The 71,837-nt window shown below is 40.9% G+C and overlaps 4 protein-coding genes and 1 pseudogene across 7 annotated transcripts in view; 2 read left to right on the top strand and 3 right to left on the bottom strand.

Moving 5' to 3' along the window:
* Window positions 1-2,954, top strand: part of LOC311186194 (uncharacterized protein C16orf46 homolog) — a gene marked incomplete at its 3' end in the record, with an annotated part of 4,683 nt that extends 1,729 nt beyond the window's left edge. The window contains exon 2 of the mRNA XM_084257076.1: window positions 1,950-2,954. Coding sequence (XP_084113202.1) covers window positions 1,950-2,954 — 1,005 coding nt within the window. The remainder of the gene's footprint in view (window positions 1-1,949) is intronic.
* Window positions 2,955-11,976: 9,022 nt separating this feature from the next.
* Window positions 11,977-24,533, bottom strand: ATMIN (ATM interactor; the record flags this gene model as incomplete). The annotated part of the gene is made up of 4 exons (XM_084257513.1): window positions 11,977-13,789; window positions 14,460-14,659; window positions 15,459-15,584; window positions 24,201-24,533. The coding sequence occupies 4 exons, from the start codon at window positions 24,531-24,533 to the stop codon at window positions 11,977-11,979; spliced, it is 2,472 nt and encodes an 823-aa protein (XP_084113639.1).
* Window positions 24,534-27,570: 3,037 nt separating this feature from the next.
* On the bottom strand, window positions 27,571-39,706 carry CENPN (centromere protein N; the record flags this gene model as incomplete). Of its 3 annotated transcripts, XM_084256653.1 has the most annotated exons (10): window positions 27,571-27,653; window positions 27,886-28,012; window positions 29,905-30,017; window positions 31,011-31,074; window positions 32,253-32,354; window positions 32,592-32,768; window positions 35,310-35,386; window positions 35,703-35,762; window positions 38,941-38,986; window positions 39,530-39,706. In XM_084256653.1, 10 exons carry the CDS (start codon window positions 39,698-39,700, stop codon window positions 27,571-27,573), a joined length of 1,020 nt encoding a protein of 339 aa, XP_084112779.1. The 3 variants fall into 3 exon arrangements, with proteins under 3 accessions (XP_084112779.1, XP_084112778.1, XP_084112777.1); XM_084256652.1 differs by lacking the exon at window positions 32,253-32,354 and having other exon boundaries at window positions 39,530-39,700; XM_084256651.1 differs by lacking the exon at window positions 35,703-35,762 and having other exon boundaries at window positions 39,530-39,700.
* Window positions 39,707-47,981: 8,275 nt separating this feature from the next.
* Window positions 47,982-51,220, bottom strand: LOC311185949 (heterogeneous nuclear ribonucleoproteins A2/B1-like; annotated as a pseudogene). The gene is made up of 2 exons: window positions 51,213-51,220; window positions 47,982-48,617 (listed from the first exon to the last, which is right to left on the bottom strand). The product of its transcript is annotated as a heterogeneous nuclear ribonucleoproteins A2/B1-like (transcript).
* A 2,776-nt stretch (window positions 51,221-53,996) lies between these two features.
* On the top strand, window positions 53,997-67,196 carry CMC2 (C-X9-C motif containing 2; the record flags this gene model as incomplete). Its single annotated transcript, XM_084257339.1, has 3 exons — window positions 53,997-54,135; window positions 63,057-63,128; window positions 67,110-67,196. Exons 1-3 carry the CDS (start codon window positions 54,055-54,057, stop codon window positions 67,194-67,196), a joined length of 240 nt encoding a protein of 79 aa, XP_084113465.1. The 5' UTR covers window positions 53,997-54,054.
* Window positions 67,197-71,837: the final 4,641 nt, after the last annotated feature.

The raw sequence follows: 71,837 nt of genomic DNA, 5'->3' as shown, positions 1-71,837 counted from the left end.
GGAGAAAGTGTGCAGCCCTCAAACGTAATGGACTTCCAGGAATTGAGACTGTGGAGACCAATTTTTGTTTGGATTATATCTGCAGCATTAGCACAATTTTGGGAAGAATGCGGGTTTTGGAATAAGAAAGAACTGAATTCAAAGCCAGCTCTGCTATTTAAATGGCAGCTAGCCTTGGGGAGGTTTCCTTTTCTTAGCTTCGCATTTTTCATCTATAACTGCAGGCCATAGGAATGTGGAGAGAACTTAGAATGCCTAATTTGTCGCCACACACTTAACCAGTTTTGTTTTGTTATAAGTGATTCCTCTTTTTTTTTTTTTTTTTTAAGATTTACTTATTTATGCATACAAGAACTGGGGTATAGGCAGACATGCGAGAGGTGAGAAGATCCACCAGAGACAGAGTGGGGAAAAGAACAGGCAGACTGAAATACACTGCTGAGGGGAGCAGCGGGCAAGACAGAAGAGGTCTGCTGCAGAGGCTGCGGATAGCTTCACAGTGCTGTGCTTAACCCCTTGCGCCACCTGGGAGGCCCCGGTGATTTTTTTTTTTTAAAGATTTTATTTATGCATACAAGAACTGGGGTACAGGCCAGAGTTGTGGGGGGTGAGAAGATTCACCAGAGACAGAGTGGGGAGCAGAACAGGCAAATTGACCTAAATACACTGCTGAGGGGAGCAGCAGTAAGTCAGGAGAGGTCTGCTGTGCCATGTGGGTTGCTCCCTGGCTGGCCAGGCATAGAACTCGAGCTGCAGTGGCTGAGGATAGCTTCATAGGTTGTGTCTTAACCTCTTGCGCCACCAGTGAGGCCCAGTGATTCCTTTTATTTATTTTTTATTTATTTATTTAAAATTTATTTATTTATACAAGCACTGGGTACAGTCAGAAGCGTGGGATGGTGAGAGAATTCACCAGAGCCAGAGCGGGGAGCAGAGCAGGCAGAGTGACGAAGTACACTGCTGAGGGGAGCAGCGGGTGGCAGGAGAGGTCTGCGCGCCATGTGGGACCCTCCTCCGGTGGCCGGGGAGCAGCTGGGGATCGAACCGGCGCTGCAGAGGCCGCGGGCAGCTTCGCAATCCAACACTCAACCTCTGCGCCACCTGGGAGGCCCAGTAAAGGGAAGCTTTTGTGGAAGATGCCAGAGTCACCCTGTAGTGAGGCCCTGGAGAAGCCTCCTCTCCTTGATCTCTCTTTGGTAATGCACAGCCCTTCTGAAAGTGCCAGACTTGCCACTGGTTGAAATAACCTCTGAGCCTCAGTTTCTTCCTCTGTAATCTGGGTATCAGAAGACCTAATTGTGGCATTGCAGTGAAAATGAAATGAACAAATTACCAGTAGCTGCTCAGTTCAGTGCCTGGAATATAGTAAAAGAATAGGAGCTATTTTTGCTTTTCTCACACGTAAGGTTGCCAGAATTAGCAAATGAAAACACAGGACACCAGTCAACGTGAATTTCTAAACAGCACCTTGCTTGTTTGTTATAAGTAGATCCCACACATGGTCCTGTGTTCTTATCTGGCAACTCTATGTAATGGCCACCTCCATGGTAAGGTCAGCCAGGGGACTCGGGGGTGGACAGGGATAGAGGGGAGCCTGAGGTTGCTCTCCCTCAGTCTCTCTGAAACAAGCTTCCCAGGGGATAGTACAGGGAAGCCTGGCAGGGGGCAAGGAAATGAACAGTTGTGACTGTAATTTCAGTAGGTCTGAATTTATGTTAATGTACAGAAACTCTTGTTTAGTGTTTTAATATTAAGTGCTATGACTAGCAGATACGATTACAAACACTGTTGCTTAATAACACTTAAAGTAGGTATGAAAAGTTGTTTGTTTTTCTAAAAAGGTGGGCTAATTTTAAGAAAAATTTTGGTTCAAATAAGACAACCAATACAGGACTGTGGCCAAAGTTGGGGCAGCTGGGCCAAAGAATAACCCGCTGCTGTGTTTGCAGGTCCGAGGCTGGGGAAGGACTTCTCCAACCGCCTGCATCTGGCCCAGAAAGAAGCTTAAAAAGGCCAGGGTGGGAGAAGGCATGGACAACTGCTTACTCTGTGTCAGCCTCTCCCAAGGGAGCTCCGAGGCCAGGCCTCCAACGCCAGGGAAGCTGGAGTCTGGGGCTCTGGTTCAAGGGGGCCTCGAGAAGGATAGGGGTGCTCTCTCCCAGACACAGGGGCATCCCCCAGGCCCCACCACTGCTTCCAAGGAGATTAGAAAGATCTGCTTTTCCACCTACAGTCAGGCAGAGAAAAAGAGTCTGCAAATAAAGGAGTTTATTTGGTGCATGGAAGACTGGGTTGCCCCTGAGACTGTTAAAGGAAAGGACCTCAGAAATCCCAGCAGAGGGCTCTACAGAGGGGCCTCCCTCTCTGACTCCTTGACCTCCAAAACTCTTTTAGTTCTGCCTCCCTTGAAGACTGCACCTGCAGACAGCATGGATGTTCCAGGTAAGAAGAGTACAAATTTTTTCTTACAGTCAGAAGAGAAGGTGCTGAGTGTGGAAAAGGATGAGTGTATGACCTGTGCTTTTGGAGTGAAAACAGTTGATGGGAAAGGTGAAAAGAGACCATTTGAACTGGCCAGGCACCTGAAGGTCAACAAAATGCTGCCTTTCCCTCCCCCAGAGCCCCGGACATCCCTGCTGGCTGAGCCTCAGCCCTGCTGCCTGCCCTGGCCCCTCCTGCCTGAGAAAAACGCGATGTGCACTCCCGACCCCAAGAACCTTCACTTTCTCACCACCTTACAGCTTTTGCAGAAACATGGAGTGCAAAACTATAAGGCCAAGTTCAAAGCCAGGGAGCCAAGACCTCCTGTGAATACCCCAAAGCGCATTCTCACCGAGGCCAAGCAGGAAAACAGCTCCAAAACTTTGGACCCCAAATTGTTCCCCAAATCTCTCTTGCCGTCCCTCACAGTGAGCAGAGTTATTATTCCTATCTCCACGCACAGGTTCCTCTGAGTTGCCACAATATAAATCCCTGGGAATAAGCACTGTCTGAAGTTCTTTCAGCCCTCCTCTCCTCCCTATTCCCATCTCCTCCTCTTGTTCCGTCTTCTCTCCCTCCCCTTGTCCTTTTTTTTAGTAGAAAACAGAGGAAATTTAGCCAGTTGAACCTCACTATAGAAGTTTTTGCTTAGTCTCCTGTTTCAACATACATGTTACCTGCTTCTGTTGCACCACCATTTACAAAATGCTGCTCTCTGCAGCTGCCTGCATTGCCTGTCCACTCCCACTGGAAGCCAGGTGGATGGCCAAGCCCCAGAGTCTCTTTCTGTGATGCCCCCATGCCAGCCTTTAGTGAATGGCACGGCCTCTCTCTGCCCTAGCGCCTTAAGCCAAGTGGGCTGGCTTGTTTAGGCCAAGTTGTTTCCTGGTTTGTTTTTTTTTTTTTTAGTTTAATTTTGACCCAGGCAGATAAGTCAATTGGCTCATTTTCTCTTGCAATAAAGATCAGAGACATTGCTTTTATAACTCCAGCCTACCTCCAAATGCTTCCTTGTGTCCAAGGACTATCCATGGATATATCATAACCATTGAACTCTTGTGTGCAAGTGTCATATGTACATCCAGGGATGTACCAGATCCACATATCCTCTGGGTCCAGTGACATATGGATAGAACATATCCGCATCTTGGATCCAAGGTAACACATCCTTATGTTTTATCCATTGATACCATTATATGTGCCCAAGATTTCATTGTGCTCATGCTAGTCTCTGTGCCTGCGAAGTTTTAACCACAACTTTACAAAATCCATCTTGGGGGAGCAGGTTACGAAATTAACCTACTTTAAATAATAAAAAAAATAATAAAAATACAGAAGGAAACTTGTGTCTCAGGAAGCAATTGAATTTAACCAATATGGAAGTCCAGAATAATCACAATGTGACTGCTGTTTGTCATCAGACAAAAGAACAGTCATTATAATAAAGGACTCCCAAAATGATAATCGAGAAGTTGTGCATTAAGCAACTTTAATAAATAGTCTGTAAAAAAATATATAGAAAATTTAGTGGACACTTATATCTCCCAATTTATGTATCTTCGTCAGCTTCTCCACAGGCTTACCTAATTGTTCATATACTACATCTTACTGAAGTATACATTTTAAGCTGTTAGGCTATTAATTTACTCTTGCTTATCAAGTATTACCAGTGTTTAACTGTGAAAAGCACACAACATCCAGAAAACTGTCGTAGGCTTCTCATAATTTCATTTATTTAAGTTTCTCTTTAGACATGGAAAGAATTTATCAGACAGCATTGCTGCTCACAAGAAGCCATTTTCCTGAAATTGAATGAGGATCAGTGAAATAATGACTCTGATAGCTGTTCTTAATTCTGTTAATGTTTTCTCATTCGCAAAATTCCTCAGATATAACTGGCTTAGTAAGTATATATCTTAGTATAAATGATAGAAAATATAGGCAAGGTAAAACAGTGACTGTGGTATTAAGACTGAGGAGCTAATACAAGGATATTTTAGATCTATATTCAGAAGTAAATGTAAGAGTATAAAATGGAAAATTAGAGGTCAAAGGAATATAACATAGGAGTAAATATTTAACTAGAAACTGCAATATAATTATGTTTAGGGAAATGTTAAGAATCTAGTTCCTTAGTTTATTTTCCCATTTTTATTATAACCATGCATGCAAATTCTGATAACAAATAAACTTTGACACTTAATGTCTGAAAGTTTCATAAAATCAACCTAGAAATTTACCTTATTAAGCAATGTATGACTCTTTAACAGGACCTTCCTGTTCCAAGGGTATATATTATTGTGAAAGTAAAATTTTACAAAACTGAAAAAAAAAAATAAACTCGCTTGTTTGAAAAAAAAATTCACTGTGATTTTTGTCACCCTACTGCTTCCTTCAGCATCACCTTGCATCTGTCATTTGGAAAAACTGTACTCCCAGAAAGACCCATAGCAGATGGGGCTGTTACTTTCTAGTCCCTATTCCCTGAAGTTGTTGGTCAATTAAACATTTGTAAATGAGTTATGTTGTAAATGCCAAGTGAGGATGGTATGTACAGAAATACTTTAAAAACCACTTTGTAATATGAATGACCATTTACCTACTCTGTAGTTAGTTTGCATTTGTTTAAGGTAGGTTATACTTGAACACTGGACTTTCTAGCCCCTAAGTGCTGGGGCAGACAGCATATGACTGTTTTTATAAATACCTGCTTTACATAATTGGTCTTTGCAATGTCTTGTCTGTTTTAAATTTTTTATTTTGTTTTATGGTTTGTTTTCACACGACACCAGAAATCCAGGAATACAAATACAGTCACTAAAAGGTATATGTTGCCTTCTGAGGGTGGACATTTATTTGTAGCGTAGAAGCAGTTTTTTAGGCTCCATTGCAAAAATCTTCCTTGCATGAAGAAACCACCTGGATTCTGGACCACCACCCGGTAAGTGGTCCTGAGCTCCCATTTTCTGAGCAGTGAATATATTAGAGCTGCCTCTGTCTGAGGACCCTCCAGTGCTGCCCACTTGAGTCAGGAAGGGTATAGATCAACATGAGTGGGGGACAGAGCCCCCATTGGTGGATAAGAAAAAAAGTCTTATTCTGCTTAGCCCGGACAGACTTCCCTTTCAGGGATTTTGAGGCAATGTGAAAACCCTGATCAAAGTCACAACAATATTCCCATGTAAAACTCTTGAGGGGAGAGTTATAAATTCTGTGATTTGAGAGCAAACATGATTTAGAATTTAAAAGAAGAGCTTACATTTACTGAAGATAATGCAGTAGCCTGTTTTTGGACAGATAATGTAGCCAACAAAATATCAACTAGAAGATTCTTCTGTGAGTAGATAGAACATTTTGCATCTGGCATCTCTTTGTTTAGATCCCTCTGGGATCTTGCTCGCATTCTGGGTTTAGCATGTTTCTCTGTGGATAAAGTCATTCTTGGACTTGTCCCAATTTCCGTCCGTATTAGGGCATCCAAACTGGTATGTGACCCAAGTCGAGATGAAGCAAAATGTTCATAGAATTCGGGTTCCAATAGGGTTTTAGGTCACTAACAACACTGCCAGGAAATCCTGCTGTTTTCATGTGTTCAGCATGTACCTCCCTCAAGGTGATGGTCTCAGTTAGGTTTTGGTTCTGCTGCTCTCCACATCAAGCCTGGGAGGATCAGGCTTTCATTCCTCTTTCTATTGTCTTTGGATGTTGCATTAATAAAACTTTCCAAATGCCTGTTTTTGTTGAAACCTTAAAAATCACCAAGTGGAAGGGTGGCAGCACCAGCCACAGGGCTCCTGTGGAGGCTGAGGTCACCTACTGGGTGGGGCCGGGTTGAGACCTGCCACTGCTGCTGAGGGTGTAGCAAGGCAAGGGAGGGGTCAGAGGGATGGGAAACCTCAGGACAGAGAGAATGTTGGCTAGGCAGGGAGATAAGGGGGTGGCACTTGTCTTTTCTTTGCCATACACATCAATGTCACCCTGTAGGTGGCTCAAAAAATAAACAGCCAGATCGTTTCCCTCTCACAAATGACTGTTCAAAATCATATGGAATTCCTGTGGGCATGGGAATCGTCATTTGTAGTTCAGTGGGTCTTCGCTTTTTAACAGTCCTCAAACCTCAGCTCTCCTAACTTGTTGACTGAGGGTCCCTGCTTCTGAACTATTAGGCAACCTCACGGGCCACTTAATTCCCTGGCCTTTTTTTCTTATCCTGCTTTGCCTGTATTTCCACTGTCCAGTCTAAACACCATGGCCCCCGCAGATTAGTACCTTGTTAAGGTGTTAGAATGAAATAAATGACTTTTCAAGTTCAATCTCCCAGATCAAAGCTAGTGTTCATCTTTTTGAACACTGTGTTAGAATGACTCCTGTATCCAGTGTAGTCAGTAATAAAGAACCACCTTTTCTTTTCCATGGAGCCAAGAACCTGGAATTAGGAAATAGAACTAGAATTAGGAGAACTTTTGAACTTTCCTGCCTTGCTGGTGGAGTGCAAACTGGTCCAACCACTATGGAGATTTCTTGACTTACTACAGATAGAGCTTCCATATGATCCAGCAATTCCACTCCTAGGAACGTTCATTCCAAAGGGCACCTGCATCCCAATGTTTATAGCAGCACTATTTACAATAGCTAAGCTATGGAAACAACCCAAATGTCCAAAAATAGATGACTGGATCAAGAAGATGTGGTACATATACACCATGGAATATTACTCAGCAATCAAAAAAGATAGACACATGCAGTTTGCAGCAACATGCATAGAGCTAGAAGGGATCATGCTCAGCGAAATAAGCCAGAAAGAAATAGAAAAATACCGGATGGTCTCACTCATAGCAGGAATTTAGAAAACCTAAATAAGGGACCAGGAAAAAGACTAATTAATACAAAGTAAAAATCAAAATCAACAAGCAACTATAAACCAGAGACATACTATCGGGGGGGGGGGGTAAGGACGGGGAGAGGAAGGACTAGGGTCAAAATAAGGAGGGGGTGCCGTTGTATGGGGAATATAACCAAAATGAAAATGCATACATTGTGCAAAAATGAAAAATGATGTTAAGAATTATATAAAATATTTTTAAAAAAAGGTTTACTGGGTTAAAAAAAAAAGAATTAGGAGAACTTTTTTTTTTTTTTTAAATACCCCAGCTCTGCCACTGGGCATTGCTGCCTTTGCCTTATAAAATGAGGGGATTGATACCTAAGGTTCTCCCTCATTCTGTCATTTTAGCACAGTTAACTTACATACAGTAGTAAAAACTTAAAACAGTGAACATTTTTTGTCACAAATTTGTGATCAGGTTTGATCTAGATCCTGGCTTTTGTAGTGTGAAATTAAAAAAAAAAATGAAAGTGAATAGAATTTGTACATTTCAGAAGTTGCTTGCAGTAAAAATCCTAAAGATATATTATTTTACTTTGGCCTACAAAGACTCAACCTTCTCCACTAACACACACTTTCTAAAGAAGTTATATCTTAAAGCCACTAAACTCCATACTGTATCTGTGGTAAAGCTGAGGCTCCACAATCCAACTGGTCTACCCCTAGGCAGAGCTTTTCCCTGTTGGCACTGCTGCCATTTGGGGCTGGATCCTTCTTTGTGGTGGGGACTCTTTTGTGCCTAGGAGGATGTTTAGCAGCATCTATGGCCTCGATCCACTAAATGCCAACAATATCCCTCAATTGTGACAACCAAAAATGTTTTCAGACTTTGCCAAAGGCAAAATTGGTCGAGTTGGGAGTTAGTAAATCTAGAATCCAATGCCTTTGTTTGTTGCAGCTTCTCTGACAGTTTAAGTTTTTTTACAGAGGAGGCAGAAACCTGGCACAGGGGTAATATGGGAGATATCCTCCTTGCCTTACCTGAAAAGTGAGGTGCTCCAAGTCTAAAGCCCAAAGGGGTTCCCAATTTTCTCCTAGCTTTTCAGGGTCTTCTGGTGATACCTGCCTGGGCTCCTTCCAGGAGTGACCATAATAAACCTGTTTTTTTTGGAGACAATCTCTCCTCTGATCCATTTAGCCAGTGCTAACTAGAGCTATTGGCTTTCTTACCCTTCTTTCAGCAGAGGGGTAAGGTTTTCAAGAAAATTGTTTTGGCAAGATTTTCAAGAAAATTCTAAGATGTTAATGTATTTACATTTAATGCCATTTTTCCAAATTCTCCATGTTCAGCAATTTTTTCTTTGTATTCACTGCTTGTGCCAAACCAGCATGGCTGTTAAAGAGGCAGCCTGTGCTAAGCATGACACTCCTCAGTGACTGCTGGCAAATCAATCTCCACATGTATTTATGAAAATGGCTTTTTTTCTCCCATTTAGCTCAAACCGCAAATCTTTCTTCCCTTTGAATGAAACCATTTCTCTCCTTATTTAAACCTGAAAGTAGGCATGAACTTAAAAACGTATTACAAACCTGTCTTATTTCTGGCACCACAACAGGCTTGTGACTATCCACTGAGCCTTTAAGTGTGAAAGAACTGCTAATAGTTTCATTTTTTTTTTTTAAGCTGTATGTGCTTTGAAGAAAACTAGAAAGCCTACATTTAATTTGGGACAAATACCGTTCACTGATCCTCATATTGCTCATGATTCTGAAGGTTTAATTTTGGAGGCTATGCCAGAGAGGAAGTGCTCGTTGGAATCAGTATTTGATGAGCAGGTTTTTACTAGAATTAAGACATTCTAAAATTGAGGCCATAAAAGGATTACATGAAAATATCACCCTGTCATTAAACAACCCTGCCTATTAATAAAACTACTCAACTTCACAAATATCAATAGACTGACACTGGTACATTTCCTCCTGATAAGTAGTTTTAAACCTTACTTAGCATCTTTTTTTTTTTTTTTAAGATTTATTTATACAAGAGCCAGAGTATAGGCCAGATGCGTGGGAGGGTGAGAGGACTCACCAGAGAGAGAGCGGGGAACAGAACAGGCAGACTGATGAAATACACTGCTGAGGGGAGCAGCGGGCGAGACTGGAGGTCTGCTGAGCTATGTGGGTTTCTCCGCGGCTGGCGGGGATAGAACCAGCACTGCAGAGGCTGCAGACAGCTTCACAGCACTGTGCTCAACTGCCTGCGCTACCGGGGAGGCCCCTTACTTAGCATCTTTTAGGGAAGCATCTTTTACTTTTATTTTCTCTTTATTTCAAGGGGATCAGAAACACACATTGTTTTGGCTTTCCTGCAAATTAGAGATTGAGTAGAGTACTATTCATTTTCTAGCCCTCTAATAGTTGCTCCAGAGCCAGAGCCATATTGATTACAAAGAATAAAAGGCACCCCCATTACAAAGTCATCACATTCCTATGCATTAAGTAATTTCTTTGAATAAATTTTCCAAAACTTAGATCCTAAGACATAGTTTTGGGTTTTTTTTTTTTGTGTGTGTGTGTGTGGCAGGAGGGACCCTCACAGGCAGCTGGGGAACGAACCGGCACTGCAGAGGCTGCGGGCAGCCTCGCAGCCCAGCGTTCAACCACTGCGCCACCAGGGGAGGCCCTAAGACATAGTTTTTTAATCAAGATTAAAATCTTACTTCAACATAGAAACTTTGGTAACGGGTGTCTTTTCATTTTATATTGTGCAAATTGTAAGCATATTTTCATGAACAAAGGAAAAGCCATAATGAAAATAACTAACACAATCACTTCATCGTGTGAGCTTATGAAGGGTAAGGCAACAAGAGTTACACTATAAGGTCGAAAAGTCTGCAAATGGGTAGAATTCTCACTTCTCTTTAATCACTGAATTTGCTTTTACAAATAATCTTAGAACAATTCAAAGGAAGCCAAGGTTTTGGTGGGAAACAGTTCTTACTTGTACATGAGGAACTAGTACATGCTCCATTTTTCTGTTAATAACTATAGGTCCTATTAACATTGTCACAGAAAATTTTTTTTTAAGCCATAGATCACTGCATTTATATCAAAAGCAATAAACAAACATGCATTCTCCTTTTCTAGAACTTAAATAGATGATTGAACATTAAGGCAGTGATGATTCTAAAACAATGAAATTCTAAGTTAAGGCTTTATGTTTTAAAACCCATAATCATAGGCAACTGTGACCAAAGCAAACTTGTACCAGATTGAGTTCACCTGCCCAGGATAATATTTCTCCATTACCAACAATCCTATGGGGGTAAGAATTAGTAGCAACACCAGCAATTTACTTTGATGAATTATTAGTTTTCTCATTAGGTTTTATTTTGAGGATTTAGCTTTCAGTGGTACACATGTATGACACAGAGGAAACATTTTTTGTAAAATTAGAAAACATACAGGCCACACTGAAGGTTGGCCAACAATCAAGAATTCAGAATCTGCCAAACACAGGCCCCCCCAAAACCCCCCTAAACATACCTGACCCTGCTCCCATCTCTAAACCTAGAGGTTCTTGATGAGTGAATAGGTCTTCACCTTGTCTTCTTTGAAGATAACTAGTATTACTCTTTCCTAACAAAGTAACAAATTACTACCATAGTTTAGGTGAATCTATTCTATAATTGCTATCCTCAAGGCACAAATAATATCCTTGCTAGACCAATGTCTTATTCACAGAAAAGATGAGAGGTAAATGAAAAGCATTCGCTTTATAATAACTGTAGATTGCACTCTTGCCCTATCAAGCTTATTACAAGTGTGAAGTATTGGAATTTAGGGGGACTGTCATTTTTCTCTCCACTATTAAAAAAAATGACAAAGCTCAGATCCAGCCTGTGGAGTGCACTTTGAACAGCAGTCCCAGAGTATCCTGGCCTGCTGCTGAGTAGGATGGATGGCTGCAGGGTGTGTTCCAGTACCAACAGGCACGACTCCACGATTCTGCCTCTTTATGGTAGGGGTGACTTAACTGTTTACATGAGAAGGGTCACTATTTACACTAAGTGCTTGCTGCTGTTTTTAAGCAGTCATTTTACTGCAACACATCTCTTGTGAGGCAAGTACTGTACACATACATTGATATCAGTAATCATTATGTAGTGAAGGGATGGCATTGACTACAGGGAAATTGTTTCAAAGGCTAAAGACAGCTGTAGTTTTTCTTTGTGCCTTCAAATCAGAAGAGATGTTACAGCAGATAAAGGTGCAGGCTGACTTGAGTCTCAGCCCCTTTGAGCACTGGCGTTATGGTCACCTGGTCACATCAGATTGTATTAGATGTTACTATCAGGAAGCAGGAACTTCTAATAAGCACTGTCAAAATATTTTAGTTGCAACTTACGCACATCACAGACCACAATTTTTTAAAGAGTTGAAATTTTTCAAATATGGGACAACTGGCTGTGAAAGGGCAAATGTAGGCAACTCAAAAACAATTATTTTTAGATCAATATCTTACACTTTATAATACACTCACATTTATACACAGATTTCATGTTTACAAGTACAAAAGGCAATGAACCGCAATGAATTGAATCAACTGCATCATCAACTACATTCAATAGAGTGAACACTGCTCTAGAAGCAAACTGTAATCTCCACTGTCAGAAGTTGGAGACCGTGTGCAGTTCCGCACATGTCTGGGTTTCTACCGAGCTAAACTGAGATTCCATAGTGTTCCAGGCCAAATCAGCCAGAAGAAAGTCGTCCATTGCTGTTTGAGTTTCATTGCTGGTGAAGAACAAGTTCCCCAGGGTTTCAAAGCCAGAATTCATGGTCTGTGTTTCGGTACTGTTCAACTGAACTTTGCTTTCGAGAGAAGGAAGGTTTTTAGCAGCAGAGACTCCTTCAGTTTGGGTCTCTGTGTCAGAAGAATCAGTACTCATGGAGAAGCTGGAGTGTTTCAGAATACTCCCCAGAGGCAGGTGAGGACTACTATCTAAAAAGAAGTTTAAGTCTGTCTGTGTCTGTGTGTCAAACATCTCAAGGCCTAAGAAGTTAGAATTTCCCCTACAGCTATAGGATGGGGCAGAAGGGTCTGCAAGAAAGAAGTCAGTTTGGGTCTCTATGTCCAGTGATTCCAGGGCTGGCTCTGTGGTGATGGTGCCAAGCTCACTCGCTTCAGTTTGAGTCTGGATATTGGAGGCCGAAAAGAACTCTTCAATATCGAAATCGATCGCTGGATTCTGGGTGGGGCCAGACGGGAGCTGGGTGTCTGGCCCAGTATTAGTGTCAGACAAAAGACTGCGATTGTCCAGTGTCTGTGCAGGCAGATTACTTGATAAGATGTTTTCTAAATCACTGAATAAGTCTATGGTTTGGGTCTGATTATCTGTCATGTTCTGAGAAGGAAGCATACTATTCTGCGTGGTGAAGTTTATAATTGATGCAGATTTCTCAATATCTTGATTTAAAGTCTTAGGGTGGTTCTGAGGTATCAAACTGTGAGTGTCAGTCTCTGTTACTAAACTGTTGCTTATGATATTGTCTGCAGAGACACCATATGATGAATGGACAGTCTCAAAAATGTCTCCACACATTACAGCTTGGTCCATCTGTACCCGGTCATCAGCTGGATTCTGCAGTCCACTAGTTTGAGTTTCTCTGGAGATCCCACCTGACTGGAGACATGCATCTATAAACACATCAGTCTGTGCAGCTATAGTTGAAGTCACCTTAGAACTGGGCAAAAATGTTTGTGTTTGGACACTAATGGGAAGGGACACTTGAGAACCAAAAGTCAAGTCAGTTTGAGAACAAGACGATACAGAGGAATCAGGACTAGCCCACTGTGAAGAAGGTATAAAGTGTTGTGAGGCATAAGACAGATCTGTCTGGACATTGATTGAAGAAATGCTATTCTTTTGACATGTATTCCCTAGTTCTTGTAAAGGATCAGACAGACCTTTACCCAAGTTTACTTGAACACCTGTACTAATTGGCTCAACAGCAACAGGGGTTACAATTTTTGAAAGCGGGAGGCTCTCCTTCAGAGAGCAAGTCTCTGAATCCAGGCCAAGGAACAGGGTTCCTATTGACAAGGGCAGTAAGTGCACAGCACCTGGGGCCGAGCCCTGATGATCAACACCTAACACCACAGGCTGGGCTGAGGGGTCGGCTGTAGGCACAAAGACAGGCATAGGAGAAAACTGCATGACTGGCAGTTTAACCAAGGCCACCTTGGGCTTTGGTAGAAGCAATTTCTGAGGATATCTTGGCGTTGTTGTAAGAGTCTGCTTTCTGGCATTAGAGCTGCAAGAGTCTTCAAAAGAAGCAACTAGCTTGATTTCTGAAGTTTCCAGTTCTTGAGTGTCTGCTCTTGGGGTTGGTTGGTTGCTCAATGTCTCAAGAGTCTTACTGGACAACTTCTGGTTGTGCAGGTAGTTTTCCATTTTCCTTTTCTTACTAGGTGGATCCCTAAAAACAATGCGAAAGTAAAAGGAGAAAAACAATGACAAATTGCAGCTTCTCTTAACCCTGGACCTATCTTCTTTACTTACAATGCTATTTTCAACATCTATAGAAGTCAGATTCAAATGAGTGAAGAGAAATCCCTTCTTGGAAATCTTTGAGAACTGGGCCTATTATATGGTCAGAAATACATAAACAGAGAAGGAAGCATAGCATTTAAAGAAAGCTTTAAGTGCTAAAACTCAACTAAGATCTGTAAGTATATGGAAGGTAACATATTACATAATACAACTGTCATCATTTCTAAAGCAGGAAGCTATTATGCCAAATATAAATTTGACCTTTAAAATGAAGTACAGTTTCATGATTAAACTTACTCTTTAACAATCAAATCTCTCTCTAAAAGAAAATGCAGGAAGTTGAAATTTTCAAATGGGAGCATAAGGGACCCTCACAAGGGAATGGTAGAATAAGGAAGAACAATTGGGTCAAGATGATGTGGATCCTTTGCAAGTGCTGCTATTTTGAAAAGCTCCTTCTTCCTTATAACCTATTTCTCCATTCTTCTTCTTTTCTCCCTATAGTAATGAAGTTACTATATAAACTCCCTCCAGAAGTTTCACTGGAAACTCCTCCCACAGCTGTTGACTTGTGGACCCTTATTTTTTCCCTTTACCTGTGTTCTGCAGGGATTTCATGGCCGGTTCGGTAGATGTGGGACTGCAATGCAGTTCTACTGGCATAGGGACAGCCACATGTGCACTGGAAGGTCTTGCCACAGTCCTCTGCATGTCTTTTCAAATCCCACTCAGTGCCATAGGAATTGCTGCACTTACTACACTTATGCTTCTTCTCAGCATGCATTTTCATAAAGTGCTAGAAAGAACACAAAAGGGATTAAAATGAAAAACTTTAAGTTTTTGTTTAAAAACAAAAACTGCTCTCAACATTCAAAAACTGTCAATATACCCAAATTAGCAATGACATTCATATGTAACAGAGCTGTTCCAGACCAAAAGACGGCAAAAGCAGAAAAACCACAGTTTATTATACGCCTATTCTCCCTTTTACGTTTGTGAAAACTGAGTTGGTTTTGGAAACAATCCAAGGTATCTATCCAACATTTAAGCTGTGATCTACAGAGTAGTCTTATATAGAGAAAAGTCTATGTAATGCTTTTTCCAGGGAACCTCGACCTTCATCAGCAAACCTTCCGGAAACATCTCAACCATCAATCTCTTCATGTCCTGAGTTACCTCCATAACAGTGGTTAGGGCCCTTCCCTACTCTTAAGAGAGCTGCTTCAGAATTTCCTCTTGTCTCTGCAGTTTCTTATTCCCCTGAGAGAACTTTTCCTTTGTGCCTTTCCCTGCCTGCCCTTGGAGGCATAGAGATTCAGACATGAGATGTGGAAGCACACATTTTCTCATTCTTTGCTTTATTGTCCTCTCTCCAAACCCACTGCTGGACATCTTCCCTCCAGAACAAGCCTCATTTCTGTCACCTGCCTTACACACCATTCACTTTCCCATTGGGAGTTCTTGGATGGCTGTGCTCACACATAGCTTTCTGTTTACTTTCTCCAGCTAGGATCATTAAGTAGTTAGAACACATACTGGGCTTATACTTTCTTTATTTTGTCCTCAGAGAACTATATGTAAGGGAAATAAAATACCTGTTTTACGAGAGAAAATTGAGAAAATGGTCTGTCAGGACCTCTAGGACATCCTTCAATTGGACAACAGTAGAATTTTGGTACCGTTTTCAAATCTTTTCTTATTGTTGGATTTACTATGCCATCCTGCAAAAGAAAAAATACTTTAAATATTTTTAAAAACCAGTAAAACAGGCTAGGGAGAGAGACAAGGAATGACAAAAGGTGAGCACAAGGGGTCTCTGTTTGGGTGATTGAAATGTTCTGAAATTGTACTGCGGAGATGGTTGTACATTTATTAGATAAATTGAATTATTCACTTAAAATGGGTAAATATTAGAGTGTGAACTACATTTCAATATATCTGCTAAATTTTAAAAACTGTGCTGTTTTAAAAATTCTGCCCTTTCCTTTAAAACTACTCCTTCTAAATGTAAAATCTCTGTCCTAAAAGCCACCTTCTGTATTTGTAAGTGCATCATGTTTACAGTTTCTCAAGCTCAAAAATCTTCCTCTGACTATGATTTAGGCTTTCCAATATTATTGTGGCTTTCTCTGATCTGGTATATCACATTGTCCCTAAACTAGCTAAAGCTGTATTACACAATGATTAAAAAGCAATTTGAATGCAGACATGGTATGTTTGAAATTTATTATCATTATAATGGCAAATACAAGATAGCTTTTATTACAGTGTCAGGCACTGTTCTAAGTACTTTATACACACACACACACACACATATAACATATATAAACTCATATAACCCTGGTAATCCTTTGATATGAGTTTCTATATGAATGAGTTCATATATGAGTTTCTATATGAATGAGTTATATATGAATTTATGAGTTTCTATATAAACTCATAATCCAAGCAATCCCTTGATATTAAATTTGTGATAGACTTTTTGGCTAGGAATTTAAAAGCAATTGAGTTAATTAAACCTGAAGAGCGCTCTTATTGCTCTGAGGAGCCCTGATGACCTCCAGTATAATTCTCTGGCCCCTCCTAGATGCCCCAAAGGAGGGTGAGGGGAGATGGACCTCCATTCAGTCGCTGGAACAATAGGAATGGTGCTCAGGCCTCTGCTGCTGCAGGTCCTCTAGTATTCTGATGGGAAAGGATTCATTACTTTTGGAACATGCCCCCTCTTCTCTGCCCCCTCTTCTCTCCCATCAGTGTGTATCTAGAAAAGTGAGAGGTTAATAACTAAGTGGCAAGAACTCTTCTTTGCTCTCAAACTGGCATCAAGAAGAACATGTAGATCTTGCTGGGTCAGTGTTCCAATAATTTAGAAGGGGAAAGAAGCTATTCTTGTTTGATTTTTAAGCAAAACAATTTGTCTTTCATTGCTATCAAACTTAATTATTCCTCCATGTCTTCAACACTGGTCCATCATTTATCAATTCTATTGCACTATACTGTCTAGATAGTCATTTAGTTTATTTAAATGGTCTCTGAAATGATTGCTTCCTTTTCTAATACGAAGTCTGACGTAAAAAATTATTTGCATGTATCACCTAATGCTGTCAAAAAATATATGTAAAATCAACTCCCCCCATTTACCATTATAGCCTTAGCATTTATTGTTCCCTTGTACCCTCTCAGTCCAAGATTCTTCCCACTTTTAATTCCACTTTCCATACCCATTTCTGAATATCTGTCCTTTTTATCTCTCTCAAATGGTATTGATTTTCCCATTACAAAACCACATAATTTGAGGTACACAACTTGACACCTTCAGGTGTGCTCATGTTTTACCTCCAAAGCTCCAATGCCAATATCTGATCATTTTCCGTTCCCCACCCTCTCTAATAACCAGTATCTTTTTAGAGTGTAAGAATAATTTTTCTTCTGTTTTGCCAGTTTGTTTTCTGTGGTTAGTTATATTCCACAAATGAATGAGATCATCTGGTAACTGTCTTTCACTTTCTGACTTACTTCACTTAGCATCATCGCCTCAAGATCCATCCATATCGTCCCAAAAAGCACTATTCATCTTTTTAAGTAGCTGAGTATTATTCCAATGAGTATGTACTCCATAATTTCTTTATTCAGTCACCTGTTGGTTCCATGTCTTGTTCTTTGTGAATAATATGCTAAGGTGCAATGAATATACGGGTGCATAAATTTTTTCATATTAGTGCTTTCAATTTGGTAAATACTTAGAAGCAGTACTGCTCGATCACATGGCATATCCATTTTTATTTTCTGGAGGAATCATACATTTTCCACAGTGGCTACACCAAAATACATCCCCACCAACAGTAGATTAGTGTTTCCAGTCTTTTTGATGGAGGCCATTCTCACAAAGGTGAGGTGATATCCTAATCATGTAAGAGCCCCTCCTTTCTCCTCTCTGTTGCTCAGAGTCCTATCCCATCCATTAGCTTAAGAATATAAACCTTTGGGCCTCCCTGGTGGCGCAGTGGTTGAGTGCTGGGCTGTGAAGCTGCCTGCGGCCTCTGCAGTGCTGGTTTGATCCCAGCTGGCTGGTGAGAAACCCATATGACGCAGCAGACCTCTCCTGCTGCGCCCACTGCTCCCCTCAGCAGTGTATTTCGTTGGTCTGCCTGTTCTGTTCCCCGCTCTGTCTCTGGTGAATTCTCTCACCCTCCCGCGCTTCTGACTATACCCAGTGCTTGTATAAATAAATAAATCTTAAAAAAAAAAAGAACATAAACCTTTAATCTGTATTATTTATTCTAGAATTTACAGTTACATAAATTACCCATATGTATACAATTAAATTTCTTCCTTTTCCCCTGGTTAGTAGTCTCACCTTAATTTGTCTGCTCATCCGGTGTGGGGGTATTTTTGCCCTGCACCCATACAAAACTGACCTAAACTAATCTAAACTAATACTTTACATTGAAGACTGTTCCAAAGTCTGACTGAAAAGCTGCTTTTGTTAAAACACTGATAACTGCTAGCTTTAGTAACAAGTAACATTGCATCTCATCGCCCAGTTCATCCCATTCTCCGGTTTGTCTGGCATTTTTTTTTTTTTTAAATGAAAATCTTTTTTTCCACCCACCCCGGCTAGTGTTATCAGTGAGAGAAAATGAATTGCAGGGTTAATATTTAGTTATGTACTTAGGAGATGGCACCATTTCCAGTTCTAGGTTGTCCAATGTCCTGTGAACTGCCTACAGGGTCACTATAAAACTCATGCTCACTTCTAATATATCCTCAATTTTACTCAGCAATGCTTTTATTATCCCTTAAGCTTTCTATCATGTTCCCATTCACTTATTCATTTCATTATTTATTTATTTTTTAAGATTTATTTATTTATACATACAAGAACAGGGGTACAGGCCAGATGCACGGGAGGGTGAGAGGATTCACCAGAGACAGAGCGGGGAACAGAACAGGCAGACTGACGAAATACACTGCTGAGGGGAGCAGCGGCATGACAGGAGAGGTCTGCTGCACCATGTGGGACACTTGCCGGTAGCTGGGATGGAACCTGTGCTGCAGAGGCTGTGGACAGCTTCACAGCACTGTGCTCAACCGCCTGCACCACGAGGGGAGGCCCCATTTCATTTTTTAAATAACGTTATTTTTTAAGAGAAATTGTAGGTTTATAACAAATAGATCAGAAAACTAGAGTTCCCATATGCCCCCTCGTCTCCAGTAAGTTTCCACTATTAACATCCTGCACCAGAGTGGTGTATTTGTTACACATGATGAACCTACATTTCACACATCACTATTACCTCAAGCCCATACTTGGATATTAGAGTTCATTCTTGTGGTACACTCTATGAGCTTGGAGAAATGTATAATGATATACACCATCATTACAGTATCAGGCAGTATCCATAGTTTTGCCTTTTCCAGAATATCATAATTGGAATCACATGGTTAACAGCCATTTTGGATCAGCTTCTTTCATTCGGTAATGTATCTAAATTTCCTCCTTGTATGTTCATGGCTTGATAGCTCATTTCTCTCTTATTGAATAATATTCTATTACTCCATGTATATATTAAAGCTTATTTGTCCATTCACCTACCAAAGGATATCTTGGCTGTTTCCACATTTTGGCAGAGATTCACCTCTCTTTAAAATGTCTCCTATAATCTTCTTACTTTCTCTTCTCATTGCTACCATCAGCAGTTCAAGTCCTTCTGATTCTGTTTGGACTTTTATGTTTAACCTCTTAATTAATCTACACCTTCAATCTCAGTCATTCACATTTTGACAGATTCATATTTCTAAAATGTACCTTTGTTTTTTTTTTTTTTAAAGATGTATTTATTTATGCACACAGGAACTGGGGTACAGGCCAGAGGTGTGGGAGGTGAGAGGATTCACCAGAGACAGTGGGGAGCAGAACAGGCGGATCTACTGAAATACACTGCTGAGGGGAGCAATGAGCGAGTCAGGAGAGGTCTGCTGCGCCACGTGGGTATCTGCCTGGCTGGGGATCAAACTCCTGCTGTAGTGGCTGCGAACAGCTTCACAGGTTGCTTCTTAACCCCTTGCGCCACCAGGGAGGCCCTCTAAACTGTATCTGTGATCACGTCAGTATTGCAAACACTTTCAACACCACCCCATTACTTCCCAAATCCAAATTTCTCTACCTTGGGACATTCAAAGCCCCCAATTATGTATATAACTTCAAACTGTGTTTCTCTTCTGTCCTTTCTGTATTATACCTAATGGAATATTTTGAAATGCTCCAAATCTTTTCAAGGGAAGGACTATATTTGTATCTTCTGTTGCATTTGGGAATGTTTTGAACAGAGCAAATGTTCAATTAAAACTTGTGGCATCATTCAGCGAAATAAGCCAGAAAGAAAAAGAAAAATACCGGATGGTCTCACTCATAGCAGGAATCTAGAAAACTTAAATAAGGGACCAGGAAAATGAATAACTATAAGAAAGTGAAAATCAAAATCAACAAAAAACTATGAACCAGAGACACTTTTTGGGGGGTGGGGGCGGGAGGGGAGGGATTGGGGTCAGAATGGGGGGGGGTTGCAATTGTATGGGGAATATAAAAATAAAATTTATTATTTTAAAAAAATAATTAAAAAAAAACCAAACAAAAAAACCAAACAAAAAAAACCAAACTTGTGGCATTATACAGAATATGTTCAAGTGGTCATCTAAGCCAAAATTGTATTATGAACCACGGTAAGACACTAAAGACAGTCAAACTGAACAATAATAATCCTTTCTTGACATTTTTTAGACATGGCGACAACATGAAACTATTCTCTTTCTTGTTTTCTGATGTCTGCCTTAGCCCTCCCCATCACCACCTCTCCGTCTTAGCTCCAGGGTCGTCTCCTCATTCTCATCCTGAGATAAAAAGTTCAAATGGCTCAAATAGCTGAGATGAGAATAAGAGGAATAAGAAATGGCGATGACACAAAATAAAATGTGAACTGCAATGAGAAAGTGATATTCTGAAGTTCAACATACATCCAAAACTCAAGTTTGCAGAACTTTTTCTACTTTATCTTTGTATCTATATGAAAAAAATGTACACAAAAACTTTATTTCATGTGTTTTTTTTGTAAATTTAACATTAGCACCTTCCCTTCCCTTAAAAACAAACATAAATTTTAAAAAAAACTTCTTGGCTAATCATTAAAAGCAAACCCTTCAGCTGATGATAACACAAAATTGTCATGTTTTAAAAGTATAGATATTGCTGGATAAAAGGTTCTCTAATGTCCCACCTGTCCCATTCACTACTTTCAAACACAAGGAACAAAAATTTCTATCAAGAAATGCACATTTACTCCTATTTTTCCTTCCCTTGAATCACCAGCTTTCCCTTTTTTCATGGAGGTAAGGCTGGACTAGGGTACTTCCAGACTTCCTCACAGGATATGTTACAGATCTACATTTTAAGAACTCATATAAAACCCAAAGGCACTCTGTACCCTACACCTTATAATTCAATCTCCACACTTTTAACCATTCTTCAGAAGAATCTGCTAATCATTTACATTAGAAAGGGAATAGTTTTTTCTGTTCCTCTTGTTTTTCTGCCACTGGCTTGCACACCTGGTAACCATGCCTCACAAAATTCAGGAAATCAAGGAATTCCTGCTCACAGCCAGGCAAAAGGATGCAAAATCCATCAAGATCAAGAAAAACAAGGACAATGTGATGTTTAAAGTTCAGTGCCGAGCCTCCCCTGGTGGCGCAGGCAGTTGAGCACAGCGCTGTGAAGCTGTCCACAGCCTCTGCAGTGCAGGTTCAATCCGGCCGAACTGGCCGGCTGGGGAGGGGCCCACATGGCGCGGCAGACCTCTCCTGTCTTGCCCGCTGCTCCCCTCAGCAGTGTGTTTCGTCAGTCTGCTTGTTGTGTTCCCTGCTCTGTCTCTGGTGAATCCTCTCACCGTCCCGCGCACCTGGTCTGTACCCCAGTTCTTGTTAAATAAATACATAAATCTTTAAAGAAAAAATAAAAGTTAGTGCTATAAATATTTTTTATACCTTGGTAGAAAGCAGAGAAACTGAAGCAGTTCCTGCCCCCAGATTGGCAGTAAAGGTGCTGAAATGAACAAGATGTGCTGATTTGAATTGTATTAAGAATTTTTTAATTGTTTAAAAAAAAAGAGAGAGAGGAGTGAATGTTTGGTTAGGAGTAGTCTGTGTTGTGAAGAAAGAATAAAATAAAAACTACACAGCAACGAATGGGAAAAAGAATAAAAGACTTTATCATAACCTAGAAAATATAAAAATAAGGAAAGAAACCTGAAAATTGCAAGCAATTAACAAGCAAATGAAAAGTTCTACTGAATATTAAATAAATCTGCCAAGCCGATTCACTCAGACTAGCTTTTGGTGAAAAGGGGCTTCACACTCAGCTGGTACTGGAGTCTCTCTGGTCCGAACACACCACTTTCAAAACTACAGGGAGCCCCTAGTCCTTGTCTCCAGGCCTCCTCCTTCCAGTACTATGAGTACATCATGTGTCTAGAGGAAATTTTTAAATTGAAGATCCCTCTACTCACGATTTACCACCTGACGTAGCACCACAGGGATGCCGCTGTTCTGTCACACAGGCAATCTTGGCTAAAGAAAAAAAAATTCCCCTTCTACCAAGATAGCTGATGCTCCACGGCTGCTGGGCAGTAAAGTGTGTGTTTGAATGAGGTATTAGGGAAAGATGGTTCTGTGTGGGATTTCTGTAGGATGGAGATACAGAAGGGTCCATTTTTGTGTTCAATGATCTCAGTTCAGAAAGGATGGTGACTACACAGCAATTCTAGATAAAAGAAGCACATAAACCGTTAAGAAGTGCTTGTTAGAGTAACACTCAAACTAACTACAAGGAGGGTCCGGGTCCAGCAGGCAGCTTCATTTGTGCTCAAAGAAGTAGTCTGCCTTTGCTTTGTCAGTGAGGGCATGAAACTGAAGATGGGTGATGGTGGTTGTATATGTGCTAAAAAGAATTTGGGGGGAAACCAAGGGATTACCTTGTAAATTCCTACAAATATTCCTACAGTTCATCCACTCAAGTCAAAATATAATTAAGACAAGGAAACACTTAGTTAAAATTTCGTATGAAAGAGAAAACAGAAGATTGAAGAGCATTCTCACAAGTTATTGCACTTGTGTCCTGGAAGAAACTCAAACTATTCCGAGAAAAATTTCAGCCCCCCAATGTACCTTCCTTCCAGGTACATTTCCTGATTGGGTTCCCTAACCCTCTAAGAAAACTGCTGCATCTTTGTTAGGTTAGTGCTAAAAGGGGATCATCCTTCATTGGGTATCTCTGCCCTCCTAGGGCATAACCTCAAACTTTCTGCTATTACTCTGATCAGAAGCCTGATCGGCAATGATGCAAGGAGGATTTACCTGAAGGACAGAAAGAAGAACGTGCAATACTCTAGGTAATTAAAATTCACTTCTGAATCAATTCGGAGCACACAACCTACTACATAGCCACAAAACCGCGGTCAGTGATGAGCTCTGCGATTCTGTCACAGTTGACACGGACTCTAAGAGGAGGCAGAAGGGAAACTTCCTATCGTCATCACTGAGAAGAGATGACCACGGACTAGGTCTGGGTGGGGCCGGGGATCTTCGAATACGCTTCCCAGAGATGCGGACGGCAAGCTGGCGATCACCGCCCCGCTTCACAGAATGCCCGAGGGCCGTTCGGACGGTTGCCACCTCACGACACGGGGTCCCCTCCGACAGAAGCTGCACGGGAGGCATCTCCCTGGCCGACACCTTGAAACTTGCAACTGCCGGGGCTCGGCCAAACCCGCCGCTCCCTGACCACGGGCGGCACCCAGAGGCCCGCGGCGGGTGCCCGCGGGGGTGGTGGGAGGCGCACGGGCACCGCAGCCCGAGCCCGGGTTTAAATCCCAGCACACTCGGGTGCGTCACGTTTCTCACCGACAGCAGGAGGACGCGTCCCTCACCAAGCGGCCGTGAGAACTACGGAGACCAACGTGTGAAATAAACGCCTGGGCCGGAGTCCCGGCTCGTCCGAGCTGGCCCGGGGCGGCATGACACGGGGCTCCCCATTATTCCGCGCCCCGGCGTGCGGCTCCCCCTCTCCCCAGCCCGGACTCCTCCCGCTCCGTTCGGTCGGGCCGAGGAGCCCAAGCCCCCGCGAGGCCGGCCGGGGCGGGGGGCGCCGTCCACACCCGCGCCCTCCCCCGCCCGCCCGCCCCGGCACCTCACGACCCCGGCCGCGCCGTCCCGGCTGCGCGCCCCCCGCTTTGTCGGGGCGCTCCGCGGCGCCAGGCCCGGGGGCGCCGTCCCGCCCGGCTCACCTGCAGGCGGTGGCTCTTGACCAGGTGCATGTTGAGCGCGGGGCCGTTGGGCAGGATCTTGCCGCAGCCGCGCACCGTGCACAGGATGTTGGTGCGCACCGCCCGCGACAGCTCGCTCACCGACGGCTGGATCAGCTCGCGGGCCGGCGGCGCCGGACCCGGGGGCGGCGGCTGCCTCGCCGTCGTCGCGGGTCCTGCGCGGCGACCCCTCAGCCGTCCGGGGGGCCCCCACGGGCCCGAGGCGGCGGCGGCTCCCCTCGCGGCCGCCGGGACGGCCGAGGCGCCCGAGGCCAGAGCCGCGGGCCTCGCCGCCGCCGCCTCAGAAGCCGCCATGGCTCCGCTCGGCAGCCGGGCCGAGCGCGCAGGTCCCGCCTCCCGCCGCAGCCACTTCCGGTAGGGGCGGGGCCAGCCGACTCATTAGCATCCGGCCGGCCGGCCGGCCGGCGGTGCCCGCGGCGCCCCCTAATGGCCGTGGAGGGCCGTGGAGAACCGAGGCCAGGTGAAGCCGGCCAGTGGCACAACTTGACCTGGGTTCCTGAGAACGGGTTACAGGCACCGGTGCTGCTGATTGAGTCTTTTGCCTTCCTAGGAACTTGAAGAGTGAGAGAAGAAAAGTTCCTGTGCTGGATCTCCCCGGCGGCGCTGCGGGTTGAGCGCGGCGATGTGAAGCTGTCCGCAGCCTCTGCGGCGCGGGTTCCATTGCTGGTCGGCCAGGGAGATACCCACATGGCGCGGCAGACCTCTCCTGTCGCGCCTGCTGCTCCCCTCAGCAGTGCTTTAGGTCTGTCTGCCTGTTCTGCTCCCCACTCTGTCTCTGGTGAATCCTCTCACCCTCCCATGCCTCTGGCCTGTACCCCAGCTCTTGTATAAATAAATCTTTAAAAAAAAAAAAAGTATAGTGCTCAGGTACTTCCCAATTTTTGGAAACAACCGAAGAGTTCAAGGGCAGGAGAGGCAATAATTGTACATTTATTACATTACCGTTTATTACTGGGGGGATACACTTTTCATTTTGCACCTCATTTTGTCCTCAAAACAACCTTAAACGGTACATACTATAAGTTTGTCCCATTTTGCAGAGAAGTAACTTACCCTGGGTCATATTACACAAATGAAATGATTGCTGTATTCATTTAGGAAGGCTAGATTTACTTGCTTATGTTTCAGCAGCTGAAACTGGATATGCATATAAAATAAAAACACTTAGCACAGTACCGGCCACATACTAAGTGCTCATTTTTAGAGATCCTACCTAATGCACAGTAAATTTCTTTGGCTGCAGAGGTCCTGCATGTGCATTTACTACTCTGTTCCCAAGACTGCATTTGAATGCAGTGTCTCCGGAGCATCAAGCACACAGACTTCTTATCTCCTTAAGGATGCAGCCTCAGTGACGCTACCATAGGCTAGATAATACAATTTGTGTCTTTCTTATTTTGGCTCCAGTTGCTCATCCTTGCTAAGCACTAATAGGGAGGGTCTGACAGCCTGGGGACTTGCAAGGACTCTGTGCAGACCTAACAGAGGCACTGAGGCACCAAGAACCTACTGAATGTGTGCAAACAGGGGCAGGTACTCTGAACGATTATGATAGTTGGCAAGGAAATTAACATTACTAAGTCCTACAGACTCAGTGCCTCACTCTGTAATAACTGAAGTATCTATGTCATGAGCTAATTAAATCTAAAACATATTATTTTACATCTCTACAACCTGTAGACAATACTATCACACCTAATTGTTTAGCCCCCTTACGATATACTTGTACATCTGTGTTTTGAGCCTGTGATTGTCATCAAAAGTAACAGATGTGGCAACTTTGAAGTATCTTAATTCACAAATTGGTATTTTCTTCTGTTCGGTCACTGGCTAGTAACTCCACTCCCAATTTTCAGTCTTCTTCTAGCAGCTGGATGAGTACCTCTACATCCTTCAATACTAATTTTACCCCTAGCTTTATTTTGTCATCCCATTCGCCCAGATTTATTCACTTTTTTTTTTTAGAAAATATTTATTTATTGGGCCTCCCCGATGGCGTAGCAGGTTGAGTGCCACGCTGGAAAGCTGTCCACAGCCTCTGCAGAGCTGGTTCGATTCCCGGCCAGTCAGGGAGATTCCCATATGGCGTGGCAAACCTCTCCTGTGGCGCCCTCTGCTCCCCTCAGCAGTGTCTTTGGTCTGTCTGCCTGTTCTGCTCCCTGCTCTGTCTCTGGTGAATTCTGTCACCCTCCTGCACTTCTGGCCTGTACCCCAGCTCTCGTATAAATAAATAAATCTTAAATAAAATATTTATTTATTTATGAATACAAGAACTGGGGTACAGGCCAGAGGTGTGGGTGTGTGTGTGAGGATTAACCAGAGAAAGTGTGGGGAGCAGAACAGGCAGCTCTATTGACATATACTGCTGAGGGGAGCAGCGGGAGAGACAGGAGAGGTCTGCTCTGCCATGTGGGTCAGATCCCTGGCCGGGGATCGAACTTGTGCTGCTGTGCTGCGAATAGGTTGTGTCTTAATCCCTTACGCCACCAGGGAGTTTCTTCTTCACCTTTTGATAATTGTAACATGTTTATAACTATCTTGGTATATCTATCTTGTTCTGCAAAGGAGTTTATAGCCCTAACCCTTTGCAGAAGAGGAGAGGGACTATATTTAATGTCATTACAAAAGGACATTCTATTTAGTTATGATCACTGAAGAACTTTCATCAAAAGTGACTGAAGTACCAGTTTTTAAATATCTTTATTCAAAAGTCCATATATAAAATTGGTCAGTCTGAATGCCACATATATGATAAAACAGAACAGGAAAAGTTTTTACAACAAAACAAGTATTTCATAGAACTGAATCATCTGATATATTACTCTGGCAATCAAAATTTAGTTGGCCCAAGTTTACCCTCTGAATTGGACCAATTAAAGGATTCTCCTAGAAAATTTTAAGTTGGGTACAGTTTTGTGGTTCTTTTTGTGATCCAAGGCTTAAGAGTAAATTCTTAGAAACCAACAATTGGAATCAGGTCTTCCCAGGATTGAGGAGAGACAGGCATGGATAGGACACTGGATATATAAACCAGTGTGTGACATGCTTTACTCCAGAGCATTCAGATTCAAGGTCAAGTCTGGAGCCATCTGTCTATATATCCTCGTACATCTTAAAGGCCTACACTGTTATGCTTTGCAGGATACAGTGGAGAAGGGGACATACCAAGGAGTATGAAAGAACCAGTTCCAACAGCTATGTGAACATTTAATTGTCAATATTAAGGATTAATTTTATAATACAAGTTTATAGACAGCAGTTATCCAGTTAGTCCTTAACTGAAATGTGTGCACAATAAAGGAGCTGTTGTGCTTACAATACCACACACACCTTATTTATCTCTAATTTTAAAATAATTCATGCCCTTGTTGGGTATGCAAGTGAGCAGTGGAGAAAGTGGTGCATCTGCAATACCTGAAATTAAAAACAGAGAAAAGAATAAAATAAATAATTATAATGGGAAAGATTTGGGTTAGTTTAAAAATGGCCATGATTAGGGAGGGTCATGGATGCCTATTAAGCCAAGAAGCAGGATATGCAAAATAAGGCATGGTGGGATAGCTGCCTGGAACCCATGAGAAAGCTCAGAATCATTAGTCAGCAAAGGAAGGATCAGATACAGTATATTGTTACTTCTTTTATTTACCAGCTGGTGCTAAGGTTTTCAATGCTTCCAGAAGATGTGGGCTAGAGAACTTTATTAGGCACCGGATGGGCTCCTCTCTCTCAGCCAAGATGCCTCCATTTAAGTCACTTTTGAATTTCGTTTCAAGCTGTCAACAAATATATTTATAAACGACTATTACATATATCATTTGGAATGGCAAAAATGTGATGCAATCAGATTTTGCTAATAGCAAACATGGAAGACAATCGTACGTTAATAACACACAAAATGTCAAGCGTGCATGGGCCCTGACACACAGGAGACTCTGGATGTCAATTCTGCCCTCAGATACCCTTTACCTGAGCATTAAGTTTGCATTCTTAATGGAAAGGGAATCTGTCATTTCAAAATAGAAATGTCATGTCTTTTGAGCCGTGATTTCTTTTTAATTTTTTATTACAGAGGATTTAAAAAATATGCAAAAGTCAGGAGCACAGTATAATGAGTCCCATGTGCACATCACTCAGCTGAAATAACCATGTTTGTTTCATCTCTTATCCCATTTCCCACTCCTACTGCTCAACCTGAGTGGAGTATTTTGAAGAAAATCCAAGACATTATAGTATTTCAGCTATAAATATTTTAGTATATATCTAAGAGAACCTAAAAAAGAGCTCTTTTAAAAACTTAACCTCCGTAACCATTACCACAGTTAACAATATTAGTAACAAGTCCTTACTATCATCAAATATCCAAGTACTGTTGCTTCAGTAGGTACTTGGCTCTTAGCTTCTAATTTCAGATTTTTTACTTAAAGTGATCCTTAAAGTTTAAGAGTGGTAAGCAGAAGAGTGTGTTATCTTGGCAGCTCACTCAGATGGCTTAGAATAATGAGTGATTAGGAAAGAAAACAAATGTGGCAAAATGTTAACAGTTGGTGAATTGAAACGGAAATGCACTTCTATGGCAATCCTACTTTTCATAATAGAAAAGGTAGGGAAAAAGTAGTATCAGGGATGAGCAAATGTGCACCCTGACTTGCAAGCTACAGCGATTCTGAGATGTGTATGAGGGGAAGTTTTGCTGATTGAATTTTACATATTCTAGATCAGCAGTTCTCTCATTTCAGTGTGCGCAATCAGCTACAGGGTTTGTGAAAACAGATGGCTGGGTCCCATCTCCAGAGCTCCTGACCCACTAGGAGTGGTGTGTGACCAAGAATCTGCATTTCTAAACCATTTCCAGGTGATACAGATACTGCTGATCCAACCACACTTGAGGAACCGCTATCCCAGAATATAAGCTCTTTAAAGGAACTGGGTGAAAACCTGCCATCCAGAAAACCCAATTTGAAAGGTGTCAGCTAGCTTTTCCCACTAAAAACGAATCCAGTGGGTATTGAGCCTGAGTGAGTGCATGGAAGGCAGCATTAAAGTGTGGCCAGCAGCTACAGAAAGGTGAAGCAGAAGGAGTTTTATTGGAGGGCTTTTGGGGGCGGTTGTGTGAGCATGGACTTAGGGTGATGATATAAACCTTGAGTTTTGCTAGGGGATAGCCTTTACCTGGCCTTCCTGGTGGGCAGCATCACACTTCTGTAACAGTAGCATGTTTGCAGTACTGACTAGGCTACTGGTTTTTCTCCCTGTGATGCCAGCTGGGCTATGGAATGATTTATTTATTAACTTTTTCATTCAGCAAGCATTATGAGCCCTGACTATGTGCAAGTTTTGGTCTAGATGTGGATTTTCTGGACTAGAAAGGAATGCCTACAATTTTTTCCCTTAAACATACAGACCAGTCAGTTATACATAACTGAATTAATATGTAAAGTGAACAAAAAGGCAAATTCAAAATTTCCAAAGGTCTCCTTTGCTAATGAGAACTTGAAAATATGACAAAGAAGTCTATTTTATCTCATAAATTTCTATAATATTAAAGTGATGAATGAAAAAAATGAAACATTTTTTCTTAGAACTGTTCTCCTCTAAAAGTTTTGTTTTTTTTTTTTTGGTAAAAAATATTGATAATTTATAGTTAATGTTGATAGTTATGCCCTACCTTATATTGTGCAAATTCCAGTCTTGGTTGAGGATAGTCTCCAAAGGTTTCTTGGGTCACTCTTTGGACTCTCTCTTTTTCTATTCTGTTTTCATGAATGATCCTCAAATCCACTACAGATGGAAGATTCCAAAAGAAACAGCTGTTAGGGATATATTTCATCCTTAAAGTAATTTACTTTTATTCCTAACCTTTCAACTTGTTTGTATAATTTAAAAATAATTGCAGTTTCTTCTCTTGATTGTAATCATTTCTTATTATGGAAAACACAGGCTGATTGAAAAAAAGAAAAGAAAAATCACACATAATTCTACCACAAAAATATAACCGTTAACCGTTTTAATGTTTCTGTCTAGCCCTTTATTTCAATGAATAAAAAGATATGTATTTTTTAAACTGGTTTTATAAAACACACATAATTTTGTACCCTGCTTTCTTTACTTAACATGAATTCACTAGCAGTTTTTATATTACTGGAGTCATAAAAACATTTCTTTCCTTCATTCCATTGCCAAGTACTGCTGATAGGAAAATTTTCAGTTTTATAAATCTGTATTGTACCCCACTATTTCTCTGAACTTTTGGATCCACTCTAATAGTTTCTCACTCCATTCTCCTGGGTTTTCTAGGGAGATACATGGTATTAGTGAGTAGTGACCAGTCACAATTCTGTTATTCAAGTGGTTAACGCAGTATATTAAGTGCTGGCTGTGGAAGCAGACAGATTCAGATTTCATGCTTGGTTTTGCCAGTTCCTAGCAGTATGAATTTGCCTAGCAAGTTATTAACCCTCTTTGACACCCAGTTTCCTGATGAATAGGGCTACTGTGAAGCCAATACACACAGATATCTTAGTGGGGTTCTTGGTGCAAAAGAGATGCTCAGCAACTCTTGGAGAATTTTGTTTTTGTTGTTATTATTAGATGCCATTCTAGTAAGTTCTAAAAGAGACCACTGGTAGCTTAGCTTTCTTCCTTCAGTGGAAACTTAAAATTTCAGTTTTCCTGAAAGCAGTAAATAAACCTAGCACAAAAATATTTTACTGAATGACAGAAATCTGAAAAGGACAGGACTTCCAAATTTCACTTTTATATTCAAACACATACTATTCATATCTAGCCCGAGGCTTCTTTCTTGTTGAGATGTAGTAGAGCTGTGAGTTTCAAACGTCTAGGAAAAAAAATAAGAAAGTGAATGTCTTGCTAATTTTAATACCTTGAAGTATAGCCATTAAACAGTTTTAGTATGTCAAATCTGATTTCTACCTTTCCCAACAAAAAGAAATCTGCGTCACATTCACAATGAGTGATTATTTCTCCTAGAGCAGAAGACTGTTGGCAGATTGTGGGGGCTAGCAACATGGCTATTTTGTTTGAGGAGCTCTGCACTTTAACAGAACCATGGATGTGGGAGAAGTATAGGTGGTAGGTGCAAAAGCTGGGAGACTCAATGGCAGTGGTACACTGTAATGGCTCAACTTCGCAGCTAGGTCTTTAGAACTGTAAGAAACTCACTGAGATTCCATTTGGAAAGATAACTTTCGGACTCTCAACCCTCTTCTCTCACTATCCCCCACTGAAGCTATTTTACTTTATACAATTGTTTGACAAGGTAATTTTTTTCTAGGAATTGAACGGTCAGAAAAGTCGGTATCAATTTAGTGGGACGGCACGGGGTTAAAGGGGTTGCTATGTGAGAAAATCATCACCTAACTTCTTGAAGGCAGATTTTTTTCCCCCCTTAATGAGTTGCCTACAGAGCACCATTGCTTCTATCTACTTAGAATAGATGACATTAAGTGTGTATATCTGACAGCTCAGAGATAGATATAGAATATTAATGATTGTCTAAACATGTGAACACATAGAGCCCATAGAGAGGAAACAAAATGTTGAGCCTTGAATATTCTCATTAGAGGGTAACAATGCACTCAGATATTTTAACAAAATATCTGTGGTTTCCCCTGTACCTTAACCCTTGAATCATTTTTTTGGCTGATGGGACAAATAAATTACTTCTACTTTTTTCTTGCATGAATAATATATAATTAGCTTTGAAAGAAAGTGTCAAGTTACTCTTAAGAGAAAATAAATTCTAAGTGGAATCACTGATTTAGAAATGGGTCTATAACATGGAGTTCAATGAGCAATAAGCAGTGTAAAACACAACGATGAAAAGAGAGATATTGTTTCCTTTCATATTAACTAACTGAAATCTTTCTCCACTTAGTAATACTGAAGTGATCTTCTTTTACTGGAGGTGAACTTTCCAACCTGCTCAGTGACTTCTAAATCATATGTAAAAGGGAAAATGCAGACTTCATTTTAAAGAGTCACTGATTGTCTCACCTGATTATACTGTTTAAAAACAATAGCCTTAAGAGAGTCCAGATATCGGCTTCTGAGGTCCATTTTCACAATCTGATGGTATTTGCTAGCAATTGTCAATGCCTTGAAAGGAAAATGAGAAGAGTATTAGGATTGCCAACCCTATATTTATATTTGTGCAAGTAAAATGTAGAAGCCGTAATGAATAGTTTCCACCTAAGACTGAAACGAAATCCAGAAAAAATTTAATCTTATGGCCTGTTACTCAGCTTAAAATAAACAAACAAACAAACAGAAAAAGTGGCTTATGGCATTAAGACCCTTAAAGGCAGTCTTTTTAACCAGTAATTGGTTCCATACCTGGCCCAGAAGGGGTACAGTACTCTTCAGAGAGGTGGCAGAAATGAAGGCATAAGGAGTCTGGGAATAATACACCATGTAAGTAGGCTTGTACTGGTTTGGCTTTTTATACTGTGTTCCCCAGGCAATTCGAATCCACACTGCATCGTCCTCAGCATCTCTGAAGCTGACCGTCACCTTATTGAAAGAAGATTTAAGTTTCCCAATGAGAAATTTCACTGTGGCAGTGCCCACAGGTGCCTTTTAGGGGGAAGGACATTACTATAATCTTGTATACACTGAGATCTGAAAGTCTTTTCTACTTTTCATTATAGTGTTGGGGTGAGGTCTCTGGGAAATATTTTGTTGTTGTTTTGTAAAGATGTATCTATACCATGCTGTCTTCAGGAAGAAAAAAAAATTAGAAATCTGAAATTGGTATGACATCAATAATTTCTTGGGCTTGCCATAATAAACTGTTTCTCCATCTGTCAATGTTTCTGAGGGCAGACTTACAAATGAGATGCATTCTTTATAAGGAAGCTTTTTCAGCATTGAGTACAGACCTGGTGTGCACTATAAAAAACGTTATAGTAAGATTTCTGTGTAGTAATGGGCTTAAATGTGCATAGGCATTTAGCTTAGATGGTTAAAAACTTTCTTTTTTTAACTTATTTATGCATATAAGAACTGGGGTGCAGGCCAGAGGTGTGGGGGTATGTGTGAGAGGAGTCACCAGAGAAAGACTGTGGGAGCAAAACAGGCGGATCTACTGAAATACACTGCTGAGGGGAGCAGCTGGAGTCAGGAGAGGTCTGCTGTGCCATGTGGGTCACCTCCCTGGCTGGGGAATGAACTCATGCTGCAGAGGCTGCAGATAGCTTCATAGTGCGGTGCTTAAACCCTTGTGCCACCAGGAAGGCCCTGGTAAAAACTACTCTAAAGCAAAGTTCTATGGTGAGACTACAGGAAGCTCTCCTTGGTTTTCATTTAATGAATAAAACACACTGTTCTACACTCTTTAAAATTTATTTATTTATATATATATTTATTTATTAATTAATTTATTTTTAAAGATTTATTTATTCATGCATACAAGAACCGGGGTATAGGCCAGATACACAGGAGGCTGAGAAGATTCACCAGAGACAGAGCAGGGAACAGAACAGGCAGACTGACTGAAATACACTGCTGAGGGGAACAGTGGGCGAGACAAGATAGGTCTGCTGCGCCATGTGGGACTCTCACTGGCCGGCCGGGATTCAACTGGTGCTGCAGAGGCTGTGGAGAGCCTCACAGCACTGCGCTCAACTGCCTACGCCACCAGGGGAGGCCCTGTTCTACACTTTTAAATAGGATTGCCAATTGTTTGAAATTCAATAGGCCATTCTAACATTATTAGTTTCCCCGTGGATTCAGCTTCTCCTTGGAGCCTGGACCCTGAAGAGGAGATACTTGAGACAGGTGTTCTTGGCTTGCCCAGGTCTCTCTACTTGCTCCCCGCTGGCTGTTATAGGAGCAAAGAAGGCAGTTTCTTTGAGTCTACTTTTATTGGCTTTATTCCAAAATTTCCTTGGTGCATCAGACAAGACCCCCTTTCCAGAGATGTGGTGGGGTATCTGTCCTTCCTGAGTAAGCTGCACCATGCATTGTCCAACAGGTGCTCAGCAGACCTCTATTGGCCTGAATGGAAGAGGACAGGCTCTTATTCTGAACAACCCCTTCGTGTCATGTTACACCACCAAAAATGCCTGCAAAATCTAGCCTGAATGCAGGAAATGAAGGGCATGCTTTACTAGATGGAGAGAATTGGTAGTATTCAACATATTTGCGTAGTCTCTTTAGCCCAGAATGAGGGTCCTTTAAATGGGGGCTAATGGAGGGTCTGTGGCCTCCTTGAATCTAGGCACAGTTGGGTGTGTGTGTCTACGTGTAAGCTTTTCTTGGCAGAAGTGCCAGAGTTCTTAACATTTTCACATATCCTGCCATTCCAAAATGGTTAAAAATCAATGGGCTAAGAAAAACATGTCCACTGTGGGTGCTACAAGGACACAGGATGTATCCCAAGCACTGAACGGTCACTGTAAGAGAGGCAGTGACAGCATATGTTCAGTGACAAGTGGGCAAGCAGAGAGGACGCAGAAGTTACAGACAGGGCAAGGAGATGGAAAGACAGGGTCAGGGGTCTGGGTGACAAGAGAGGGACACTGCTACTTGAGAGAGGATGGCTAGAGCATGGTCAGTGTGACAGAGGTTTGGCCTGCCTTTATAGGCAGGGAGGGTGAAGGTGGACTTAGGAAGGAGGAGAACGAGGCAGGGAGACTGTTCAATGGAATGGCAACTAACGACAGTGCTGTACCGACTGGCCCCCTGGCTCTTGGCTAGCTTCCCTATGGCTAAATGTTTGGATAACAGTTGAGTCACTCAGTCATGCTGCAAGCGCTCAGTACCTCGCGTGGCCGCTGGCTGGTGTCATACAGCAGCGACATAGAACCTGTCCATTGTGCAGAGTTCTGTTGGATAGTGCTGCTCTTCTAGAGGCATCTGTCTTTGAATTGAGAGGTGAGAGGGAAGTTTTCCTTGGAAATAGAATTTGTCTTTGATATGGAATAGAACAGTATGGACTGTTACTAAGGGAAATTATCACCAAAAATAAAAAAAAAAGTGGTAGTGAATATTAAGGACAAGAGAGGCCATGATATTGAATTTCATGACAATTCAGATAAATTTTGTTCTTACATTTTTTAATGCTCTCTGAAGAACTCTCTTAAATGCCCTTTTGAATTGTTCCATATCAAAAAGATCAGTGTCTGCACCTGTCAAAGTGAAAAGAAAAATCAAGGGAGCTACTATGTCTTCAATAAATACATCTGCAAACAGTCCCCCAGTAAGTACCTTGTCCAGCTTCAGAGCAGGAATGATCAAATCAATCAAATGCTCTGACCCAGCACCCCCAATACAGTTCTCATTTTCTCATAAGACAGTAATAATCACCTCCTTTTGGAAGAATAGAGATTTGAGAGGCACCTGCTGCTAAACATCTTTAAATCACCAAAATATCATATACTAATGTTCAGTTTAATATCGAAAACACAAAAATAAGAAAAAAAATTTTAAAAAGGAAAAGATTACCTGGTCCTTTACTCAGCTGAAAAACATCCCAAACTTTCTGGTGCTGATGAAACTGAGTATCTGAGAGAGGGAGGAAGAGCTTATTGCTAGGAGCAAAATACTTTCAAGTAGTGTGATTATAAATGTGATGATAAATATATATTTTCCATAATATGAAACCAGAGAGAATAATAGCAATTCACAAATTAGGTTACATAGTGTTTCATTCAAAATATAAATTTCATGTGGATTAAATTTACTCCAGACAAATAAGACAAATCTGAATCACCCTGTGTCATGGACGTCTAGCATCTGGTCTGCTTCCACAGAATGCCGCATTTATCCAGCACACCATGATGACCTGCTCCCTCAAACTGGTGGTTGCCTCACTATCCCCTTCTCTGGAGCCCCCTTCTCCTAGCACGTTGCCCATCTCCACTAACACGTTACCTATGCAGGTTGGCCCACCCTGATCATCCATCGCAACCCACCCTGCTTTGGTTTCCTTCAGCACACGTGTCACTTCCTGACTTCACACCACACGCTTAGGTGTTCATTGTATATTGCTTGTTTCCCTAACTAGAACCCCTTGGTGAAGAGGACTTTGTCTTCTTCACTGTTGTATTCCCAGTGTGAGCCACTGGTGGGAATTAAGCAATCACTCCATACATATGTGGTATCTCCCTCCCCCAGGTAGGGTGCTGGTCTGGCAGTTCTTGATTATCTAGTTTCGCTACAACAGATGTAATCCATCACAATGGGATGCTTGCCCAGGGGATGGTATCCAAAGGATTTTTGTCTCTTCCTGGTATTTTCTTACTTGGTTCTATTTTCTTACTTGGTTTCAGACTTAACTTGGCCTGTTTTTTTTTTTTTAAAAGATTTATTTATTTATTTATACAAGCACTGGGGTACAGTCAGAAGCACAGGAGGGTGAGAGAATTCACCAGAGCCAGAGCGGGGAACAGAACAGGCAGAATAACGAAATACACCGCTGAGGGGAGCGGCAGGAGAGGTCTGACGCACCATGTGGGACCCTCACTGGCGGCCGGGGATCGAACTGGTGCTGCAGAGGCTGCGGGCAGCTTTGCAGCCCAGCGCTCAACCGCTGCGCCACGGGGGAGGCCCTTAACTTGGCCTGTTATCTGACCTCTGATTAAACTTGTTGTAGTAACAGTGGAAACTGTAAAAAAGTGTTGTTAATTACGCCACTAAACATCCTGTCAAGGTTTATGAGGAGTAGCCAGGACTTAAACACAGATGAAGACATTTATCAAATAAGAATCTGTTTGAGACTAGTCTGTGATCTCTGTGACACACTTGGTCCCTGTCTCAATGAGGGACCGCACTGCACTGCCTTCTAGTTGCACAGGCAGATCCTTGAGCAGTGCCTGGTCCCCCCACTTACCCCCACAGGACCACGCCACATGCAAGTCCTGTCCGTTTTAATCTTTACATTTCTTGGCCCCATGTGCTTCTGTCCCTCCCACCTCTACTATCTTACCCTTTATACCATCAACTGCTTGGTCCACTCCAATGACTCCTAAAGGTCTCTCTTCAGTCTATCTGGTCTCTGTCTCTGCACTGTAATCAGAGTCTTTGACAAAACAAATTCTAATTCTTTCTTACTCATAGTCCTTGAAAGGTTTTGCATTCTTCTCAGGAATAAGACCAAATCCCTCAGGTGGCCTCTACACCTCTAAGGCTCACGTAAACTGGCCTCTCCTTCATCATTGAGCTCCTGTCCTCCATCTGTTCTCAGTTCCTGGGCACTGTCCCTCATGCTCGAGACTTCTTTACACCATACCCTTAACTCCTCCTGCTCCTTACCCACCCTTCTCGCCTTTGCCTCATTAATGCCAACACAGCCTCTGACTGGCAGCTCAAGTGTCATCTCGGGGAAGTCTTTCCTACTTCTGAGTACAGAAGCTCCCACTATGCTTTCATAACTCCCTTCTATTTTGTTGTAACACTTATTACAATCTGCAGAATGCATTTGTGTGACTAACAAACTTGTTTTTCCACAAGACTGTGATCTCTTAAGAAAGTGAAACCGCCTCTGTTTGGCTCACCAGTGCTGAGCACACAGCCTGGCACACAGTAGATACTTAATGAATATTAGAATATGTGCATGAGAAGTGGAACGATGCGCATGCTCCTTTTATGTCCTTGATATAATTCAATCACTAAAAATCAGACAAACTGAGGCCAATGTGTCAATAAATTCGACAATGTCATAATTGGAATGCAGTATAAAGAGATTTGTGCTACACTTCCATAGAAAACAATCAAAGAAAATAGTTAATAATTTATAAACAGCAGGTTTTGTTCTAAGCCCTTGACCTGCACTCTTATTTTCTCCTCCCCATAACCTTATGGGACATTATGATGATAGAAGTTTGTCGGATGGTAACACCAAGGTGCAGAGGTGGTCACTACCTTCCCCCACACTCGCAGGGAGGCTGTGAAGTAGCCTTGAATGGAACCTGAGAAATCTGGCTTTAGGCATCTATTCTTAGCCTTTATGCCATGTTGTCTTTTGAAGAGAAAAACAGATTGCAAAAAAAAAAAAAAAAAAAAAAAAAAGAGAGGGGCCTCCCTGGTGGCGCCAGGACAGCACAGTGAAGCTATCTGCAGCCACTGTAGCATGAATTCAACCCCCCGGCCAACCAGGAGCTACCCACATGGCACAGCAGACCTCTCCTGACTCGCTCGCTGCTCCCCTCAGCAGTGTATTTCAGGCAGTCTGCCTGTTCTGCTCCCCACTCTGTCTCTGGTGAATCCTCCCACCCTCCCACACCTCTGGCCTGTACCCCAGTTCTTGTATGCATAAATAAATAAATCTTAAAAAAAAAGTCAAACCAAGATACGAAGGGAGAAAATGAAAGGGGATAAAAGGGAGGAGAGCAGTACTGTAATAAGAACAAATTGTAAGAAATATATGTTCAGATTTTGTAATAATTTTAGAAAGACTAACAAATATTTCCTAGGTGTTAGTTATTGTGCTAAGAGCTCTTCGAATATTATCTCATTTCACCCTCAGAAGGATCCTGTGAAGTAAGTACTCCTATTCTTTCCATATTACTGAGAACTCTGGGGCTTAGGAAGGTGCTATAACTTGGCAGAGGAGACAAGACTGGTAAGTGACAGAGCTGGGATTTGAAAGCAGGACTTCTGATTCCAGAAGATGAGCCCTTACAAACTCACTCTCTGATAAAAATGGAGTGGCTAAAGGTAAATATAAATTATTATAACTTACAGATGATGTCTAAAAGTGCCACATCATTGAGACTTGCGCGCTTTTCCTAAAAGTGAAGATAAATGATTTCATAAATGTAGTGACAGCTTTGTTCCACCCCATTGACAGCACATTTTTAGTATTGCTTAGCCCATCCACCCCCAGTTCATATCCTGACAAAGGCAAAACTGTTATCCAACAATCTACTCATTTATCACTTTTAACATGATGTGTTTCAATCAACTTCAGGATAATTGACATACAATAAACAACACTTATTTTAAGTGTAAAAATTGATTAAGTCTTGACATATGGATGTACCCATGAAACCATCACCACAGTGAATATACCCACCAAATCCCCAAACTGTCTCCTTTCTTCAACCCCTCTTCCACCCTTCTCCTTTGTCACTTCTCTCCCCTCAGCCTCTGGTCTCAAGGCAACCATGGATCTGATTTTTGTCATTACAGATTATTGCATTTTCTAGACCTCATCATTTCACAGCTTAGCAGCTGCCTTAAATAGGAAGGCTGGAAGGCAGGAAGGAAGAAAGGAAAGAAGGAAGGAAAAAACCATGATGTTTCAGGTTAATCATTTTGAATATGGGCACCTCACAAAGCAGAAGCAAGTCCTGGACAAGAAATTCCTTTTTCTGCCGGAAGTTTACAGACTGCAACTGATTCTCAGACAAAAAATCCCAGGCACTTAGGATGGTCATCATTTCAGTCAATGGGATTTTCAAGATGGTCCTCTTGAGAAACTCAGCAGTATTTTCATCCATCTCTTTGGCACTTTAATAAAAATAGCACAACAAAGTATTAACCAAATATAAAAGTTAAACATAACTCTGAATTTTTAAGCATCAGATTTTTTTTGTCAGGATTTTGATGTGCAGGTCCAACACCCAAATGTCTACCTTTTTTCAGATACTCAGCAAACGGTCTTTCAACATAAGTTAATTATTTTCTTCTCAAACTATATATTTAAGTATGTTTTAGAATTATTAAAAATTAGTGCTCTCCCTCCTTTCTTGGCTAGAATAGTTTGATCTTTTGATGGCAATGATTTGTATATGACTCAATCATTTACTGGTTCATGTAACAAATTACTGAACACCTATAATTGGGCACAGCTAAATCTTTAACCAAAAAGTCAAAAATCCCTACAGGTATTGAGTGTTCATTGTAGCAGGGTGAGACAGGCAAAAGGAAAATCAAAAAAATATATTAAAAGTGCTAAGTGCTGTGGAGATAACATAGTAGTGTTAGCCAACTCTCAGCAGTGAAAATGCAGTAGGTTAGGTAGGGGTGGCATGGTGGGAAGAGTATGCCTCAAAAAGAAGGTGATACTTGAGGGGATCCTTGGAGAGTGAGTCATGTGACTCACTTATGGTAGAACTTTTCAGGCAGAGTGAACAGCATGTGCAAAAGTCATGGGGTCTTGAAGGAACAGAAGGAAGGAGGACTGCAGTGAGGTAGGAGGAGGAAGTGAGGTCAGAGATCATAGAGGGCTCTGAGCGCCACTGCAAGGATTGTAACTTTTACTATGACAGAAATAGGCCACTGGGATATCTTGCCAGAGGTAGGATATGTTGTCACTGGATTTTCTACGAAGATCAATCTGGCTAATATCTGAAAATGCAGTCCAGAGGGCAGTGAGGAGGCTACTCAATAATATAGGTAAAAGATACAGTGAACAAGGTGGGAAGAGATAAGATATGGATCTATGCTTTTAAGAGAGAGCCTGATGGACTTCCTGATGGATTGGATGGATAAGATGTGTGTTGTGAGAGAAAAAGAGGAATCAAAGATGATACAAAGGTTTTTACCAGGCAACCCAAAGAATGGAGATGGAGATGACTGGGGGTTGGAGAGAAGCTCAACACTGCTGTTTTGAAGCTGTAAATTTTAAGATGGTTAGATTCCAAGTAAAGATAATAAATAACCAGCTGGATTTATTAATCTAGAGGACACAATAAAAGCTTGAGGTGGAGAAGGTTGCAGTATCCTTACTTGCATTGTTGCCAATTAACAAAGCTATTATCTCACTTTTTCTGTGCCATGTCTGAAAAAGTTAGTCTTCAAATGTCCAGAAAGTCCTGAGTGCCAAATCTGGTGTGATTCCTTTAGCCACATACATGGGCAATGATTTTCCAGAACATAAAACAGTGATTGTCTTGTACTGTGGCATAGGCTTCTGAAACCTTTTATTAATTTCCTTAGGGCAGATGCTGTGGGCCAAGAGTGACAGCTGATCTCAGCTCTGCTACCTCATTTGGGGACAACAATGGGCCTCTTTCTCTCTTTTTAAAAATACAGAACATGAAAAGCAAGCATGATATTACACAGCAAATATTACATGGGATAGCTGCAGATTTTAAATTCCCTGAACAGTTCATCTTCTAGAAAAGAGCAGGTCTGGAAAAGACCTTCATATCCATATTTACAACAAGAGGCAGAAGTTAGCCTTTCAGTTGCGCTGGATTGCAAGAGTATGGGATTTCCTAGGACAAACAGAAGTATCTCCTGTCCTGGCTGTGACTCATTTATACCAAATGAATGTTGTTGAACACTATATGTAATTTGTTACCTTTGCCCACTTTTGAAAAGACAGCTGGGTGGTTGACTATACTTTAAAAAGGTACTAAAAGCAACAGTTAAAAATAAGGAGGCATGATTAGGAGTTGTTTAGAAAGAGAAAAATAACTCAGTTAAAAATGGGGGAATAGAATCAGGATAATGAACACTGAGCCTGATTCGATTTCTTGAGCAGTTACAGGACCAACCTGCCTTAATGCCAAGACTAAAATCCTCACCATGGTCTAAAAGGCCTGGACTATTTGGTTCTTGCCTCATCTACCTTTCCTTCCCTGACTTTCTTAACTTTGCCTACATTGCCCTTTTAATTCCTCAAATACAAAATGATCCTTCCAGAGAAGGGTCATTGTACCTGTAGTTACTACTACCCAGAAAGTTTTTCTTGCACATATTACCAGGGAGATGCTTGCTGTAAGTCAGGACTCAGGTTAGATGGCCTTTTTAAGAGAGACTTATGACCACCTATCTAAAGTTATTTTTCACCTTCCACTGCTTATTGTTACAAAGCTAACTGAAATTCTCTTTCTTATTGATAACTTTATTGCTTTATAATATTTTGAGCTCCACTAGGACAGTAACTGTCTTTCATACTGTTATAGAGCAGCCCCGATATTAAACGGGTTCCTGGCTGTGGGTCCTCACCTGCGCGCTTTAAAGAGACTTATGAATACTCTACTACAGACACACACAAAAGGGTTAATAAAAGGTTTATTTACAAGAGAAAAAGAAAATAAGGAAAAGGTACAACTCAGGGAGAAAATAGGGAAATAACGTCTTTAATGCGTCCTACCCGATCCGACGACCTGGAAACCCAAAGTCACTCTCAGAGCTGACCGGACGCTGCAAGCTGGCCGCGAGCCCAAAATGGAGAGCCAGCCAAAGCCCACGTGTCTGCCTTTTGTATCCACCTGGCTGCTTAACCCCACCCTCAGGTCCCAGCCACCTTCCCTTTGGTGGTGATGGGATTTGGAGTTCCCAGTGTCTTTGGCTTTGACCTGGGGTGGGGGTGGAGTCCACAAAGCCTATATGGAATTTGCTTTGGGACATCCTTTTCCCCCTAACAATACCTGTATCCCTAGAGACTGTGTCTGTCTAGTCAGTGTCTAGTCAGCCCAAGAACTGTCTAGTGGTATTTGTGTAATTAACATTATATACTTCCTCCAAGCAGTATGCCTGAGGAGACAAGCAATGTGGGAAGAGTTAGGAGTTAACCCTCAGAGAAATGAACCGCATTTCCACTTTTCCCCTCCTTTCAGCTCTGAACCAACTTTCAAATCAACTGCTGCTGTTATAGGGCAGCCCTGATATTGAACAGGTTGCCTGGCTGTGGGTCCTCACCCACGCGCTTAAAAGGGACTTATTCATACTCCACTACAGGCACACACAAAAGGTTAATAAAAGGTTTATTTACAAGGGAAAAGGAAATAAGGAAAATTTACAACTCAGGGAGAAAATAGGGAAATAAAGTCTTTTATGCGTCCTACTCCATCCACCGACCTGGAAACCCAAAGGCACTCTCAGAGCTGGCCGGATGCTGCGAGCTCACGGAGAGCCAAAATGGGGGAACCCCTCCAAAGCCCACGTGTCTGGCTTTATACCAACCTGGCTGCTTAACCCCACCCTCAGGTCCCAGCCACCTTCCCTTTGGTGGTGATGGGATTTGGAGTTCCCAGTGTCTTTGGCTTTGGCCTGGGGTGGGGGTGGAGTCCACAAAGCCTGTATGGAATTAGCTTTAGGACATCCTTTTCCCCCCTAACACTTCCACCAAAAATACTGGTGATACGGATAGACTTGTCAAAATGCAGATTCTTGGGTCCCATCGATCTAAATCGGGATTTGGGGGCGTCCATATATGGCTTGTGATTTTGCATTTGAAATGCTTCAGAAGGGTCTTAAATCCGAGTGGAGTTTGAAGAATGCCATTCTAAAGGATTCTGGCAGAAAGACAGAGCGTATACTCAATTTTACCAATATAGTTGGAAAACCATTGAGGGAACTTTTCTGCTTTCCTGTGATTATCTAATTTCTTACTTCCAACCGTGTAGCAGCCAAGCGCCCGCCTTACAGAATCTAGTCAAGATATATTTGTTGAATGAACGAACGACAAGAAATGTCACTTTTAAGTAACTTTCCCGCAGACGTACACGCCTGGAGAGCTGCAACAAAGAGCATTAGGAGCCAAGCGAGAGGCTGCGAGGACAAAAAAGGACGCAAGTCAAGGTGAACTAAAGATCAAAACATCCAACTCCAGGCAAAACGGCGACCCTAGGCAGGGAATGGCAGTCTCATGTCACGTGACAAACAGGAGGCGGATCCCGGGGAGACGCACGCCCTCGTAAGGCCCCGCCCCATTACGGGCGGACGTGACGTCACGAACAAGCCTCCCTGCCCTTGCTCCCCTCACCCCCGCCCCCCGCTTCAACCTCCGCCTCCCGCCCGCAGCCCCAGACCCAGCGCTAACCCGGCACCTCGGGACGCGCGGCAGTCGCGTCACAGTCTCCTCAGACGCCTAGATGCGACTTCCTTAAGGCGCCCGCCCCGCCTCTAGGCCCGATCCCCGGCCGCCAGGGGTGTCTTACCGGCGCTCATCGCCAGCCGGTCGCTCCTCAGCAGCTGTTCCCGCCCGCCGCGTCTTCAAAGCCACCAATGGCCAGTTCCCGCCGCCTCGGCGCACCGCCCCCTGGAGCTCACACTGAGGCGCGCGCCGGGGCGCAGGGGAGCCCGCCGGGAGGGCTCCCCAAGTGAAGCGCGCCAGGCCTCCGCATGGCTGCTCCGCGGACTTTCTCGTGGCGGCGCGCTGACTCGCAGTCGCGGGGCCCGGGTTGTCGCTTCGGCTGACGCTTTAGGTGCGGCCGCGTCGCCGCGGACGCCGCCTCCCTCCCCCGCCGGCGCCCGCAATGGGCGCGTCCGGCCGGCGGCGCATGCGCCTCGGGGGCCCGGCGGGGTCAGCTGTGGAGGGTGTCGCGCCTGGGTCTCCCGGAGCTGCCCGGCTGGCGCCCAGGCCGCCGGCCAGGAGTGCGGGGTCCTCGTCCGTCGGCGCCGCCGTAGAGCTCCCGGAGTGGCCGCGAGTTGGGTGAGTCTCGGGGGTCCGGCGGTTGTGAGGGGCGCTGGCCCCCACCTGTCGCGGGCGGCTCTCCACCTGTCGCGTCTCGTGTCCCCCAACTCGCGTGCGCCCCGGGGTGCTGCGTTCTGCCGGGGCTCCCCCCCTCCCACCCCGCCCTGGGCGCCGGCCCCCCGGGGCGGCCTTTGCTGTCTTGCGTCCAGGCGGACCACCGCGCTGGGGAGTTTTCTGGGCTGGCTGGGGGGCGTCCCGCCCTCAGGTGTTTCTTCCTCACTGACTTTCATCCTCGCTCGCTGCTGGAATGGCCGCGGCCGCTTGGGGCCACCTGCCTTGGGGTGGGCGCGTCTCTTCCCTGAGCCTCGGTTTCCGCGCCAGTGAAGTGGGTCTAAGCCGGCGCCGCGGGGGTCGGATGCGCAGGCCTTAGCGCTGCCGCGGCGAGCGCTCGGTGTCTCCTGCGGTTCTTATCGTTGCTCGTCCTGAGTTTAGAATTGGCCCATCGAAGGTGGGGGGCCCGCAGGACGCATCCCAGCTGCGGCGAACATTCACTGTTAGGGCTGGTCCTGTGAGGAGTCAGTAAGAGCCCTTCGGTGCACTTTGAAGGAAAGTAGACTTTCAGATAAATCCCTTAGAGATCACTCGCTTTTTATTTCATAGAAGGTGCTTTTTGAAGAATCCGAGGTAAATCCAGTTCTGTAAATCATCGTTTAATGTTTTGAAGGCATCCAAGAAGGTTGCACTGGCAAAGGAATTATGTTGTGACACCCCAGTGCACTCAGCGGGAGGTTAGGGACTTTTGGGTTAAAGACCGACCGTGTAGACAAAAGTGGTACCAGTAGGCAGTGCAGCCTAGGTGTGCAGCCGGCTGTACCTTCAAACTGTCATTACAGCTTGTCTTTGCACAGCTATGAAATCGCCGAGGACACATGACTCAGAATGTTTACGGTCCAGGGACACATGACTCTGTCTCTCTTGCTCTGCAGACAGGCGAATGCACTTGTTCTTTTGATTTCAGATGAACCTCATTTCCACCTTTTTCCCCCCCTACTTGAGTTACGAACTAGTTCGCAAATCTCTAACCTTATATTAACGTAAGGCAGACATTTACTGGACAATTACTTGTAGGCCTTGACAATTATACCCCCTCACTAGCCTGTGCATTCTTTGAGGTGTGTAGATTAATTTTTCTCCCTGAAATTCATGTGAATTGGCAGGGTGCTTAGCACCTAGTAAGTGCTGATACATTCTTGTTTAGGGAAAGCGTCCTTGAGAAACAAAGTGGTAGAAATTAGAATCCTGTGGTATTTCTCCCCAGGCAACAAAGGCCTTGCACTGGGCTACAGCGATAGTGTCTATTGCAGAGCACTAGTCAAAGTCTGTTTAGACTTGGCTGAATGTGGTCCATCGTTTGAAAAAGGTGAAGAAACACTAATTCAACTAATACCAGTGCTTTTTGAAATGTAGACTTTAAAAATGCCTTCGAAAGCATTAAATATTAATTTACAGTTTTTCCTGGAGATTCTTTAGACTCTGAACAAGAGACTTTCTGGACTTGTTTTATCCTTGTTTAAAAATAACATTAGAAATTGCAACTGTGGTGTACATTTCTTTCTAGTGCAGCTGCACAATAGCAAAATTTTTCTAAAGTAACCCAAGTGGCATTTAAATAGAGGGTTCCCCCTTTGTGATTATAGATTTGCTGAAGTGTGTTGTTAGAATGCTTACTCCCTTTTCTTGAGTGTGAATGTATTGCTTACTCTTGGCTTATTTCTTTTCTAAAATTCTGCCACCTGGTGGTTGAAATCTGTATCTTAGCATACTCATTGGAAACATGTTTACCTCAGAGTCTAGGTAGAGTAACGTGAGAGTGAATAAAATAATACTGTAATTTTTATACTATTAGTGAAAGTACTCTGCTGCTTCTACACTTCCAGCCTATCCCCCCAAAAAGGTTAAACTTGTTTTTCAGGGACCTGTTAGCCAGTTATCAAAACATCAAATAGTCACAAGCTGAATGTTTTTAAGTTTCATCAAACTGTTCAGCAGCTTGGGCATACTTCAAGAAGTGAGTTGCGTTGACACTGGGAGAGAAGTGTTGTAATTGTGGCAAATTAATCCTTCTGTGTTTTCTAAAAGCCATTGTAAAGGTGGGACTAAGGTTTTGTGTTAAACAAAATAATAATTTGAATGGAATTTAGCATCTCTTTCCTACTGCATTCTGTGACATTATCATCTGTGAAGTTATCACACATGAATGTTCGTCCACATTTGTTTCAGTGTGGGACTTGATGTTCATAGTTAACTTGGCACTACCCTTTTGAAATTGTTTTCTGGTGGGTTTTTTTTTTTTTTTTTTTTTGGTGGTACTGTTTATCCTTTAAGTATGAATTTTATTTCTGGGAGCAACTTGAAATCACTTAATTGTGATCTTAGATTTTGAGAAGAAACTGAATGAAAGCAAGACTATTCTCTGACATCCTTAATTGATGTAGCCCATCTCTTTGGGGCACACAGGGACCTAAAAGTAAGCTTCACACAGCAGCCTGTTTCACTGTTTGCTGTTTCATTTTTTGGTTTCTACTTCTGCCTTCAGAAACACCTCAGTAAATTCAGTTCTACCTTTCCTATCATGTCACAGAGCATTTAAAATATACAGATAATTCATTCCATATGTTAAATTTGTTCACCATTACATGTTATTTTAAAGTTCGTGACATCATGAAAATACAGAGGTCAGAACTAATGTATAATTTCTTTTTTGGATAGTTAAAAATACCTTAATTTTTAAAGAAGATTTATTTATGCATATAAGAGCTGGGGTGCAGAACAGAAGTACAGGGGGTGAGAGGATTCACCAGAGGGAGAGAGTGGGGAGCAGAACAGATGGATCTGTTGAAATACACTGCTGAGGGGAGCAGTGGGCAAGAGAGCAGAAGTCTGCTGTGCCATGTGGGTCATCTCCCTGTCCGGGAATGGAACTGGTACTGCAGTGGCTGTGGATTGCTTCATAGTGCTACAACTTAATCTCTTGCACCTCTAGGGAGGCCCCCAAAATTCCTTAATTTTTTATTCTTGGTAACCACTACCAAAAATTACAGGGCATTATATCTGATGCAATGAAAAGAAAAAGACAAAGCTACAGCAGATAAAAGATCAGACCTCAGCAACATACATTGAATTGACACTAAATCATGTCAATCACAGCTGTACTTTTTCCAAACTGTAACTGTGATAGTGCTGAACAAGGGGGGTTTACTGCTGCAACTTTTCTGACTATAGATCATTGTTCTGTGGCAGATTTTTACAGTTCCTCTAATGGATTTGGGATGACTGTCTCAAAGTTACCTGGAGCTTTCCTGATGGTTCTTGCTCTCTCCTAAGAACTGTAGACATTTTCTGCTGAATTTTTAGAACCTTCTGCTACTATAGCCACCACTTCCACCACCAGATCCATAACAGTTACAACAGGGACTGCCTAAGCTCCTTCCACCAAAACTGTCCCCATTTTGGGTGCATAATTTGATTGTTATTATTCACTAAAATATCTGAAATCATTATGGTTACGACCACCACCACCATATTTACCGGTGTCAAAATTTCCTTCTTGATTGTAACTTCATACCCTTCACCACTACTACCGTCACTACCACCATATCCATTACCTTGGTTTCCATATCCTCATCCACCTCTCCATAGTCTCCTCTACTACTATAACCAGGACTGCCACCATAGTTGCCGCTATCACTTCCAAATCCATTATATCCGTCACCTCCTCCATAACTATTTTTGCTGCCACCACCTTCCCCACCATAGCCTCTTCTACCAGTTTCCATTACCAAAACACCCTCTGTCACTTCCAGAGTTCTCTCCGTGACCCATAAAGTTAACGGATCTACCTCCACAACCTCTTTGTGATCCAGTAGACTGCTTTTCTTGTTTAGAAAAGGGCTTTTTCACTTCACAGTTATGCCCATTAATAGTGTGGTATTTCTGAACAACAATTTTATCAACTATATTGATCATCAAAAGTTACAAAGGTGGGCCTCCCCGGTGGCACAGCAGTTGAGCGCTGGGTTGTGAAGCTGCCCGCATCCCCTGCTGCTCCCTGGCCACCGGAGGAGGGTCCCACATGGCGCGCAGACCTCTCCTGCCGCCCGCTGCTCCCCTCAGCAGTGTACTTCGGTCCTTCTTCCTGCTCTGCTGCCCGCTCTGGCTCTGGTGAATTCTCTCACCCTCTGCGCTTCTGACTACCCAGTGCATGTATAAATAAATAAATTAAAAAAAAAAGTTACAAAGGCAGGGCCTCCCTGGTAGTGCAGGGGGTTAAGTCCCAGCACTATGAAGCTGTCAGTAGCCACTGCAGCACAAATTCAATCCCTGGCCAGGGACCTAACCTACATGGCGCAGCAGACCTCTCCTGTCTCGCCCACTGCTCCCCTCAGCAGTGTATTTCAGTAGATCCACCTGTTCTACTCCCTACTCTGTCACTGGTGAATCCTCTCACCACCACCTTCTCCCCTCCTCCCGCCCCCCCCCCCCCACCTCTGGCCTACATCCCATCTCTTGTATGCATAAATAAATGAAACAAATCTTTAAAAAAGAAGTTACAAAGGCAGATGATCTTTTTACTCAGCCAGTCTTCCATGTTTGTGGTTTCAATCTTGCCATACTTTCCAAAGTAGTCTCTCAAATTACATTCTTTAATACCGACAAAAATTTTCTTCACTTTTAAATGGACACTGGACTTTACAGAATTCTCTCTAGAAACAGCTCTCTTTGGCACCACTACACATCCATCAACCTTAAGCGCACACTGCTACATCCATTTTGTGACAGTAAGTCACAAAACCAAATCCCCTGGGATGTTTTGTTTGGGCGCCTCTCAGCACATGGCAAGTAAGTTTGCCCCATTTCTCAGAATGTTCTTTTAAATTGTGTGGGTTTCATAGTTCAGACGACCAGTAGTTTTCTTAGCTGTTCTGGTTTCCTTTGGACCATGGCCCTCCTTTTTGAGCAAAAAAAACCTAATATATTTTATGGAAGAAGAGACTTAGGTCTCAGATTTAAGTAATCAAAGTAAATATTTGCCACAAGTTTTGTCTTCAGACCCACATCTTCTCCCTTCAACTCCATTGCTTATCTTACTTAACCAGGCTATTGCTCTGTCTCCTCTGTTGTGGGCTTCCCAGTTTTATTAATGTCTTCTTGTTTAAACCTAGTGTCGAAAACACCTCCATTCTGAGTACTTCTTTCAGGGACCGTCACATTGTCAGTATTCTGGATGTGGCCAATGAGAACCAACAGTGCTATTCTTTTTCTTGGTGTTATCTACCCTGTTTCTAATATAGGATAATATTACATTGATGTTTTAGGAACATAGGCTTAGAATTAGTGCCTGTTGAGCTGGTAGCCAACTGGACACTCTTTGGGAAATAGATTCTATCAGAATTTATTTCTTCCACAAATTGCTGGGAAGGCATGTCTTTTCTCTTTTGAATATGGGAAAAATCTGTCATGGTAAGACATTATTTGGGTAGTTACTCTGTGATTTACTATGTCACTTGGGGCTTAGTTCTGCTATGAATATGTGAGTAATGCATATTTTCACCTACATAAAGGCAATTTCTTATGGTTCAGTTGAATTTTAAAAGTACTTCTATGGTGTGGGAGAGATTATAAGACTTGTATCTGAGTTCAAATTATTTCCTCCTCTAATACTGTGGATAAATTCTTATGACTCTGAAGAAATTTTAAGTATATGACCATGGGATATATATTTAACTTTTCTTCAGTTCATAAAAATATCATTTTGAGTTATAATAGTGTTATTAGGATAGGTTTTTAAAGGTGACTGCTGGAAAATATCAGCATTCATTCAAACACGTTCTGACAACAGTATCAACATTTTAGTGTTATGCTTTCAGAGTCATGCTTTGTATATTATACCCAAGATTATAATTGTGCATCTACATGTCCACCAGCGGTTTGGCAAAGCCAGGTGACAGAGTGTACATGGAAAGAACAGAGGGAAAAAGAAGAGAGTATCTAAAAAGGTACATGAAAAACAGGGTAAATGTAAAGCAAGGGATTTGATACATTAGAGATGTGTTTAGAACTTTAGGTTTAGTAGCTTCTTACCAGAAGAACAGGAGAAAGAAATTATATAAAGCCACGTTGTTCTTTGACTTAGTCATCCAGGATAAGGAAGAAGGGGAGAGGTCTTGGTGGTATACTGAGGTAATTTTAACACATTTATTGCCAAGAAGTCATCTCAGAATACTATAAGCTTGTTCCTGAACCATACAGGTGCAAATCTGAGGCCTGATTCATAGAAATGTAAAAATATTTTGTCAAATGCATGTACAAAATGAAATGTTTAAGACATTTTCTAGGTAACTCAACCTGTGTACATCTTCCTTTCGGAAAAAAGTGAGGCAGAGACCAAATAACTACTGTACATAAATGTAGGTGCCTAATATTGGTATGCTATTAAATTGGTGACTTAAATTATTGCATGAAACCTTATTTTTCCAAGGCAAAATTTTTGTGTTACTAAAAAGACTTCGTAGTTAGTGGCATGCAAAAAACTTGAACTTGACTGATTATTCATTTTCTTTTTTGAATATTCAAATACTTACCTGGGCATAATGACCTGTTCTGTTGTGGTATTTTTTTTTTTTTTTTTTTGCGTGTGTTTTTAGTAGTTACTGAATAGAATAGTGTGATAAGCTGATATTTTTCTGAATTAAAATCTGAAATAGTATAATTCTCCAGAATTATTTGTTTAGATTTTCTTTAGGATTTTATTTGTTGGGAGAGGGAGGTTGATCAGCAATTTAATTTTCTTGGAACTTCTTTTTTTTTTAAAGATTTATTTATTTATGCATACAAGAGCTAGGGTACAGGCCAGAGATGTGGGGGGTGAGAGGATTCACCAGAGACAGAGTGGAGAGCAGAACAGGCAGACTGAGTGAAATACACTGCTGAGGGGAGCAGCAGGCGTGACAGGAGAGGTCTGCTGCTCCATGTGGGTTTCTCCTTGGCCGGCCAGGGATGGAACTCATACTACAGAGGCTGTGGATTGCTTCATAGTGCGGTGCTTAACCCCTTGTGCCACCAGGGAGGCCCTTCTGGGAACTTTTTAAAAACCTTATTAAAGTATAATTTATATACCATAAAATTCACCCACTGTATGCAAATCAGTGGTTTTAATAAACTTACTTTATTCTACAACCATTATCACAATCCTATTGTAGAACATGTTCATCATCAGAATATTTTCATCATCAGAACAGATTCCCTTGTGCCCATTTGCAGTCAGTCCCCGTTCTCACCTGTAGACCTAAGTAACCAATGGTCTGCTTTTTGTCTCCCTACATTTGCCTTTTCTGACACCGCATGTTAGTGGAATCATATAATCTAGTCATTTGAATCTGACTTTTCTTATTTAGTTTTTGAGGTTAATTATATGTTGCATGTATCAGTTCATTCTTTTTAATTGCTGAATATTATTCCACTGTATAGTTATACCAGATTGTGTATCCATATGTGTATAGTATATATTTTGATTGTTTCCGGTATTGGTAATTATTCACATACATGTCTGTGTAGATAAGTGTTTTCATTTCTTTTTGGTAGGTTGTTAGGAATACAACTTATGGGCCTATGGTAAGTTTATGTTTAATTTCTTGAGAAAGGGCCAAATTGTTTTTTCTGAAGTGTCTGTACTGCTTCATCATAATAGCAATGCGTGAGGTCCATTTTCTCTCCATCCTAAAGAGTGCTTGGTGTGGTCTGACTTTTTGAGTATAGTTATTCTGGTGGATGTATAGTAGTATCTCTTTGTAGTTTTACTTTGCATTTCACCAATGACTAATGGTGTTTAAATATTTTTCACATTCTTAACCATTTCTGTAGCTTCTTTGTTGAAATATCTGTTCAAATGTTTTGCCCATCTTTTGCATCAATTTTAAACAATGAATTATTTATAAGCATATTTTTTATATAGTCTAGATATAAGTCTTTTGTATGTGGTTTGCAGATATTTTTCTTAGTTTCTGGCTTGCCTTGTTTTAAAGAGTAGACTTTATTTTTTTAGAGCACTTTTACTAGGGTTATAGCTAAATTGAGCAGAAAGTATAGAGATCCCGTAAACTTCCCTCCAGCATCCCCCGCTGTCAGCCTTCCCTGGTGAATCTACATTGGCATGTCATTGTCACTCAAAAGTGTGGTTTGTTTTTTAATTTTCTTTTTTTTTAATAACTTTTTTTTAAAAAAAAGATTTATTTATACAAGTACTGGCTACAGTCAGAAGCATGGGAGGGTGAGAGAATTCACCAGAGACAGAGCGGGGAGCAGAACAGGCAGAAGGACTGAAGTACACTGCTGAGGGGAGCAGTGGGCACCGCAGGAGAGGTCTACGAGCCATGTGGGACCCTCGCTGGTGGCCAGGCATCGAACCGGCGCTGCAGAGGCTGTGGGCAGCTTCACAGCCCAGCGCTCAACCTCTACGCCACCAGGGGAGGCCCTGTTTTTTAATTTTTAATTTTCTTAGTGGTGTTTTTTTAAGCACAAAGTTTTTTTTTTTTTTTTTAAATTTTCATGAGTTGTTACTACTCTTTACAGAATGATGGTGTTTTGATGTGTCTAAGAACACTTTAGTTAGTCTACACTCGTGATTTTCTTCTATATTTTCTTTCTTGAAACTTAAAAGATTAAAGCAATTCACTGGTTCTTTTGACAACCTTTTCTGAGTTAAAAAATAGGTTAAGAAAGAGGTGAATAGTGCTTCATAATTATAGTAAACACCTCAAAATAATGCTTTTCCTTTGACATTGGATGTTTTCTACTTTGTCAATGAATCAATTAAACTTAATTTCGTTTTCCTATTTTCAGTATAATAATTTCATTTCCTGGATATGTCTGCTAAGTTTGAAAAAGTTTTTTTTCTCATCTGCTTCTTGTTCATTGTTAGATTTTCTCAACCATATGGTAGGGGAAAATTCTGTCTTTATTCACACTACTTTAAGACTGCCTGGTGGTTCTTTACCCTCTCAGAGGAATTTACATTTTAAAAGATAAATAAACCAGTTCTCATAGTGGTAGAAGTTTATCTGAACAAAATTGGATGCAATCAGTTTCAGGATTGTGGGGAAAATAATTCAAGTCAGGCTTATTAATAAGACAAGCTGTCACTGAGCACTTGTTTTCAGAATGGGATCTCTTGAGTCTTTTCTCTGCAACTCTAGACATTCTCTTAAACACTCCAAATTACTTACTGAATATGTTAAATCACTGGATGAGGAAACTGAGGCTCAAGTTTAATATTTGCTCAGCAACAACATTCTCTTCTCATTATGGTCACTGCCATTTCTTATTGAAAATAGTTGTAGGTTGTATTAACATATATATTCACACATATTCAAGACACTCTTGTATCCACAGGTTTGCTCTGCTGTGCTCCATCACCTTCACCTAAAGATGCATCCTGACTTATCTCCACACTTGCACACTGAAGAATGCAACGTCTTGATTAACTTGCTTAAGGAATGTCACAAAAATGTAAGAGTTCAGAAAAATAACTGTAAAGCAAAAATGAAACATAGGTACAACACACTGATGTAAAATGTGTTCTCCATTAATAGAAGCAAGTGATAATGTCTTATTGGATCTTAGCTTAGTAAAGAATAGCAATTGATACTTCTGATTTTTCAGAAATCGCTTCCTTTTGTGATTAAGGATCAAGGAGGTCAGGAGAAAGCAAATATTGTACAAAATGAACACTGATGTAAAATATATATGAATATATAAGTTAAAAAATAAAAAAACCAAAGTGGTTACCTATTAAAAAAAAAAAACAAAAAACCAAGGAGGTCAGTTTCTTAGGGGACTTAGGGAAATGATATATGATAGTGAGAGTCCGTGTTCTTATAATAAAAACTTTTCCTTTCCCAGTTACGGGGTACTAGACCAATTATGTTCAGCTCTGACTCTTCTCATCATAATGGAATTTTTTTAAGACTTTGTATTTCTTAATGTCTACCATTCTGTGTTTAAATGAAATTGGAACATTTTATGTAACTAGATGTTAACTAGATTTAATTTATGATTGCCCTAATTTGATAGGTTTCCTTAATTGTTAGTAGAATGGGTAAAGTCCATGGTTAAAACCAAAGAGAAGCTCATTTTTGGAATGCATTAAAATTAAGCTGATATTTTTACAGATGTCAGCTATTTAGCCTTTTTCTTTTATTTGATGCATGATGGCTATAAGAAGCATTTGTGTCTTTCCTTAAGTTTGCATGATGATGTTATTTTCCTCATTATATTCATAAGCTATAGGTACATCAAATAATAGTAGTATTGTCTAAATGAGTACAGTTTTAAAAATTAATAAAGTAGTAAGTATACCCATGACTTGTGAAATCTGTTTTTACTGGTTCAAGAATGTTGTTGATATCAATGTAATATAGGTAAGCTATGTTCACCATATATTTAGATCAAGAATTGCTAGCTGTTTTCATACTCCTCCTTACTGACCTAACTGAAAAATGAGCCAGATTGCATAAGTTAAACAGAAGTTTAGATTTTTTGAAAGGAAAAATGTGAAATGTTTATTTTTTGTAAGATTCGGAGTTGATTATTTGTGTTGACTTAGCATTTAAATTTTCTATATGGTCAGTTACAAGGAGAGGTGAAAAGGAGGGATAGTCTACTGCCAGAAAGAAGCACAGTGGGGAGAAATATTTTCTGGAATGACATTTCACTCTTGCATGGATCATGTTACCAATACAGCTAGTTTAGAAATGTGTTGTTATTCATAACAAAAGATATAAATAAGGATGTTTTTATCTCTTTATATTTATTTCCTAGATTAATCAAATTAAGACAGCCCAGAGTTTTTTAATCCTTTCTTTCAAGTAAACTTTGTCTACTGTCTTTGGTCCATGGCTTTTAAAATTGACGTTAAATTAAACCAGGAAAATATTCTTTCCCTTTCAAAAGGATTTCTTATGATAAAGGTAGCATCTTAAATCACTGGAACTAAAGTAGAGTCACAAAATTAATTTTATTGAAGTATAATTTACATATAGTAAATTACCTTTATATTTATTTTCTTAGTGTTTTATGGCTCCTAAAAATCTTTAAGAGCTCTAAAAGGTTTTCACAGTCCTTTTGCCAGAAAAGTATATCTAACAAGTTTAATAAGCAGTCTCCCTTCAGTAGGGTGTAAGCATAAAACTTAGATTTTTCATCAAGCCTTCCCTCAAATCTCCAATTCATCTTTTTCTTTCTTCCTTTTTTTTTTTTTAAATAAAAAGACTAGATAGGGTCAATTATAAGGGAAGTTGGTGTAAATGTATGCTTGCATCCATTTTCATTAATGATAGCTAGTGTTACTAGAGTGAATTCTATTTTAATTGTACAATTTGAGTTTTGATAAATGTAAACACTTAAGCAACCACCACCATGCCAAAAAGACTCCCTATTTTCCTTTGCAGTCACTCTACCCTTACCCTGGTCCGGAAAACTACTGGATTTTTTTTTTTTTTTTAAAGATTTATACGATGGGGTACAGACCAAAGGTATGGGGGGTGAGAAGACTCACCAGAGATAAGAGTGGGGAATAGAACAGACAGATTGACTGAAATACACTGCTGAGGGGAGCAGCGGGTGAGTCAGGAGAGGTCTGCTGCACCATGTTGGTAGCTCCCTGGCTGGGGATTGAACTTGTGCTGCAGTGGCTGCAGATAGCTTCATAGATTGCATACTGAATTATTTTTTGTCCCTGTAGATTAACTCTGTTGTTCTAGAACTTTTTGTAAATGGACTCTGCATTGCATAGTCTTGTGTTTTGATCCACATAATTTTTTGACTTTCACACATACTGTTGTATGTGCCTTTATTCATTCCTCTTTTTCTGAGTAGCATCTTCCATTGTAAGGATATACCACATTTTGTCTATCAGTAGACATTTAGATTGTTTGCAGTGGGCTGTTTCGAATAAATTGATGTTCGTTCATGTACAGGTCTTTGTGTGGATATCTTTTTGTTTCTCTTGGGTAATTCTTAGGAATGGAATGACTAGGTTGTGTGGTAAATCTATTTTTAACTTCATAAGAACTGCCAAAGGTTTCCATTCTGTATTGTTTTACATCCCTACCAGTTCCCCATCCTCACCAACTCTTGGTATTTTATAAAAGTCTTAGTTTAAAGAGTCAATCTGTGGTGTGTAATAATGATTTTGGTTTTAAATTGTATTTCCTGATGGCTGATGTTTTTGAGCATCTTTTCATGTGTATGTGTATTGACCACATCATGTCTTTTGCCCTTTTAAAGCTCTAAAAATTGACTTGTCTTACGATGAGATGCCACCTTACACCAGTGAGAATGGCACATATTAAAAAAACTAGCAACAACAAATGTTGGTGAGGACGTGGTGAAAAAGAAACTCTACTCTACTGTTGGTGGGAGTGCAAAGTAGTCCAAACACTATGGAAAGCTGTGTGGAGTTTCCTCAGATTACTAAAAATGGAGCTACCATATGATCCAACAATTCCACTCCTGGGGATCTACCCAAAGGACATAAAAACATTAATTCAAAAGGATACCTGCACCCCTATGCTTATTGCAGCACTGTTTATAATAGGTAAGACTTGGAAACAACCCAAATGCCCAAAAATAGATGACTGGATCAAAAAGATGTGGTACATATACACAATGGAATACTATTCAGCAAAAAAGAAAAAAGGAAAAAAAAAGATAATCTAATGCTATTCACAGCAACATGGATGGAGCTAGAAGGGATTATACTCAGTGAAATAAATCAAAAGGAAAAAGAAAAGTATCAGACGGTTTCACTTATAGGAGGAATAAAGGGGAACAAAAAATGGGATCGGGAAAAAATAATAATCTAAAAAAAAGAAACCACAACAGGGCCTCTCTGGTGGCTCAAGGAGATAAGCACAGCTCTGTGAAGATATTACATCCTCTGCAGCACTAGTCTGATCCCCACCCACATGGTGCAGCAGACCTCTCCTGACTTGCCTCTCCCCTCAGCAGTGTATTTCGGTCAGTCTGCCTGTTCTGTTCCCCACTCTGTCTCTGGTGAATCCTCTCACCACCCCCGCCCCTCCCCGCTCCTGCACCTCTGGCCGGTACCCCCGTTCTTGTATGCATAAATAAATAAATCTTTAAAAAAAACACACAAAATAAAAAAAAGAAAACCACAACAAAACTAAACAAAAATAATCAGACTACTATAAATCACAGACATTCTGCAGGGGAGTGGAAGAGAGAGGGATCAAAATGACGGTGGGAGGAGCATAAGGGACTAAGGTGATGGTGCAAGGGTGAAATGGTGGGAATTTTATGAGGATGATACCTGATATAAAATATATACAAATAAGGAAATTAATTATAAAACAAAAAAAAAAAACAAAAATAATTGTTTTAAAACAATTTTTACTGAAGTAAAGGATTTTTTTTTTTATCATCAGGCATACAAATTCTTTATCTGGTATAAAGATATTGTGAATATTCTCTCCCAGTTTGTGGCATCCTTTTTCATTTTCCTCAAGGATGTGTTTCAAAGATCAGCTTGTAAACTTGATGAAATCCAATTTGTATTATTTGTATTTTTGTGTTCTAAGTATCTTTGTATATACAATTTCCAATGGTTTCTGTGGTTACATAATTTTGGACTGATTCCTAATTTGGGAAAATCACAAAGATTTTCTGCCTTTTTTTTCCTCCTGGAAGTCTTAAAGTTCTTTTACGTTTAGGTCTGCGATACATTTCAGTTGTTATGTATGGTATGACGTGTCAGTCAGCGTTTACTTTCTCATGGCTGTCTAGTTTATTGCCGTACCATTTGTTGAAAAGTCTATCCTTTCCCCACTAAATTACCTTGGTTCTTTGTCAGTTGACTGGTGTCTCTAGTCTGCCTGTTCTTAATACCAGTAGCACACTAATATGACTACTAATAGCTTGTTAGTCTCAAACTCATATAGTGGAAATCCTCTAACTGTGTCCTATTTTTCAAAGTTATTTTAGCTATTCTAGGTCCTTTTCGTAGTCATAAACTTTTTAATCAGCTGTCTCTTTTTATAAACATGTTTACTAGTTTTTCATGTGATACTAAACGTTTTTGACTTGGATTTTATTATCTTTTGTTTGGGCAGGTGGTTCATTTACTTGGGGAAGTTGCTTAATCCTTTCTTTTTAGGTGTGTTTTTAAGTAATTTTAGGGCATGTCTTGAGTAGCCTTTATTTTAGGATTAGTTTAGCACAACTACTAAAGCATGGCTGTACTTCTAGCTCCATTCCTACTATATATAAATTATTTGAATTTATCTGTTTATGACTGTTGTAGTTCATCTTTGTAATTATTGTAGTTATTCTGACTTTAGAGGTTTCATACTATACATGTGCAGATGAATACTCAGGGACTCGAGGTTACCCCATGTGGATTTCTGGAGTTCTGCTGTATATCTTTATACTTTTTAAAAAATATTTATTTATTTATGCATACAAGAACTGGGGTACAGGCCAGAGGTGCAGGGGGTGAGAGGATTCACCAGAGACAGAGTGGGGAACAGAACAAGTAGACTGACTGAAATACACGGTGAGCAGAGCAGCAGGCAAGACAGGAGAGGTCTGCTATGCCATGTGGGTAGCTCCCTGGCAGGCCAGGGATTGGACTAGTGCTGGGCTGTGGAAAGCTTCACAGTGCTGTGCTTAACCCCTTGCACCACCAGGAGGCCCTCTTTATACTCTTAATTACTCCTACCTCTCAAATGTCAGCTGCCTCAACCTACTTGAACTCTGATACTTGCCTCCTCAAATCAGTAAGATCGCCATTTTCTTTCTGGGGTCATCTTCCACTGCTGCATTGTTTAGAAATCGCCTGTAGGTAGAAAGCTGGGGGATGAATATAGAGCTCAAGTTGTTTTTCTTTTTTCAGGTATCCTAGTCCTATATACTGTGTTGTCTAGTGTCTGAAAGTAGTTTCATATATTTTTCCAGTTTTCTAGTTACTTGCTATGGGAGGGCTAGATCTTTATCAGTTATTCCCTCATTGCTAGAAACAGAAGTTTTGAAGATGGACTTTTACTAAATGACTCTGGGACAATTATATATCATATGGAAAAGGCAAAATTAAATCTATACCTTCTGCAATGGAAATCAGTTAGTTTGTAGTGGATCAGGTACCTAAAAGTTTAAAACTGAAGCTGTGCAAATACTAAGAAAACAGATAAATTCCTATAACCTGGTTATGAGAAAGGCTGCCTAACTAGGACTCAAAATTATTGTTTCTTTGTGTTCAAAACCTTTATGAACATGGTCCATATCTTTTGGACCTCATCACTCCCCATGTTTTCCTCCCTCCTGTTACTGCATGCTTTTTTTTGTAGTTGTGCAAGATTCTTATATCTGCCTCCACATTCAGTCTGTGGTTATATTACACTCCATATATCCTCTGGTAAACTTTACCATGGTAAGAGAATGAAATTGAACAAAACAGGTAAGATCTTTGTATTATTGGGGACATTTTTTTTACTTGGGGTGTCCCTAGGAAAATCTCAGGAATTCCTCCTAGTTGTCCCTGGACTATGCTTTGAAAAACCACTCCTTTATAGCAGTCACTTCAAATGTTTCTTTTCATTTGACTAGGTATGCTGAGAGTAGGGCTGGGTGGACTTTCCTGACTGATGTTTCCCAAATGCCTGGAACATTGTTTTCTAGGCACTGATTGATTGACTCATTCAATCAATTGCTCAGTTTGGTTCTCTAAAAATAGACATTAGGCACTACAGGCTTAGTATATAAGAGAAGTGCAGCCCACTGGCATTTCTTTTGCCAATTTCAGTGGGGCATTTTGTGGGTTGTTGTTAGTTATTTTGAGCTTATGGTATGTATAAGTTAATTGAGATACAACACTACCCACCTCCCATTCCATATTTGATTCTCCCTTTTCCATAGTGAGTATCTTGTTCCCCACTACATTGTTATATCCATTTACTATTGATACGTACAATAAAGATTTTCAGAATTACTATGTCAGTAACACCATTAACAAACTTAGGAAAAAATCTTTAAACTTAAAAAAAATTATCTGCTATAATGTGGGTACAGTAAGAATGATGTATTCAAGAACTAGTTTAAAAAAATTTTTTTTCTTTGTGTGGTCACATGACTATGTAATACTGTGTGGTACAATACTGTGAAAGCAAATGTTATAGTTTATTTATCCAATCTTTCATAGATGTGCATTTAGCTTACTTCCAATAATTTGTTAGGTTCATTTATTCTGCAGTTTTACTTTTGAATTAAAGTGTCACATGGTTCAGTAGTCAAAACTGTAAAGGTTATATTTGGAGAAGTCTCATTTATGTCCCCAACTCTTACTCCCCATCCCCACTCATCCACTGTAAGTAACAGTTTTTATTTGTTTCTTGCTTCTTTCTTTGGTTTCTTTTTGCAAAATAAGCCACTGAAACATTTTCAATTTTACGGTTTTTATGCGGTATTGCAAGAGTATAATTCACATTGGGGTTTAGTTGAGCTGAAAGCAATATGGTTGACCCTTGAACAACTTGGGGATTAAGGGTGCTACATCCTCTACCCTCGCCCGATCTTGCAGTGAAAATTTTTAACTTTTGAATCGCCCCGAACTTAATGACTAATAGCTTGCGTTTAATGAGAAGCTTTACCAATAACATAAACAGTCAAGACATTATGTTTATGTAATATGTATTGTATGTATAGACTTACAATAAAGAGAAAAAAATCCTAAGTGGATCATCATAAAGGTCTTCAATCTTTGTCTTCACTTAGAGTAGGCTGAGGGAGGTGGAGGGTGAGGAGTGCAAGATTCTTATATCTGCCTCCACATCGTGAGTATAAGAGAGCGCTCATGGTTCAAACTCATGTTGTTTAAGGCTCAACTGTGTATAAATTAGCTTTTATGGTAAGATATATGTATATGGCATAATGTGAATAAATATAAACTATGAAGTGCTGCCTTGCATTCTAGAAGCCTAAATCTCTTATTATTTCTACTTGACCAGAAGATGTGTACGTGTGAACATGCATTGTCCCTGTTTATTTGTTGTCATGGAAGTAATTTAGGAAAAAATACACAGGAAATATATTTTTCTGAGAAGGTCATTAGGTAACCATTGGAAGATATTAGTCTTATCTTTTTTTTTTTTTTTTTAAAGATTTATTTATTTATTTATACCAGCACTGGGTATAGTCAGAAGTGGGGGAGGGTGAGAGAATTCACCAGAGCCAGAGGGGAGAGCAGAGCAGACAGAGTGATGAAGTACACTGCTGAGGGGAGCAGCAGGCGGCAGAAGAGGTCTGCGCGCCATGTGGGACCCTCGCCCAGTGGCCAGGAATCGAACCAGCGCTGCAGAGGCTGCGGGCAGCTTTGCAACCCAACGCTCAACCGCTGCGCCACTGGGGAGGCCCCTATGAGTCTTATCTTAAAAGCTTGCTAGAGTAACTGTGACCATTAATCCACTGGACCAGAAAAATACATCTAAAGTGGTGGTGAGCAGTAAAAAAAATGTAGCATGAGGCATAGCTTACTAATTATATGTTGTCTGGTGCTCTGAAAGCCTTAATTAGAAAGAAAAGGAAAAGATGTGCTCATTATTGCAACTACAAGTTCAGCATTTATGGCATGTCATTATAACAGATCATCAGGCTCTCTGACCCACCCTAAAAAACTGAAGAAAAAACACTAGTTTTGGGCTTGTTGAAATTCAGGTTCTTGACTTCAGTGTTTATCTTAATCTGCTTTGGTGTGTTCTTTTTTTCTTGCTATGACAATAGTGGTAGGACTTGAAACCACTAAGAGATTTTAATTTTTGATTTTTAAACAAAGCAGACTTTGGACTTCAGATGTCCTTATATTGTGAATTAACTGACTTATTTATGTGGCACCTAATAATAGTGTTATGTGTTGCTGATACGTTTGATGACATTTTGAATGGAGGCAAATGAGAAAATGGTATGGTACCAAGCATTTATTAAGTAACTTCTCTGTGGGACTGAGTGTTCACTAGTAAAGTGACTGACTTGTGTCAGTATGGCTACACTGCACTTTGGCATCAGTCCCTGTAATCTGAAGGTGGATTGCGCTGTGATTTTAACATGCCTTTAGAATAAGTATTGTTAGGTAATGTAATCGCTTACATTCTGTCGTTGTGAGATTTTGATAAGGAAAAGTCTTTATTTTTCACTTTTACCTAAGGATCTGTTATATGTTCTATTTCTGCCTGTTCTTCCTTTGTGGGAAGGCTATGCCTGTTTGTTTGTATATTTTATATTTCTGATTTAACTGTTTGCTGTTTGTATTAACAAGGTAGCATATTTAACCCATTTCTGTAGTATTGCATATTTAAATTCCATGTGCCAAAGACATCAGCATGTGAAGGCATGAAATATTTTACTCCTTTTTTTCCTTTTAGCACAGCATTCTGAAATTTTTTGGCCATTGCAATGATCTTGACCGGGAGATGAGAAAATGCTTGAAGAAAGAGGTAAGAAAAGTGTCAAAAAGTGGAAGTGGTGAAACAATGAAAAGGAACATTTCGAACAATATTACTGCTGTTACTAAATTTTCCTCCAGATTTTGGTATAACGGAGAAAATTAACTTTAAATGTATGTTTTTTCCTAAAACCAAGAGGAGAAATGAAAGCCTCTAATAGGTACAGTTTTAGAACATACGTGTGCACAAATGAAAACAACTTCCTTATTGTAATCACTGTAACTTCTCTGGATGAGTTTCAAGGTTTGGTAAATTTAATCTTTCAGCAGAAAGACATGTCAGTCAGCTCTTAGTTATTGCAGCTAACTAAAACTCTGTAGGCCTCAATTTCCTTCTGTAACATGGGGCAACTAGACTTAGGCACTTTCCAGCTTTAAGATTTTGAATTTCATTTATAATTATGGTATGTGCAAACTATACGGTTCTAGTTTGACTTGTTTGGAAAACTTCGTACTGGAACCCAGTTTTAGGCTGTGACTTGAACTTGGGCACATAACACATCACCAGCCCAGTGAGGCCTGGTTCATTATTGTTTTTTTTTTATAAGTATTGCTAACCAAGCAAAGAATGTTTTAAATCTTTGAATAAAAATTTAATTCTATTTCTGTTTTGTACATCAGATTTTTTTTTGTCCTGAATCTTTATATGATAAAAATTTGCTTTCCAATTTTCATTTTCTGTATTTTTGAAATTTTTTACCTGTTAGCCTCATTGAAAGGTATTAGACATAATATTTGAAGCTGCTCAGCATATCTATCTTTATATTTTTGCATATTCCATTTTCCTGTCCTTTTTTGCTTTCTGGACTCTCTTTCCAGGGTCTTTACCTTTTGAAGAACTTTCTGGTGTTCTGAATTTAGAGTGGTAATTTTGTTTGTATACACAAATGTATACATGTATTAGTGTTTTGAAAAGTTTTCCTTCGTATGTGTAAAGACTAGTTTATACAGAAACTAAATGTAGGGCTGTTTTGTAAGATTATGGGAAAATAGTTATATGTTACTTAGTGACATTTCAGTCAATGAAGAACCGCAAGTACAGTGGTGGTCCCAAAAGGCTGTACAATACAGCCTCAGTGTGTCATAGGTTATACTGTCTAGGTTTGTGGAATTACATTTTATGATGTTCACACAATGATGTTGTTTAAGGACACATTTCTTTGAACGTGTCCCTGTCCTTAAGCGATGAAGGACTATCAAGTCTGCAAACTATTTTATTCTGTATGGCTGTTTGTTACATGTTTTCAGTTGTGCAATGTAGCTTTTTCCCCCATTAGTTTTTTTTTCTCCTAACAGTTCTATAATTTTGCGGTTTATTAGATCTTCATATGACATTTCCTTCTCAATGTTAGGCACTGCTTGGTAGAATAATGTAGATATTTTTCATATTTTGTTTGTTTGGGTTTGTTTTTATATAAATTTTAGATTTTCTCCTTGGCTTATTTTCTAAGTCCTCTATGTACTTTCTATGTTGCTTGGTTGCCTGATATATAGATGTTATCTGCCTGTTCTTTCATCCTCCTAGCCTCTGAATCTGTGCTCATTTACTTTCTCTGCTTTTAATAATGCTTTCTAGTTTACCATTTTTGCGTCTAATGTTTTCCTGCTACCGTTTCCTTCATATGTCATTTGAGTACTTTATTCCTTGAGTTTTTTAATAGTAAAAGGGTCTGGTCAGTTTTTTCTAAGTCTGTCTTTGCTGCAGTGTTGCTACTTTTGTTCATTTTATTGACAAAATCACTAATACTGCTTTGGTGTCATCTTCTTTTATCCTTAATTTTTTTTGTTTGTTTGTTTAGTTTGGTTTTTGGTTAATTGGCCTTCCATTCTATTTGTGTTATTTGGTAGAATTTTGTGAGTAGCACCATATTCATTCTTTTTTTTCTTTTATTCAGGTATCCTTTGAAGATATCTTAACATATATTTCAATATAGACTGTGTTTTGCTTAGCACAATTACTTCTTTATTGGCCTGCTACAAAGTATTATCTTTTCCCTTTAAGAACCTTCTCCCAACTTGATTGCTGGGGACAGTCCATTATATGTAATTAAAGACAGATTATTTATTTTCTTCAGTGCAGGTATTCCTCCATGTTCTGAAAATTTTTACAAACTTTTAAGCAATGAAATATCCTTCCCCCCCCCCAGTAGTATTATGAGTGAAATTAATATATGATAAGTAAAAGAATTGATTTTGATGAAAGGAACCTATAATTTGAAGTGGCTCTTTAATGAGAAAGAAAAAGTTTGAAATTAGCATTCCAGATTATATGTCAAAACTCCTTTATTTATAACTTTAGACCTAGAAAACATACTAAAGATTATCTAGGCTAACCTATTATATTTGAGGTTACTGGCCCACAAGATAAGATACATCAGAGTCATAAGCCTCCCATCATTATCTCAGGGGTTGGGGAAAGGGATGCCATCAAGTCCCTGGTTAACCATCTATCTTTATAGCTCCATCAATCATCTGTCTGTCTGTCTATCAGTAATCTTTGTTTCTGTGGCCTTTTTCCATATCTCTGGCTCCTGAAAGATTTCGATGTCCAGCTGTTCATATATACTCAGTTTTTTCAACTTTGCTTCCTGCCCCTCCTACCTCTTGACCCTTCATTCACCTTTAAAATATGTCTGTAAGCATGTAAATAACAGACATATAAAGACACTTAAATTCAAGTTTCTCTGCTTTAAAAGTGTGCTTTTTCTAAGTGTCAGTCTCTTAGGTTTCCTATTTTAACCTACTGGCTACATCAAAATACTAGGCTGAAAACCTCTGTAGTAGAGACTACATTTAGATCCAACATAGGATTTGGGGAGAATCAGGTTTGATGACTATTTATGATGAAAGGATCCTGAAAAGTTTAGCAGACTTTTAAGTTTCCAAATGAAACAATATGCTTAAGGGCCAGTTACTCTTTTGGTAATATTTACAGAAATTGAATGTGTTTAGGTTGTCAGAACTAATAGGCACACTGTAGTCCATGTCTGTCAGACTCTCCTTTTTAATTTTGGTTTGGTATTTTTTTTTTATTATTTATTTATTTATTTATAGAGGCATGTTTTTTTTTATTTATTTATATTATTTGTTTGTTTGTTTTGTTTTTACATGCACTGGGTACAGTCAGAAGCGCGGGAGGGTTAGAGAGTTCACCAGAGCCAGAGCGGGGAGCAGAGCAGGCAGAAAGGACCGAAGTACACTGCTGAGGGGAGCAGCGGGCGGCAGAGGAGGTCTGCGCGCCATGTGGGACCCTCCTCTGGTGGCCGGGGAGCAGCCAGGGATCGAACCGGCGCCGCGGAGGCCGCGGGCAGCTTCGCAACCCAGCGCTCAACCGCTGCGCCACCGGGGAGGCCCTGGTTTGGTATTTTTTTATAAGGGGTATTTGTATTAAAGTGCTTCATAGATAGATACTAGAAGGCAGAAGCCATAGATGTTAGGAACCAGTAATATTCAGCCTGAGTAGATATCGGTTATCTGAAATCAGATATTTAGATATAGCAGGGGAGCAAAAAAGTACAGGGCAATAGGAGAATTTGAAGGGAAACACTTAATGGTGTAACATAAAAAGCTTTGGGACGAGTAGAAGTGTCTGGCTATTTCTCAAGGTAGTCAATATCTCATAACTAGAAATGTTCAAGCAGAGATTAGATGATTTACTAGATTGTGAACTGCTGGAGAACAGGGACAAAACTCATCCATATCCTTCATCTATTGGAAGGAAATTCATATATTGGGAGGAAATTAATTCAGCAAAAATTTCATTATTTGTATATGTGTTAAGATGTTGGTGCAATACTACACTGAATAAAATTATTGTAGTCTCCGGGGTGACTGTTTTCAGTCTCAGAATCATTGAAATAAAAGACAAAAATTTTGTCAGTAAAAGCAATATTTGCAAATGTTTTTAAACATTTAATACAAATGGTGACATAATCTACTGTCTCTTTTCTACCCCCTTTCTTTTATTTTCCAGTACATGGAAAAGAGGACCAAGAGCAGGGAGCATGGCAATGCAATGCGAAAGAGAATTTTTAATCCTGCAGAGGAATCTGAAAAATAAGATTATATTTTCATTGGATACCTAAGAGAAGATCTAAAGACTCTTACTTGATAGCTGAAAGAATCCTATCTCCAGAATCCTCTGAATGGAAAGTGACCCATGTGAAATCAAGCCATGGAGGAGTTCAGAAAGTCTGGGTTCTCAGTATTCATGGGGCAGCAAATCTAACTTCTAACATGTTTCTTTCTACTGCCTACAACTAGATAACATTCAAGTAATTTATCTTCCTTAATAAAATAATTGGCTTTAACCATATTTTCTCAGTTCTCTTAGATTCTCCTGGGATTAGGGAAAAATGACCCATTAGAGGTTCCTTTTTTTTTTTGACAGTGTGGCATGTCTGGGACTTATACAGACACAAGCAAAAAGAGTTTGGCAAAAAGAGTTTGGGAGAATTTGAATTATGTTAACTATGTTAAAAATCTTCCAAATTTAGTTGTTTTTTAACAACTGTTTTCTAAAGGTTCTGTGTTTAACATTGATAAAAATGTATCTGGTTAGAATTTAAGTCTCAGCCTATTTTACTTCCTTGTTTGGTTGACTGTGCCTGCCCTGGGTGCTAGTTAACACCTGGGCATTAACCCTAAACCATTATGTCTCCTTTCCTGGGTAGAGGGCTCTGCTTTCCAGGCTCATTTCTAGCTGTCACCCCACTGGTGTTCCTTCTGCCAGGTGTTTCTGAGACCTGTGACAGTCTAAATTCAGCAGCTTCCAGCCATGGCCACAGCAGGGGCTTGATCTTGTCAGAGAAGGTGTCAACAGGCTGTGAGCTGCTTCTGGTGAATTCTGTGTATATGTGCCACATGAGGCCTTGTTGGTGTTAGTGTTTAATAAGTGGTTTTCCTGTCACAGGAGGTACCATTTTAAGATGTTGGACACTCATTTAGCAAGGTGGCTACACAGGATAAGAGACATTTGATGAAGGGGGTGGAGGAAGAAGTAGACTTAATGCTGAGATCCCTTTCAAAGTTGAGATTTATGAGTGTCTGTTTTCCCCACAAGGTTCTCCCTCCTCCCAATGTGTGTCAGCTACAGAAATAAGACATTTTTACCTTTTTTTTTTAAAAGATTTATTTATTTATTTATACAAGCACTGGGTACAATCAGAAGCGTGGGAGGGTGAGAGAATTCACCAGAGCCAGAGCAGGGAGCAGAATAGGCAGACTGACGAAGTACACTGCTGAGGGGAACGGCAGGCGTGACAGGAGAGGTCTGCGTGCCATGTGGGACCCTTGCCGGGGGCTGGCGATCGAACCGGCGCTGCAGAGGCTGCGGGCAGCTTTGCAGCCCAGTGCTCAACTGCTGCGCCACCGGGGAGACCCAAGACATTTTTACTTTTGAAGCTTGTAGTAAACTGACATGTTGACTATTGTAGTAGAGTAGTTAGTGCCAGAAAGGTAGGTGTCATAAAATATAGAAATGGGGTCTATGCCCAACCTTCAGGAAAGCCTCCCAGGAAAGCCTCCCAAGAAATCCATTTAACAAAGGTAACCTTTGACAAACAGAATGAAAATGTAATACATTCTGGGAACCAAGTCATTTGTGTGACTGGAATACAAGAGTTATTGGTGGAGGAAGTTCAGAAATCTCTTTGAATTCTATTGGAATTTCAGTGCAGTTGTGATCAGTTGCCAAATTTTCACACAGCAATTAGGAATTTGAGGAGGCAGCTTAGTTGGGAGGGTGATTTGTTTCAATTTGTATTTTACTTAGATTTTTCGGTTTTCATTTGGGAGATAAATTGGAAGAGAAGGGACACTATACTCTGGGAGCTCAATTAGATTTTTACCTTAACTTAGGTAAGAACTGAGAACCTGTAGTGTGGAGATGGCTTTCGGGCCTCTTGAGTATTCAGCTCTGGAGTTTTCAGTTGCCTGGACTTTGCCTAAACTGGAATAGAATCGAGACATAGAAGCAGGCAGATAGATTGGTTGCTTAAGTCCTGTGGACTGATGTTGATAGTGGACTGTAAGTTGTTTATAAAGCCAAATGAGATTTGAGGGGTGAGGGGGGTCATTTCATTTTTAAAAATGGTATAAGTAGGAAACTTTTATGAAACATTAAAACAATTTATAAGTTTTATGGAGTAAAAGGTTAATATCTTAATTTATACTCCAATAACATTTGACTCTCCAATAGTATTTATAATTGACAGTTGGGTTAGTCTTCTATACATTTACATAAATATTTCAATATAGGATAGGGAGCCCCATATTTGGAGAAGGAACAGGCACAGAGTGAGAAGGCAAACCACAGAGAATAGTCCATAGATGATGTCAAGGGGGCTACTGAGGAGGGGTTGTCATTGGATCAAAGTAAGGAATGAGGGGCCAGTTGGATTTGGTCCCTGCCTTCTGTGGTGAGGTGGTGGATGAGTTTGGAACTGGGGATATAAGCACATTTGAAAAGGTTTGGCTCTAAAGGGAAAGACATTGTCAGCTTGAGAGAGTCTTCTTGCAATATCAAAAAATAGAAGAAAAGGCCCCCTTGGGAAGGGGATTATAATGAATTAAATACCAGAAATGAGGGAGGCATTAATTGTAGAGTGAAGTGTTTGAGGATGCAAGAATGGAAGAGATTCAGGACTCAGGTTGACAGTGATACATTTTTCCCGAAAACAAAGTAGAAGCTTGAAACACTATAGGAAAAGTAAGGTATTCCATTCGGAGAGAACTAAATATGTGTTTGTGCAGTATGCCATGTTTCTTCTACAGAGAATTAAGAGCACATGCTCAGTGTGTCTGAGGTAAAAAATCTCAGACATACTAATATGGTCACCAATAACCAGTAATAGGTAGAGGAACATTTAATAATTAGCTCTCAAAAAAAAAAATCCACTAGTTTATAGCATTTATCATTTTCTGTGGTGTAAATACTGCTGTGTCAGATTGCAGTTTACCAAATTGATAACAATGGATGTGAAGTTGACGAGGTGCCTGGCCTCTCCTGAGCTGACTCCAGTCCTCCACACATGGCACTTTGTTGAAGGAATTGCAGAGAATCATTGGGTAAATAGATTGCCTTTCCCACCTCTAGCATTTTTGTAAGTTGGAAGTAAATATATCTTGTCCCCGATTTTACTACCAAATGATTAAGTTACAAAACAGACTGCTAAGTATATCACTGGTGTAATAAAAATTGTATGTGTCCAATAAGAGTTGTGAAAGAAAAAAACAACAAAAATAAAATAGAACAAGAAGGAAAGTATTCTAAGATGCTGTGATTTCTGTGACAAGGCAGCTGTAGTCCAGGACTACCGAAGATGAGGATCTCCAGGGGTGTGTCATCCTGTAGGAGAGTGAATAACTGAATGCTGATGGATTTAGGAAGGACAGGACACCTCTGTGCCCTGATTGATGCTTGGGTTTGTGCCCCGGGGCCTCCAACCTCAACTCTTTTTTTTTTTTTTTTTAAAGATTTATTTTTATTTATTTATACAAGCACTGGGTACAGTCAGAAGCGCAGGAGGGTGAGAGAATTCACCAGAGCCAGAGCAGGGAGCAGAGCAGGCAGAAGGACCGAGGCACACTGCTGAGGGGAGCGGGCGGCAGGAGAGGTCTGTGCGCCATGTGGGACCCTCACACGGTGGCCGGGAGCAGCTGGGGATCGAACCGGCGCTGCAGAGGCTGGCGGGCAGCCCCGCAACCCAGCGCTCAACCGCTGCGCCACCGGGGAGGCCCCTCAACTCTTCTTAATCACGTTGCCTGGGTAGTCGTCTCAAAGATGACTGGCATTGGATGTTAGGAGACTGTTACCCTCTGTGTGCCTGCCTTGATGGGTTTTGCAGCCTTTGGATTCCTTTCCTTTTTTTTTTTGGTTTTAACTCTTACACTTTAAATGAAGTGGTTGGACTAGCTTACTGTGTTGTTTGCCGTTGAATCCTTACTATCTGCCTAAAAAGTAAATAATTAATAAGAGGATAACTCTTGTTATGAGAAGTTCTGTGACTCTGAGGGCAGTTTAGCCTGGGTCTTGTAGTTTGTTTTGTGTTCATGTTTTCTCTTTCAAGTTCCATCCCATCTGGGGCCTCCCTGGTGATGAAGGAGTTAAGAGACAGAAAACACGGTGAAGTTGGTCCAGGTGAGCAAGGGAAAGAAGATGAGGGGAGAAAGATGGCAGGGGCCAGCTTCACACAGGTCTTGGGCCCCTGCCATCCTGGGAACCTCAGGATTTTAGTGAGAACTTGGATTTTATAAAGGTCTCTCTGGCTGCTGGGTAAAGAATGGTTATGGTTAAACTAATTTAACTTAAGTTTAATTAAAAATTTTTAAGCCTCAGTTCCAAATCTACGAGGGAAAATATTAGTACATTTTGCATAGGATTACTATGAGGATTAGTTGAGATAATGTAAAGCTTTTAGCAAAATATCTGCCACAAAGGTCCCACTGAATATTGTTCTTTTTTTTTTTTTTAAGGAAATTTGCACTCTTTTTTTTTTTTATAGAGGCATGTTTTATTTAATTTATTTGTTTGTTTGTTTTTGTTCATACATGCACTGGGTACAGTCAGAAGCGCAGGAGGGTGAGAGAATTCACCAGAGCCAGAGCGGGGAGCAGAGCAGGCAGAAGGACCGAAGTACACTGCTGAGGGGAGCAGCGGGCGGCAGGAGAGGTCTGCGCGCCATGTGGGACCCTCCTCTGG

The sequence above is a fragment of the Talpa europaea genome (genome assembly GCF_964194135.1).
Source record: "Talpa europaea genome assembly, chromosome: 16".
Lineage (NCBI taxonomy): Eukaryota > Metazoa > Chordata > Mammalia > Eulipotyphla > Talpidae > Talpa > Talpa europaea.
The sequence above is the reverse complement of the archived record's forward strand: the minus strand, read 5'-3'. Positions and strand labels throughout refer to the sequence as shown.